Source organism: Lathyrus oleraceus, chromosome 5 (assembly GCF_024323335.1).
Source record: "Lathyrus oleraceus cultivar Zhongwan6 chromosome 5, CAAS_Psat_ZW6_1.0, whole genome shotgun sequence".
In the NCBI taxonomy this organism is placed as follows: Eukaryota; Viridiplantae; Streptophyta; class Magnoliopsida; order Fabales; family Fabaceae; genus Lathyrus; species Lathyrus oleraceus.
The window spans coordinates 502,780,602-502,852,690 of record NC_066583.1 but is presented as its reverse complement, the minus strand read 5'-3'; the positions used below and the strand labels follow the sequence as shown (position 1 = coordinate 502,852,690).

Sequence of the window (72,089 nt, the reverse complement as noted above, 5' to 3'; positions counted from 1 at the left end):
TTGCCTTTAGTCCCTAATTTTTTCCTGGATCGCCCTTTCGGGTTTTCAATCCACCGGGACGCTCTTTTTTTGCCTAAGTCGCCTTTTCAGGTTTTCAACTTAGCGAGCTATCATTTTTTCTATTTTATCCCTAACTTTTTCCTGGATCGCCCTTTCGGGTTTTCAATCCATCGGGATATCCATTTTTTCCTAAGTCGCCTTTTCAGGTTTTCGACTTAGCGGGTTTTTATTAGGCATAGTATTTTTTGACTACATCAAAGTTCACGGGGTGTTAGAGCTCTTCCTTATCCATAGTTGTAAGAATCAGGGCACCTCCAGAGAAGGCTTTCTTTACAACTTATGTGCCTTCATAGTTAAGAGTCCACTTCCCACGTAAATCTTTGTGCACAGGCAAAATCTTCTTGAGCACGAGATCTCCTTCTTTGAACTCCCAAAGATGGACTTTCTTATCAAACACTCTTTTAAGTCGTTTCTGGTACAACTGTCCATGGCACATAGAGGTCATACGCTTCTCATCAACGAGGTTCAATTGGTCATATATGTTCTAAACCCATTCAACTTCTTACAGCTTGGTTTCCATAAGGATTCTGATAGATGGTATCTCTACTTCGATTAGGAGAACTGCTTCCATCCCATATACTAAAGAGAAGGGGGTTGCCCCTGTTGAAGTACGGACCGAGGTCCGATATCCATGTAGTGCAAAAGGTAGCATTTCGTACCAATCCCTATAAGTTTTCACCATCTTCTGTAGGATATTCTTGATGTTTTAATTAACGTCTTCAACATCGCCCTTCATCTTTGGACGATATAGGGAAGAGTTATTATGCTCAATCTCGAAGTTCTCGCACAACTCTTTCATTGTTTTGCTGTTCAAAATTTTCCCATTATCTGTGATGATCCGACTTGGAATTCCATAGCGGCAAATGATCTCCTTTTTTAGGAAACGAGCAACCACCTGTTTCGTTATGTTGGCGTTAGAAGCGGCTTCTACCCATTTGGTAAAATAATCAATTTCTACTAGAATGAAGTGGTGACCGTTTGAGGCTTTAGGATCTATGGCGCCAATCATGTCAATGTCCCACATTGAGAAAGGCCAGGGTGATGTTAAGACATTCAGTAACATTGGTGGCACATGCATTTTATCAGCATAAATTTGTCACTTGTGACATTTTCTGGCATAGTTGAAACAGTCAGACTCCATGGTCAACCAGTAATAACCAGCTCTCAGAATCTTTTTAGCCATGGCATGCCCATTGTCATGAGTCCCAAAAGATCCCTCACGAATCTCTTTGATTAACAGGTCTGCATCGTGTCTATCCACGTATCTCAGCAAAACCATGTCGTGGTTTCTCTTGTATAACACATTATTGCTTAGGAAGAATTTGGATGCTAACTTCCTCAGGGTCTTTTTATCCAGGGTTGTAGCATTTGTCGGATACTCTTGATTTAGCAGGTAGTGTCTGATGTCATGAAACCAAGTTTTTCCATCGGCCTCCTCTTCAACAAATTGGCAATAAGCTGGCTCAGTTTTTTGCTCTATTTGGATGAGCGGTGCCTCATTGAGAAATCTAACTTTGTATATTGAGGCTAACATAGCCAGAGTGTCAGCTACTTAATTTTCTGTCCTTGGGATATGACAGAAAGTGACTTCATCAAAATATTTTATCAATTCCAAGATGTATGCACGATATGTGATCAACTTGGTGTCACGGATTTCCCATTCACCTTTGACTTGGTAGATTACCAGGGCTGAGTCCCCATACACCTCAAGGATCTTGATTTGGAGGTCAATTGCAACTTCAATACCCAGGATGCACGCCTCGTATTCTGCTATATTTTTTGTACATTTAAAACACAACCTTGCTGTGAAAGGAGTATAGCCACCATTTGGATTAATCAAAACAGCTACCACACAATGCCCCATGTAATTGGAGGAACCATCAAATATTAGCCTCCATCGAGATCCTAGTTCAGGTCCTTCGTCAGGGCCTGGGATCTTATAATCTTTTATAGCCATAATATCTTCATCAGGGAAGTCAAACTTCAATGACTCATAGTCTTCAATAGGTTGGTGTGCAAGGTAGTCAGACAACACACTTCTTATAATGGCCTTTTGGGTTACGTACTGGATGTCATACTCAGACAACATCATCTGCCAACGGGAAAGTCTTCCAGTTAAAGCAGGCTTTTCAAAGATATACTTTATTGGATCCATCTAGGAAACCAACAAAGTCGTATGACAAATCATATATTTCCTAAGACATTTGGCGACCCATGCTAGAGCGCAACAAGTCTTCTCCAAGAGTGAATATCTGGTTTCACAATTAGTAAACTTTTTGCTCAAGTAATAGATACCATGCTCCTTTTGGCCGATTTTCCATGTTATCCTAGAACACATCCCATAAACTCTTCAAGCACAGTCAAATACATAAATAGCGGCTTCCCTTGAATAGGTGGAATCAGGATAGGAGGCTCTTGCAAGTAATTTTTGATCTTCTCAAAAGCTCCTTGACAATTAGGATTCCATTAAACTGCTTGATCTTTGCGAAGCAACTTGAAGATGGGCTCACACGTAGCAGTCATATGGGAGATAAACCTGGAGATGTAGTTCAAACGTCCAAGGAAACCTCTAACTTCTTTTTCGGTACGTGGAGCAGGCATTTCTTGTATTGCTCTAACTTTGTATGGATCTACCTCAATTCCTCATTGACTAACAATGAATCCAAGTAATTTTCTGGATCGAACACCAAATGTGCATTTAGCAGGGTTTAGATGTAGTCAGAACTTTCTGAGGCGCTCAAACAACTTTTGCAAGTGGTTTATATGGTCCTCTTCACTTTGAGATTTAGCGATCATGTTATCGACATAAACCTAAATCTCTTTGTGCATCATATCATGAAAGAGGGTGACCATTGCTCTTTGTAAGTTGCCTCTGCGTTCTTGAGACCGAAGGGCATGACCTTGTAGCAATACGTTCCCCAAGGGGTAATGAACGTGGTCTTTTCCATATCATCAGGATCCATCTTGATCTGATTGTAGCCTGAGAATTGATGACACTGAAATTCACCGTATTTTCGACTCCGATTTCGCATGCATTTTAGTAGTTTTATTATCATTTCGTTGTGTTATTACTATGTTTCTCTTTGTTTTCAGGTTTTTACTTTAATCGGAGCCCCGATCGAGAAAAGGAGTGAAAAAGAGCTAAAAACCCTAAAATTCAGCATTTTGTACTTGTGGCTCCCACTGTGGCTGGCGCCATAGACCCTGCCATGACGTGTCCTAGCTCAACTTCCCTCAACTGCCACGTTCCCCACTACTTCCACTAAGGCGCCTCAGATTGGCCTTGTGGCGGGCGCCACAAGAGGAAAAGTTTTCCCTCCCATTTTCAAGTTGAAGGGCATCTTTGTCATTTCCATCATTTTATTCTCCTATAAATAGAGACTCGAATTCACTTGTTTAATCATCCAAACTTAGAGCAGAGGCAAACTTAGAGCAAACTTTGTTTCACTTAGGCATATATTCAGTATTTTAAAGTGGTAATCACTTCGCATTGAGGTGTTACCACAATTGTGTAATCGAGTTTTGTGATCGAGTCTGTAATCGAGTTTGGAGCACTTTGGAAGGAAGTTAATCCTGCCGCCATTTTCATTTCCGCTTTGCATTTTATTCAACCCTCCGATTGGAGCAGGTTTTTATTACTTTGCCTTTATCTATTTTATTTTCCCGCACTCGCTTTACTTTATTTATTTCCTGCACTCGCTTTACTTTATTTATTTCCCGCACTCGCTTTACTTTATTTATTTCGCGCACTCGCTTTACTTTATTTATTTCCCGCACTCGCTTTACTTTATTTATTTCCCGCACTCGCTTTACTTTATTTATTTCCCGCACTCACTTTACTTTATTTATTTTCCGCACTCGCTTTACTTTATTTATTTTCCGCACTCGCACTACTTTTATTTATTTTCCGTACTCGCACTACTTTTATTTATTTCCCGCACTCGCACTACTTTTATTTATTTTCCGCACTCGCACTACTTTTATTTATTTCCCGCACTCGCACTACTTTTATTAATTTTCCGCACTCGCACTACTTTTATTTATTTTTAATGCACCTTTACTTTACCATGTCTAACTAAATCTATAAGGTTAGAATGTAAGGATCGTAATTGAACCAATAATCCGTACAATTGTTCGTAGAAACACTTAAGGGCTATTTTAACTTTCAACTTAAGTTTTCCCGCACTTGATTTCCATTGGGTAAGATCGAAAGCCGTCCAACGTCTATTTAAACTTAATTGTTTTTAACTATTTCAAAAACAGCGAAAGCGCTTTGTTTAGTTCATTAGGAGTTTTTAACTTAAGAAGAAAATAGATTTTAAAACTATTTTCGGACGCGTTTATAAGTTTAGAGTCTGGTTCGCGAAAACCTCTTTTGGTTAAGAAATCCAGGTTAAAATACTTTTCAACTTAGTCAAGATTCTATATTTCTTAAAAATAGGTTTACTACTCTAACGCAATGCGCGTCTTTTTATAAGTGACAATAAAAGGGTTTGATTAGGGAGTACAGCTCGGTTCTGAATACGCGAAAGCGACAGTTCCTGTTAAATTAGTTCTTTTCAAAGTAGGAAACACTGCCCATAAGTAGTTCTATTAGCAAGTACTTGGATTATCAATTGATTATGTGAATTACATTCGACCCTGTCTTTATTAATTGAACTTTATTCAGCACCTTAATTTTCATTGCACACTCTAAAAACACCTATTTCGATTGCCTTAGATAAACACCATAACAATAGATAACGATAGATTGACACTTGGTCTCTGTGGATTCGACAATCTTTTATATTACTCTGACGCGTTCGTATACTTGCGAAAAGTATGCATCAAGTTTTTAGCGCCGTTGTCGGGGACCAATTTCGTCAAATTTCATTTCCCTGTTGTTATATCGTTTAGACTTAGGCTATTTCCCGCCGGTCAATGCGAAAAGCTCGCAGCACCGGAAGCTTAGTATACCCTCTAGCAGAACCTGAACGTTACGCTCGCGCACGTTTATTCTTTCATAGAATTAGGAGAGCTATGGCCGAAGATCAAAACCAAAGACCTCTTAAGGACTTCGCCCAACCATCTAACGAAGAACCTAGTTCTAGTATAGTAAACCCAACCATACCAGCTAATAATTTCGAACTTAAACCTTCCCTGTTGCAACTAGTGCAACAGAGACAATTTGCAGGTCTCGCTACCGAGAACCCAAACCAACATTTAAAAATATTTCTTCAATTAGCAGACACTTTTAAAACCAATGGAGCTTCTCCTGAGGCAATACGTTTAAGATTATTCCCTATTTCCCTCAGAGATAAAACCCTATCATGGTTAGATTCCCTTCCACCCAACTCCATTACGATATGGGAAAACCTTAGAAGAGTTTTCCTTGCTAGATACTTTCCCCCAAGTAAAATCGTCGTTCTTCGAAACCATATAACTAGATTTACCCAGAACCAAGGAGAATCGCTGTTCGAAGCTTGGGAGAGATATAAAGAGTTGTTAAGAGCATGCCCACATCATGGTTTAGAAAATTGGTTAATCATTCAAACCTTCTATAATGGACTTCACTATAAAACTAAGATGACCATCGACGCTGCCGCAGGCGGTGCTCTAATGAACAAACCTTATCCTGAAGCTAGTGCCCTCATCGAAGATATGGCTCAAAACCATCAATCATGGGGAGTCAAACGAGCGACAGTTGAGAAGAAAGAAGCCCAATGAGGGGTGCATGAACTAAGCTCTATAGACATGATGCAAGCTAAAATGGACGCATTAGCCCTTAAGGTCGAGCATATGTGCATAAACCCGAATACTGTAGTCACAGTTTCATCGGATTGTGAGATATGTGGAACCAAATGACACCAATCTGCAGAATGCAGTCTATTAAACGAAACCTACTCTAAGCAAGTGAACTACACCCAAGGGAACCCATATTCGAATACCTATAACCCTGGATGGAGGAATCACCCGAACTTCTCCTATAAAAACAATAACCGTATCCAAAATAATGCACCTCCGAGACCTAGTTATCAAGCCCCAAGATCAAATCAACCTATGCAACTTGTGCCACCAAAGCCGAGCCTTGAGAAAATTATGGAAAATTTTATCACCGCTCAAACCCAACAAAACAAGGAGTTCATGAACCAAAACATTCATGTTAACAAATTGATTACTCAGTTAGGAACCAAGGTTTGTTTAAATAGTTACTCATACCAAGATGCTTGAAACCCAGATCTCTCAGGTAGCTTTAAACCAAGCCCCTCAGACTACACCTGGAGGACAGTTCCCTGGATAACCTCAACAAAATCCGAGAGGACAAGCCAATGCCATTACCCTACGAAGTGGGAACGCTTATGATGAGCCACCTAACCCTAGATTGAGTGAACCCAAAACTTCTAAGGGATATACCAAACCCCCGGACGAAGTAAAGGAACCAGAGGAATCTGAAAACCAGGAAGGTCAAGAAAAAGGAGAAGAACCTAAAGATAAAACTTACGTACCACCCCCGCCATATAAACCACCTATACAATATCCGTAAAGACTCAAACAAACCCAGATCAATAACCAGTATCAAAAATTTATTAAAGTTATAGAAAAACTTCATGTAGAAATCCCTTTCACAAAAGCCATCACCCAAATACCTTCTTATGCAAAGTTTCTCAAAGACATCCTTACCAACAAACATAGACTAGACGATCCGAAGCCCTTGGAATGTAATGCCATTTCCGAGAACAAATTAGCCAAAAAAGATAAAGATCCTGGAAATTTCTCCATTCCTTGTCTTTTGGGTAGTCATGTCATCGAAAAAGCTTTTCTAGACTTAGGAGCTAGTGTGAGCTTAATGCCTTTAGCAGTTTGTGAGAGGTTAAACTTAGGAGAATTACAACCCACTAAGATGTCGCTTCAATTAGCCGATAGATCTGTTAAGTAGATAGGCATTTTAGAAGATGTTCCCGTTAGGATAGATCAGTTATTTATCCCTACTGATTTTATTGTCATGGACATCAAAGAGGACAATGATATACCAATCCTTCTAGGTAGACCATTCTTATCACCTGCAGGAGCCATAATAGATGTCAAGAGAGGAAAGTTGACCTTTGAAGTAGGTGACGAGAAAATAGAATTTATACTTTCGATATTTCTTATGGCACCTGTGATGGGAGACGCGTGTTATGCCTTAGATATCATTGATGAATGCGTTAGGGAATTAGAACAAGAAGAAATCATAAAAACAATTAAGTTACCATCAACCCTCATAATGGAAGATGATGACTTTAGAAAACCCTACATCGATGATAACCTTTATGAATGTTTATCCCTTACCCCAGATCCTATGCCTTGCCCTAAGAAACCGACCTTAGAACTTAAGGAACTGCCTAAGAATCTGAGATATGAGTTCCTCGATGAAGAGATGAACCGTCCAGTTATAGTCAGTGCTACCTTGAGCCAAGAGGAAACGAACCAACTTTTAGACGTTTTACGAAGATATCCCTCAGCCTTAGGATATAATATCTCTAACCTGAAAGGTATAAGCCCATCTGTATGCATGCATCGCATTTCGCTCGAAGAAGATTCAAAATCCTCCAGAGAACATCAGAGAAGAATAAACCCTATAATGAGTGATATTGTTAAAAAGGAAGTTCTTAAGTTGCTTGAGGCAGGTATAATCTATCAGATCTCTGATAGTAAGTGGGTGAGCCTTGTGCATGTAGTACCTAAAAAGAGAGGCATCACAGTCGTGCAGAACGATAAAGGCGAACATGTAGCAAAACATTTAGAAGGAGGATAGTGGATGTGTATAGATTATAGAAAATTAAATAAAGCAACCAGGAAGGATCATTTCCCTTTACCATTTATAGACCAGATGTTGGAGCGTCTAGCCAGACACTCTTACTTCTGCTATCTAGATGGATACTCAGGATTCTTCCAAATACCTATTCACCCCGAAGATCAAGAAAAAACTACCTTTACATGCCCTTATGGAACTTTTGCCTACAGACGAATGTCATTCGGCCTCTGTAATGCCCCAGCTACTTTCCAACACTGCATGATGTCCATCTTTGCAGACTACCTAGATGGTATTATGGAAGTGTTTATGAATGATTTCTCGGTTTGCGGATTTGACTTCAACAATTGTCTTGCTAACCTTGAGAAAATCCTGGAGAGATGCATGGAGGTGAACCTCGTGCTAAACTGGGAAAAGTGTCATTTCATGGTGACCGAAGGAATTGTTTTAGGACATATAGTTTCCGAAAAAGGTATAGAGGTAGATAGAGCTAAAATAGAAGTTATAGAAAACCTAAAACCCCCTAAAAATATCAGAGAAGTCCGAAGCTTTCTAGGACACGCTGGATTCTACCGGCGTTTTATCAAGGACTTCTCCAAAATAACTAAACCCACTATGAAACCACCTGATTGGTCAGAACCTTTTGAGATAATGTGCGATGTTAGTGATTATGCGGTTGGAGCCATTCTAGGACAAAGGAAAGATAAAAAAATTACATGCAATTTATTATGCCAGTAGAACCCTAGACGCTGCCCAACTTAACTACGCAACAACTGAAAAAGAATTACTCGTTGTAGTCTTCGCTATAGACAAATTTAGATCTTATCTAGTAGGAGCAAAAATTATAGTTTACACTGATCATGCTGCCATTCGTTACCTATTAAGTAAAAAAGATGCCAAGCCCAGGTTACTCCGATGGATTCTATTACTACAAGAGTTTGATTTGGATATAAAAGATAAAAAAGGCACTGAAAATGTAGTAGTCGCTCACCTCTCTAGGCTAGAACATCTAAAACCAGAACTAGTACCCATAAACGATGATTTCGCCTATGATAGACTGATAGCTAGACTAGAAACCATTGAAGATAATAACCTAGGCCCTGATGAGCACTACCAAAGTTCCTTAGCAATAAGTAACGTACCCTGGTATGCAGATTTCGTTAATTACCTAGCTGCTGATATTGTACCCCCTGATCTTGACTACCACCGCAAGAAGAAATTCTTCCACGATGTGAGAAACTTCTATTGGGACGAACCGCTCCTTTTCAAAAGGGGCAAAGATGGTATTTTTCGCCGTTACGTTCCAAAAGAAGAGGTAAATAGTATTATCGAGCATTGTCATTCTGCACCCTATGGTGGACATGCGAGCACCTCTAAGACATACGCCAAGATTCTTCAAGCTGACCTATTCTGGCCTACCATGTGGCGTGATGTCTATGCTTGCATTGTCAAATGTGATAGATGCCAACGCACTGGGAACATTTCAAGGCGTGATGAAATGCCTCTAAGAAACATTCAGGAAGTAGAACTCTTCGATGTATGGGGTATAGATTTCATGGGACCTTTCCCACCATCCTTAGGAAACATGTATATCTTAGTAGCTGTAGACTACGTATCTAAGTGGATTGAAGCTATAGTTGCACCCACAAACATAGGGTGGTGATTAAGCTATTTAAAAACTATATATTCCCTAGATTTGGAACACCACGCTTAGTCATAAGCGATGGAGGATCACACTTCATATCGAGGATATTTGATAAACTTTTAAGAAAATATGGAGTTAGGCATAGAGTAGCAACACCATACCATCCACAAACTAGTGACCAAGTAGAAGTATCTAATAGGGAGATAAAACAAATCCTAGAGAAAACCGTTTCTATTTCTAGGAGAGACTGATCTCAGAAGCTTCAAGAAGCATTATGGGCCTATAGAACTGCTTTCAAAACCCCTATAGGAACTACTCCCTACCAACTAGTCTATGGAAAATCCTGTCAGTTACCGTTCGAATTAGAGCATAAGGCCTATTGGGCCATTAAAACTTTGAATTTAGACTACCTGACCGCTGGACAAAAGTGTACCCTTGACATTCATAAACTACAAGAACTTAGGCAATCCGCCTACGAGAATGCAAAAATATACAAAGAGAGAATAAAAGCCTACCACGACAAAAGAATAGTAAAGAAAAACTTCAATATAGGTGATCCTGTTCTCCTTTTCAACTCTAGGTTACGACTCTTCCCTAGAAAGCTACGCTCAAGATGAACTGGCCCCTTCGAAGTATCCAAGATTCTGAGATCCGGAGCCGTAGAAATCAAGAACGAAACCTATAGTCCATTCATTGTAAATGGACAAAGACTGAAGCTCTACGAAGGAGGAGACATTCTAACATACTACTCAAGCCACACTTTGGTTGATCCACCGATTCCTACTACTACAGGTGTATAAATTCTAATCGTCAAGCTAATGACGTTAAACAAGTGCTGCGTGGGAGGCAACCCATGGTTTTTCATTTTACTTCTTCGCATTTATATAATTTTATTTTATTTTTATTTTTATTTTTCACCGAGACTAAAAATTTGAATGGTTTGTATTTTCAGGATCACTTTCCTAACTTTTATAGGATGCAGGATTTCGACGATATGCACGTAGCCTATAGAGATGATGCTCAGAGAGAGCGCTACATCGCTCTGTATCAGCGCCCTATGGCGCCCACACGTTATCCTGATCAGCATTGTATGAAGGCACTAGGTATCGAGCCGAGTATCCGATTTCTGAGCCACCAGCTTCACTGGGACGAGTTCGCTGACGATCTGAGTAACACCTATAGGAACTTGACATTGGAGTTCCTCAATTCATTTGATTATGACCCATACTCTGGACCGGATGTGTATGCTGCTTTCAGGCTCTTTGGAGTTGAGTACTCTTTCAGCCAGAAAGAGTTCGGTGACCTATTGGGTTTCCAGACCACTCCTGATGCTATCCCGGAGACACCTATGGGATATTTTCTGGGTAAGGAGGTGGAGAAGTTTTGGAGTGATATATCAGGTGGTGGAAGCCAGGATCCATCTATGCAGCTGTCTCAGGTTATACATAACCCTGCCTTTAGATACTTCCAGATGATATTGGCACATTCCTTCGTAGGAAGACCGGATGCTGAGACATTACTGAGTGAAGAGGAGATCTTCCTGCTATTTTGTGCATCCTAGTCTCGCCCAGTAGCATGTGGGAACTTACTGTTATGTGGCCTCAACGGTGTCTCTAGATCGACCGAAGGAGTCATCCATGTGGGCGGGATCATTACACAGATTGATGTCGCTTTAGGTCTATCTCGCAAGCTGTTACATCTCCGGACCTACTGTGGGTACACTACCATGGACATCGACTTCTGTTTGACCAGAGGGTTGATGAGGAGAGCCTCTTTCCACCCATGTTAGTTCCGATTGCTAGTCGACAGCGAGGCTATTCATTATTTCACACTACCTGATCCTATGATGACTAGTGTGCATGACCCAGCGAATTGGAGTTATGCTCTGGAGGGCCAGGGAGATGCCATCGAGGAGCCGAGATCACCACCCATTGCTGAGTACACGCCTACACCACCTTCTCCCAGGATCACTGTATTCTCTAACAATCTATCATTGCAGACCCCAGACATCCGCACCCAGATTGCAGAGTGTCGTAGAGAGATTGCAGAGCTTAGACAGGAGGTGGCTGACCTCACCTTACAGATGGGAGTATCTGATCTCACCCACGCTACCGAAGCCGACTATTTATACCAAGAGATCGCAGAGCTCAGGCAGGAGGTAGCCATGCTCCGTGGATTCGTTCAGGAAGACGACATCCCTACTATATGATCTCACCATTTCATCTTATTTTATCTCTTTTTTTTATATTTCTCGCATTTACATAACTCATTTTATATCATCGCATTTGGAATATTTTATCAACTATGTCTACACATTGATATTTCTACTTATATATATATATATATATATATATATATATATATATATTTCTACTTTTTTATATATATATATATATATATATATATATATATATATATATATATATATATATATAAAAAGTAGAAATATATATATATATATATATATATATATATATCTATATATCTATATATCTATATATCTATCTATATATATATATATATATATATATATATATATATATATATATATATATATATATATGTCTTATGTTTGTTTTATTTACATTTTTTATTTTAGTTATTTATTTATTAATCTAATGTTTAAATTTTATTTTATTTTATTTTATTTTTACTTTTATAAAATTATGCAAGCCGATGATACTAGGAAAATTACAAGACAAACGCTATTCGGACCCCTCAAGTCAAAAGACAAAGAGAAGCCCAAGCCAAAGGACCAAAATCCGGGCCAGCCGAAATTTGCCTTGTGGCGCCCGCCATAGACCCTGTGGCGCCCGTCACAGCGTATGTATAAGCTCGGGGCAGACTCCCTTTCTTCACCATTTTCACACCTTCAAACCTTCAAAACCCATTTTTCCACCTTGCAAAAACGTCCTTGAAACCACAAAAAGCTCACACCTTTTTCACCCTCACACCATACAAATCATTTTCCCGATTTCCATTTTCATTTTCATCAGTCGGATTTTATAAAAATCCAACCTTTTCACATTCCACTTCATCTTCTTCGTCACATTTCAAGAGCTACACAATGGAGTTTAATGAATTCATTCTTCGAGGAGGGAAACCGGGAGATAGGCAAAGGAAGAGTATCGAACGGTTGCAAAATTGGGAGATCCTCCCGACAAGGTATGTTGATGAAAATTGTCTCTACACTTTAGGTATCTATCATAGAATATTTCATTTACTAGATAATTCAGGTTTGCATAATTTCTTTTCAAACAAAGAACCTACCTATGAGCGATTGACAATCGAATTTTTAAGTTCTTTAATCTATATTGTCAATCCTAACACTGCTAGCACAGTTGGTACTGTCAGATTTAGAATGTTTGCTGTTGAATATGAATTCAGTACCGACGAACTAGCAGGCTTGTTAGGAATCCCTCATGGGGACGGTGCTATTTGTGAGGCCCCTTTGAATTCGGATTGGTCAGTCGAGGTGTTTTCCTTCTGGCAGAGATTGTCAAACACTTCCATAAATTCTTTTGAAGGAGTTCTTGCCTCGACTATCCATAACCCGACCATCAGAGTTTTTAGATATCTGTTGGCATGTACTATTTTTGGCCGGGAGAATCCAAATAAGGTAAATGCTAGAGAGCTTCTATTTTTGCAAGGAAGCCTCACAAATAGACGAATTAACTCGGTCCCGTTCATGCTCGCTCATATGACTTTAACTTTAAATAAAGCGGGACCGATTGTTTTCGGAGGATTGATTACGTCTATTGCTCGGGCGCTTTACCTGAACACTGAGATAGCTACCCTAGACCCCTTACCTCCCCGCATAATTAACCTAAAATTTCTAAGAGACATGAAATTGTGCCGATTGAGGAGAGAAGGAGGCTATGTACTTATGGTTCATGGTGTAGCTATCCCATATGTTGTTTTACCTTGCACTAGACGTACCGATGTACGTGATGAAAGGAATTGGACCTACGCTTTAGATGTTCCACCTGTTTTGGATTCTCTTCCTCCTAACATTCCTGATGAGGCGGGACATGACACTGATGATGAATATGATCAGAGAGAGAGAGATCTCCCGTACCCCATGTGTCCCCCCATCACACTTCACCACCACACACCGCACCATCTTCTTCTTCTGCAGGTACAGCTCCTGGCTTTTATATTACAGAGGAGATGTGGCGTGACCACATGGCTAGAGAGCAAAGGCGTGATGACCTACTCTCTACCATCCAATAACAACTGGCGAATGACATGAGCTTCATGCAAGAATCGCAGCGGAGGACAGACAGGTCCTATGACACTATTTTACAGTCCCTACAAACGATCACAGATACGCAAGCCCGTCAGCAACACTACCACCATCAGCGTGTTGCACTCATCGAAGCCACTCAAGCTTCCATTATGGGTAACCTTCAAGAAGTGAGGATTGCTCAGGATGCCTTACGAGCGAGGATGGATCAGAGAGACCGTCGTCGTACCCGATCCCGTCGTCCACCTCAGGATAGCGAGGGCACCAGTGGTCAGCAGTAGGTTGTTAGGTAACCTTTCCCTTATCTTACTTCGAAACATTAGGGACAATGTTCGATTTAAGTGTGGGAGGAGACTTTATCGCTTTTCTTTATCGCTTTTCTTTGCTATTTTTAGATAGTTTGTTTATTTTTATTGCCTTTTAGTTGTTTATTTTGCTTTCAGTTTAAGTGTCTTAGATAATGCATGAGTCTGACGAGTCACCAAATATAGTGTATCTTTAGTACAATCTAATCTCCCCATACCTTTAGCCCCACCGAATTTTTTTTTGCTAAAGAAAACAGTGTCATTCTGAAAGTTTTTGGGATTTTAAGACGGGTTTGAGTAAGGATGCGGTGACTTGGGAGAACTTTGTGAAACATCAATATTTGTTTTAGCACCATAAGCTTCGTAAATATAGGAATCATTCCCGAAACCCCATATACCATGGCCTTAATCATCATTTCAGTATAAGTCCTCAGTAGTTTATCTCAGCAGTCAGCTACGGCCTACGCATCCTCTACGTAGGGGACCGATGCAAATAAGTGAATGATCCAGCAAAATAAATAAAAGAAAGCAAAAAGGCAACTCCGGTATAGGTGACCCTCACAAAGTCATTTAAACCAAAGAATTGTAAAAATTTGCTACAAAAAGAAAAAAAAAAGAAAAAGAAAAAGAAAAATTTACCCGCTGTTAGTTGGTTCAGAGGTATCTAGCGCTGAACTCGGTAGGGCGGATTACGATTCGATCCCCCACAACTGCAGTTGGGTCAAATAAAAGGGTTTACACATATTTATGTGCCAGAAACCCCATGCTTAGATCATAATCACTAACAGGTCACTCTGCTATGAAGCATGTACGGATAACGGGCTTAATGTGATTGCGCCTGAATGAAAAGGACACAAAAGAGATGAAGAGGCAGGCCTAGGTATTGTGGGATAATATGGGTTGGTTAATATAGGAATGAAGTTTATGTCGTATTTGCGGATTAGTGTCATGATGATACCCTTAGTTCACTCAGTTAGTACCTATCACTGCATCCCGACTTAAACTTAGAACCTTTTTAACCTGAAGCACTCGTTTAAACCAGTTCTTTCTTCTATGAAATTTTTAATGTTTTGCTTGAGGACAAGCAAAAGGTTTAAGTGTGGGAGAGTTTGATGACACTGAAATTCACCGTATTTTCGACTCCGATTTCGCATGCATTTTAGTAGTTTTACTGTCATTTTGTTGTGTTATTACTATGTTTCTCTTTGTTTTCAGGTTTTTACTTTAATCGGAACCCCGATCGAGAAAAGGAGTGAAAAAAAGCTAAAAACCCTAAAATTCAGCATTTTGTACTTGTGGTTCCCACTGTGGCTGGCGCCATAGACCCTGCCATGACGTGTCCTAGCTCAACTTCCCTCAACTGCCACGTTCCCCACTACTTCCACTAAGGCACCTCAGATTGGTCTTGTGGCGGGTGCCATGGCCCTGTGGCGGGCGCCACAAGAGGAAAAGTTTTCCCTCCCATTTTCAAGTTGAAGGACATCTCTGACATTTCCATCATTTTATTCTCCTATATATAGAGACACGAATTCACTTGTTTAATCATCCAAACTTAGAGCAGAGGCAAACTTAGAGCAAACTTTGTTTCACTTAGGCATATATTCAGTATTTTAAAGTGGTAATCGCTTCGCATTGAGGTGTTACCACAATTGTGTAATCGAGTTTTGTGATCGAGTCTGTAATCGAGTTTGGAGCACTTTGGAAGGAAGTTAATCCTACCTCCATTTTCATTTCTGCTTTGCATTTTATTCAACCCTCCGATTGGAGCAGGTTTTTATTACTTTGCCTTTATCTATTTTATTTTCCCACACTCGCTTTACTTTATTTATTTCCCGCACTCGCTTTACTTTATTTATTTCCCGCACTCGCTTTACTTTATTTATTTCCCGCACTCGCTTTACTTTATTTATTTTCCGCACTCGCTTTACTTTATTTATTTCCCGCACTCGCTTTACTTTATTTATTTCCTGCACTCACTTTACTTTATTTATTTCCCGCACTCGCTTTACTTTATTTATTTTCCGCACTCGCTTTACTTTATTTATTTTCCGCACTCACACTACTTTTATTTATTTTCCGCACTCGCACTACTTTTATTTATTTCCCGCACTCGCACTACTTTTATTTATTTTCCGCACTCGCACTACTTTTATTTATTTCCCGCACTCGCACTACTTTTATTTATTTTCCGCACTCGCACTACTTTTATTTATTTTTAATGCACCTTTACTTTACCATGTCTAACTAAATCTATAAGGTTAGAATGTAAGGATCGTAATTGAATCAATAATCCGTACAATTGTTCGTAGAAACACTTAAGGGCTATTTTAACTTTCAACTTAAGTTTTCCCGCACTTAATTTCCGTTGGATAAGATCGAAAGCCGTCCAACGTCTATTTAAACTTAATTGTTTTTAACTATTTCAAAAACAGCGAAAGCGCTTTGTTTAGTTCATTAGGAGTTTTTAACTTAAGAAGAAAAGAGATTTTAAAACTATTTTCGGACGCGTTTATAAGTTTAGAGTCTGGTTCGCGAAAACCTCTTTTGGTTAAGAAATCCAGGTTAAAATACTTTTCAACTTAGTCAAGATTCTATATTTCTTAAAAATAGGTTTACTACTCTAACGCAATGCGCGCCTCCTTATAAGTGACAATAAGAGGGTTTGATTAGGGAGTATAGCTCGGTTCTGAATACGCGAAAGCGACAGTTCCCGTTAAATTAGTTCTTTTCAAAGTAGGAAACACTGCCCATAAGTAGTTCTATTAGCAAATACTTGGATTATCAATTGATTATGTGAATTACATTCGACCCTGTCTTTATTAATTGAACTTTATTCAGCACCTTACTTTTCATTTCACACTCTAAAAACACCTATTTCGATTGCCTTAGATAAACACCATAACAATAGATAACGATAGATTGACACTTGGTCTATGTGGATTCGACAATCTTTTATATTACTCTGACGTGTTCGTATACTTGCAAAAAGTACGCATCAAGAATCCATCCATAAAGGAGAAGACATCAAATTTAGCAGTGTTGTCTACCAAAGTGTCAATGTGTGGTAGAGGAAAGTCATCCTTTGGACTAGCTTTGTTTAAACCCATATAATCGACACACATCCTAACCTTGCCGTCCTTTTTGGGTACAGGTACAATATTGTCTACCCATTGAGGATACTTTGAAACTGCTAGGAAACCGACATCAAATTGCCTTTTGACCTCTTCACGAATCTTCAGATCCATGTCCGGTCTTGTTCTTCGGAGTTTCTGCTTCACTGGTGGGCATTCTGGTTGAAGTGGTTGCTTGTGCACAATAATATCAGTGTCTAGACCTGGCATATCCTAGTATGACCATGCAAACACATCTGCGAACTCTTGCAACAACTTGACCAATCTTTCTTTGATGCTTGCCCCAAGTATGGTTCCAATCTTGACCTCTTTCTTCTCTTCCTCTGTGCCGAGGTTGATTATCTCCACCGACTCTTGATGTGGCTGAAGGGCTTTAGACTCGTGCTCGAGCAACCTTTCCAATTCATTGGGGATATCATAATCTTCCTCGCCGTCTTGTTCCGTTGGGTAGATAGGGAACTCAAAGTTATGAGAGAGAGCAAAGTCATTGGATTCAACGGGTTTATTGATTATTCTGCACGTTTTTTGAAATATTTCTTTTTTATTAAAAATGGAAAAAAATGTAAAAGGAAAACATTTTTTTATAGTTTTTAAAGAGATTGCCATTTTCTGAAAAGAAAACAATAAAATGAACAACAAGAATTTAATAAAATGCCTTTTATTCATCATGATGATTTTGAAAATGAAAAGAGGCCCTACAACATGATCCGTTAGTCTTGGGCATAACTAAGGATTTAGAAACCAAAGGAAAACAACAATTACTTTGATATAGGAATGACTTCAGGAATCTCAATTGCTTCCCAATTGGTCAAAGTTGCTTCATACTGATACACCTGATTTGTCATGTCTTCATCTTTAGTGTCTTCTTCAACAGTGTTGACTTGATCTCCATAGACATAGCCTGCACTGAGGAATACTTCTTGAATTCTTCGCACACAATCCTTTGTAGGTATCGAGGCTCCTTCTTTAGCGAATGGATTGTACCCCAAACCGAAACAGTCTTTCTTCATGCTGATGTCAATAACTTGTCCCCAACCTTCAGGACTCCCATTCTCAATAGTTATCTTTGTACCTTTCACAGATGAAAATGATGGGATGACTTTCTCCACAGATTCCTTCACTTCCACAAAAGTGGCGTTGGCTATCTCCAGAGCTTGGAAAGAAGTTTCCAAGGAATCTTCATCAGCCTCAATGTAACGAAAGGAGGAAAGATGACTAATATGAGATCTTCTTCACCAGAGATGATTACAAGCTTGTTATTGATGACAAACTTCATTTTCTGATGCAAAGTGGAGGTTACTGCCCCAACGACATGTATCCAAGATCTCCCCAATAGGAAACTATAGGCAGAATTGATATCCATGACTTGGAAAGTTATGTTAAATACATGTGGCCCAATCAGAATTGGTAACTTCACTTGTCCAACCACAGTCCTCCGGGACCCATCAAATGTTTTGACAATCAGTGCACTAGGCCTCATTTCTGATCCTTGAAAAGCTAATTTGGCAAGTGGCCTCTTTGGTAGAACATTGAGGGAGGACCCTGTATCCACTAAAACTCTGGCTAGAGTATCCTTTTGGCACTTCACTGACACATGCAAGGCGCGATTTTGATTTTGTCCTTCCTTTGGAAACTCTCCACCATTGAAACTCAGGATGTTGCAAGCTGTGATATTGGTAACCACTCCATCAAACTGGCCAACCATTATATCTTGAGTGACGTGGGCTTGCGTTAGCACTTTCAATAATGCATTCCTATGAGCTGGGGAACACATAAGCAAGGACAAAATGGAAATTTTTGATGGTGTCTGGTGCAGTTGATCAACTACTTTGTAATCACTCTTTTTAATTATCTTTAAAAATTCAGCATCTTCATTGGATTGAACCATATTTTTCTTCCTAACAGGGGCTGCAGCTGTAGTTTCTTTGGTTGGTGCTTGAGAGGCCACATTAAACTGGGGAGTGTAAATCCGCCCACTACGAGTCATTTGGCTCGTCCCTGTGATGTTTGTGACTTCGACACCATCAACCTTCGAACTTTCCTCTTGTCTAACCTCTTCAGACTCTTTGTCAATGACAGTTATATCATATTTCCATGGTACTGACTTAGTACTTTCATAGGGGAAAGGACTAGGCATGCAGATAACCACGGGTGATAGGTGATTAATTGGCTGAACAATATCTTTTCTTCTATAGGTTATCTCAAGGCTCTAGTAAATTGAAAAATGGCTCAATTACAACTACTTCATCTCTTCTCACGAGGCTACTAACTTGTAACACTCCTTGGTTCATTAAGTCTTGGACATCTTTTCGTACCATCTCACATCCTTCTGGATGAATGGCACATTCTTCACAATCTTTATGACAAGCACTAACTAAACCAGCTTCTACTAGTCTCGCATGGAACGCTAGCAAAGGAGTCTTGATATTTGCAACATCTTTGATCACATCACCATTGGATGCTTCTTCAATTGCATTAACAGTTTCATGTGCTGGCAAAGGATTACTCTTGACATTAGGCCCCAAGTCTCTGAATGAAAGAATCTTCTTTTCCACCAATTCTCGCACTATATGCTTCAAAGCATAACATCATTCTAAATCATGCCCAGGTGCACCCTCATGGAAAGGGCAATGAGCATTTGGGTTATACCATGGAGGCAAAGGATCAGGAGGTGGACCCAAAGGTCTAGGAACCACTAACCCCTTTTGAAATAAAGAAGGATATAACTCAGTATACGTCATCGGAACCAGACTGAAGGGAGGTTTAACACCTTGTCTTCTATTCTGAGAAGGTGCATTCTAACGTGGAGCTTGAGCTTTTGGTTACTGATATGTTAGGGCTGCAAGCGCTTGTTGATATGCAGGAGCAACCTGAGCAGGTTGATAAATTGGTGTTTGCTGAACTGGTTGATAAACAAGTACTTTTTGTTGGTTGAAATTTGGCCTAATTGCTGCCACATATGGTTGTTGAACATACTGCACAGGGTATGCTGGTTATTGTTGAGTGAAATGACGTTGTTGCTTTCTCCATGATTGACTCCTTATTCGACTGGACGATACAACATTCGTCTCTCCTTCCTTTTTTTATGAAAATTTCTGGGAAACTTCTTAGCATTATTGTTATTAGAAGTTCCAGCAACACTGATCATCTTTCCATTCTTCAAACCGAGTTCAACTTTAATGCCTACAGCTACCAAGTCAAAAAAACTTGCAGACACACTACCCACCATCCTCTCATAGAACATTGGTTGTACAGTATCCATAAACCAATCAGCTAATTCTTTTTCTTCCAAAGGTGGTTCAACCTGAGATGCCATCTCTTTCCAGCATTGTGCATACTCTTAAATGACTCGTTGTCTTTTTGAGACTTATTCAACAATTCTCTTCTGTCTAGAGCCATATCTATGTTGTATTTGTAATGCTTTATTATAATACCCCAAAATTTACCCTTCATTTTTCTTGGAAGCATACGCTTTACACCTCATGTATGCATTCATTTTTAGGTCATTTAGCATTTGCATTTCATCATGACAATCAGAATATTTTTTCAAAAAAAAAAAAAAACGAAAAACGGAAAACGAAAAAAAAAAACAAAAAACGAAAACAAAAAAAACGAAAAAAAAAAATTAAATAAATAAATTAAATAAATAAATAAATAAAAGAAAAATCTTGGACTTGGACCTCTCTCATTTGAGCCCACAGGTCCACAAAAATCAGGTTATAAATTCAGAGTTTCAGTGAAAGAAAATTTTATTCTATTCCTATTACCCTGGCTGGAGGAAAAAGATAGTGAAAGAAGAGCTAACAGAGTTCAGAGCAACCTTTAAACCCTGAAGGGAACTCAACTGCACAGAATCACCTCTGCCTCACATAAACCCTAAAGATTATTTTGTAAACCTCACGGGTGCAACTCAATTTCAATCAAGCTCTCCGATCAGGTTTGCCCTATATCCATCATATTTATGCCTTTAATTTGAATGCTCTAAATGTATGAGGTATTATGGGTGAATTCGATACCCTTTGGATGCATGTGTTTGACAAGAGGTTTAGGCCTCCTACCCTTGGTTGCTTTTTGTGAGCTTTTTGTGAATTGAAAGGGCATGATTCATGTGGTTACATTTTGATCGGGGGGCAACTCTTGATTACCCTATTTTGTTTCTCTAACCTGTTTGTTGAGTTTTGTTTTGTGAAGGCTCATATGACTCTAGCAGAGATGGTTTGCCTGGTGTTCCACTTTATTTGTGGGATATCCCCTGGAGGTTCATTCTGATTACCTGTACTGACCCACTTTCTTTGATGATGTTAGCTTGGAAGGATCTCAGGGTTTATCGTTCCTTTAATTGTTGTTACTTCGGATCTGTATCCGTGTGGTACTTTTACATTTTTCCGTATTTTTACCGCTTTCTTAGCTGGAAGACCTCGATAGGAGGCAATGTTTTGTGTGTTTACTTTATGCAGGTTCCTTCGTCTAGGATTTCCCTTTTTGCATGAGCATCCCAAACCCTAACCCTTCATTGATTTTTCTTCTCCTAAACACACGTTTACTCCTTCTACTACAGGTGAGTAAGTCTCCAAAGGTCGAGCATCTGGTAGATTGCGTTCGTCCAAAACCCAATCCATAACCCCGTAGTTAGCCGAACTACGGCTTGCTCTGATTCTCATTCCAGATGAGATACGTAGGCATAAGACGCGATGTCTTAGCGAGCACACATCCCCCCAACCCATAGGTCAGCCGAGCTACGAAGACTCTGATTCTCATATTCAGATGAGATACGTATGCAGTGGATGCGACATCCGCGCGAGTCATTTTCATTTAACCCCTTTTTTAGTAAACAACACAAGATAAACTCACACCCTTTAGACAAGAACTACAAAAGTGGATCCCGTAGAGTACTACGGATGCGTATGGGTGCTAATACCTTCCCTTCGCATAACCGACTCCCGAACCCAAGATTTGGTTGCGAGACCTTGTCTTTTCCTTTCCTCTTTTCAGGTTTACTTCGAGCGTTTCCTTTCCCTCCTTTGGGATAAATAACGCACGGTGGCGACTCTTCTGTCATTTTCTTTCGCCGGTTGTTTTTCGCACACTGTATTTTTCAGGTTGCGACAGCTGGCGACTCTGCTGGGGACCGAGCCCGGTTTCCCTAAGCGAGTCCCTCATAGATTTTGTAGTTTGTTTGTTTATTGGGTGTTCATGCTTTTGTACAGTTATTTATTTACCTGCTTTACCTTATTGCATTGTATACATATCATTGCTGTATCTGTTGGCTGGCTATGGCTGCTTGGTGATCTTTGTGAGATGAGTTCTATACCCGAACTCGAGTGCACTTAGGATAGGAGAATGGCATAGTCTTGTCGACTTGTGTGGAGTTTTTCCTTAGCAAGTTGACTTGCAAGCCCATTCACTTGGTGGAGGTCATGTTGAGATCAATAATGTCACACAAGTAAGTTGTGGTTAGACATTACTTTTTCCAATATAGACCTTAGAAGCCGAGGACCCTAGTTTACCAAACCCATCTTGGCCTATTCGTAGGACGTAGTGCGAAGGTCGTTCAAGTGTAAGATTTGATACGATTGTTACGCGATACTACACTCATAAGAGTCTCTCTTGAGAATATTTTTGGAATACGAGTAGTCGTTCCTCCGATAATATCCGAAAGATGGGATTATGACTATGGGAACCTTTTGTAGAACATGTTTGGCAGGTTTAAACCTTAGTACACTCCTTTTGGGTGGTTCTTAACCTAAACTCCATGCTCGTGACTTGCAACAAACCCTTGATTCATGGTTGATCCGATCAGGTATCCTTAATATCAATGAAACTTGGGTGTTGGTAAGGTGTAAACCATAATCCACCAAAATGGGTGGTTGATATTAAGGATAACATGATCCATCCCTTGACCTTTGTTTGGTGTGTGTCATACCCCAAAATTTGCCCGTTAATCTTTCAACAGATTTTTCAAGACATTGATCTTAAAGGAACAAAGGCCCAGCGCACAGGTGGCCCAATCCAGAAAAGGACTTAAACTGGCATGCTCGCTAGACGAGCAAATCCTTCGCCTAGCGAACCCTTCGCTACACCACTCGCCTAGCGAAGCTTGCGAATACCAGAATTTTTGGGCTTCATTCTGAGCCCACTAGGTCACAAAAAATCACTATAAATACCAGGACCTCAGACAGACAGAGAGGAAGGAAAACCCTAGCAAGCAAACCCTAACAGAGGCAATCGGAGCAAACCCTGGAGGCTAACCAAGAGAATTCAGAGCAACCTTAAGGGAAACCCTGAAGGAAACTCATCTGCACAAAGGTTACCTCCGCCCAACTCAATCCGGCATCAACCCTAAGAGCGTTCTGCCAATTCAAGGTTGCAACTCAATTGCAAACAGGTTTGCATTACTATTATCGCTTTATGTTCCTAATTCACATGTGATATCATAATTGAATTCATAAATATATTTGAGGTTTTGCATGTGGACTTAAGTATGCCTGGATATCTTGAATGTTTCACCATGTAATTGCTGTAATGGATGCCATAGGGTTTGGAGCTTGCTGAAACCGTACTGCTGTTAAATTCAAAACCCGCAGCCGTTCGCTAGCACATCGCTAAGCGAACATGTAGCGAGTGCTCGCTAAGCCTTCGCTAGGCGAGGCAGTAGCGAACATGACAGTCGTTGTTTTTCGTTCTGTTTTGATCTTTGCTCATCTAACCTGTTTTATTATAACCATGCTTGGTTTACCTGATACTATTACTGCTTTGGTGCAACTCTTGATTGCACCCCATTTGGTGTTCTGACCTGTTTGCGGAATTTTGTAAGGGCTCACATACTCCCGAAGAAGGTAGCTTGCTAGGTATTCCACTTTATTTGTGGGATACCCTTATGGAGATTCATCCTAATTACCTAATTGATTACAAATGTTTTGGAGATTCATCCTAATTACCTAATTGATTATAAAATATTGCCTTTGAATATGTGATATTGGACCTCTCTTTGTTGCCTTACGGTATTACGGTATTATGGTCATGTCCCGCGAATGTGGGGATACACTTAGCAAAGATCCTTCGATTAAATCATCAGGTCCCTATAAGATAAATCATAGTCCCTCGGATGTTGCCTGCGAATATATGATTTTGTCCCTCGATGACCCTTCGTTGTAGCCTACGGTTAAATGATGATTGTCCCTTCGAATGCTAAGGTATCCTTGCAAATGTTGCCTTCAATGACCAATCGATGACCCTACGATGTCCCTTTACATCCAAAGAATAAAACTACTTACTTCTCAATAGTAAGGACAGTTTTACCCTCATAAGGATAGGAAATGCCCATAAAAACCTTGGGTAGGTATAACTCTTAAATGCTGAATCACAACTCAAAATACTTTTCACACCTCACACTTTGCAAAACATCTACTAGAAAATCACCACTTGGTATACATTCGTACTAGAATCATTGCCAAGTTATATTTTTCTAAACAGTTTTCTAAACAACTTTCAAAATTAAACGAGATAAACACTTTGTATACATTCGTACAAGAATCATTACAAAGTTAAACTCTCTTTCCAAAACATTTTCTAAGCAATTCACAAACACTTTTTCAGACAAGAAAAACATAAGTGATTCAGCAGTTAAGAGCCCATGGATAACCATGGATACAAAGGGTGTTAACACCTTCCCTTTGTATAATATACCTCCCGAACCCAAAATCTAATCTAGGTCTTTCCTGTTCTTTTCCGCCTTTCCTTATTGGATAAAAGAAAAGTCGGTGGCGACTCTTGCTATCCGCGACATTGCGATTCAAAACAAAACACAAAAGTCCAGTTCACCGTATGACAGTGTGCTCTTAATTTCTCTCCAGACAGTGCAACCTGACAGATGTTCAAGCAAATACAACGATCCTGATTCCCATGCCACTGCACTGCATTCACATCATTTTGCATTCATAATCATTCACACATGTTTATCCATTTATGTGGGGTTTATATCTTCTACTTGATTCTAGTCGGAACTTTCTTGGTTCTCATCAACGGCTTAGTCTTTTTTTTACATCGTTTATCTATTGAGAGACTGGAATCAAGGGGGTAGAATACCTTTGGAATTGATAAACATGTCATTGCATTTACATATTCATTAGCATGTCTTGCATAACAGGTACCGCCACAGTGTTCTCAGTTTGTTTGGTGTTCCATTATCAGGATAGCTGACCCAGGCATTCACCGGTACGGTACCCGCATAAACCAACAGAGAGTAATGGAAAGCCTACAGGCAGAGTTCACCGAGATGAAAATCCGCATGAATCAATTCATGGATGTGGTTCAAGGGGTGGCTCAGGGACAACAAGAGCTCAGGCAGATGATACAGAGGAATCCCCCTGCTCAACCAGAGACGGTGACTGATCCTCCAGCTGGAGAGGCTAATGGACCCAATGGACCGGGGCCTATCCCAATCCTACATGTCACCTCCGGTCAACAACCCGTTCATGATGATCAAGACGATCAGTTCCCCCTGCTGCAGGAAGACTTTGGTATGGGTCATGGTGTGGATCCCATGTTTAGAAGATTGGAAGAGAGGTTGAAGGCAGTGGAAGGACAGAATCCTCTGGGAGTAGATGTTGCTGACTTGGGGTTGGTCCCAGGTGTGAGAGTGCCACCGAAATTCAAGGTCCCGATATTTGACAAATACAATGGCAACTATTGCCCGAAGACCCATGTGCAAGCCTATTTCCGTAAAATGGTTGCATACTCCGATGACGAAAAGTTGCTTATGTACTTTTTCCAGGACAGCCTAGCTGGGGCATCCCTGGAATGGTATATGAGGCTGGACAGAGCCCACATCCGTTGCTGGAGGGATTTGGCTGAGGCTTTCGTGAAGCAGTATCAGTATAATGCAGACATGGCTCCGGACAGAACTCAACTTCAAAATTTGTCTCTTAAAAGCAATGAGTGCTTCAGAGAATACGCTCAACACTGGAGAGAAACAGCTTCCCGTGTTCAACCTCCTATGTTGGAGAAGGAAATGGCTAACATGTTCATGAACACTCTGCCAGGACCTTATTTGGAGCGCCTGGTGGGTTGCAATGCCTCCAATTTTGCTGATGTAGTCTCTACCGGAGAGAGGGTGGAGAATTACCTGAGGACATACAAGACCTAGAGTGGAGGTGGATCCTCATAAGGGGTGAAGAAGCCGTTCATTCAGGGACAGAAGAGGAGAGAAGGGGATGCATATGCCATATCTTCTTATCAGAACAGGGGTAACCGGAGGAATAACTTTCAGAACTACCATCAACAACCTTATGTTGCAGCAGTGACATTCCGGCTGCAACACCACTACAACAATAACAACCACAGCGTCAACCAGCTCAGTACCAACCACAACAACCGGGTAACAGACCCACCTATCAACTGAGGCCAAGGACGATGGACCGACATTTCGACACACTTCCAATGTCGTACGCTCAGTTGCTTTCTAGTCTTCAACAACTACAACTTGTGCAGTTGCGCACTCTGGCTCCTCCCGTTGGTATGCTTCCGGTGGGTTATGACGCCAACGCTAGGTGTAGCTTCCACTCTGGGGCACCTGGCCACAATATTGAGAACTGCAAAGCTTTTAAGCACGTAGTTCAGGACCTTATTGATTCAAAGGCCGTTAACTTTGCACTTGCTCCTAATGTCGTTAACAATCCCATGCCCCAGCATGTTGGAGCCAACGTTAACATGGTTGAAGGGGAAGTCAAATTAGTCTCTACGGTCAATAATGAAGATGGGGATAGTGATTGCGACATCGATAACTGGGTGCGTCCGAGGATCCCGGGTGAAGTTCTCAACAATTGGTCTTCTGAGGAGATTGTCCAAGCCACTTGTCTGGAGGAGTAATTTTCTTTGTTTATTCATGCATATCCAAGTCTTACGTTCCGCCAGGGCGTAATGACTCATTGTAGGGCTCATCTATGTGACACTTGCATTTTTATCATAAATAAAGGACGTCTTTTTGCATTCAAATATTTCGTTCCCTGTCTTTCTATTTTTGCAGTTTTTCAAAAAAAATGGCAATGTTTTGTTTAGTTTCCACTTTTTTTTTCACACTCATAAGCACATACCATCACTCATGCAGATGCACATCACCGGATCCTATTGATAACGGTTCTGCTATGGCTCGCTTCGACTTTGAAAATCCAATCTTTCAAGCTGAAGAAGAGGGTGATGAAGACTGTGAACTCCCTGAAGAACTTACCAGGTTATTAAAACAAGAGGAAAGGGTCATTCAACCGCATCAAGAGTCTGTTGAAGTGATTAATCTCGGCACCGAGGACGCCAAGAGAGAAATCAAGATATGGGCTTCTTTGGAAGACAATGTGAAGAAGGGGTTGATTGAATTGCTGCAAGAGTATGTTGACATCTTTGCTTGGTCTTATCAGGACATGCCAGGGCTTGACACAGACATCGTGGTACATCGCTTGCCGCTCAAAGAAGGTTGTCCTCCGGTCAAGCAGAAGCTCAGAAGAACAAGACCAGAGATGGCTGTCAAGATAAAGGAAGAAGTGCAAAAACAGTTGGATGCAGGGTTTCTAGCAGTCACAAATTATCCGCCATGGGTTGCAAATATCGTTCCGGTACCTATGAAGGATGGAAAGGTACGGATGTGTGTTGACTACCGGGATCTGAACAGGGCTAGTCCTAAAGATGATTTCCCCTTACCTCACATTGATGTTTTGGTGGATAACACGACTCAGTTCTCGGTATTCTCCTTCATGGATGGATTTTCTGGCTATAATAAAATTAAGATGGCACCAGAAGACATGGAGAAGACAACATTCATAACCCCATGGGGCACCTTCTGCTACAAGGTGATGCCATTTGGTCTGAAAAATGTCGGAGCAACATATCAGCGAGCGATGGTGACTCTGTTCCATGATATGATTCATCATGAAATCGAGGTTTATGTTGATGATATGATTGCAAAATCTCAGACAGAAGAAGAACATTTGGTGAATTTGCAGAAACTGTTTGAGCGTTTGAGGAAATTCAAGCTGAGGCTTAATCCGAACCAGTGTACTTTTGGGGTGAGATCTGGAAAACTATTGGGTTTTGTTGTTAGCAGAAAAGGGATTGAGGTGGATCCGGCCAAAGTGAAAGCGATACAGGAAATGCCTGAGCCAAGAACAGAGAAACAAGTCTGTGGTTTCTTAGGGAGGTTGAACTACATTGCAAGGTTCATCTCTCACCTAACAGCCACGTGTGAGCCAATATTCAAATTGTTGAGAAAAGACCAGGCTATCAGGTGGAATGATGATTGTCAAAGGGCATTCGAGAAGATAAAAGAGTATTTGCAGAATCCTCCTATCCTTGTGCCTCCGGTCCCAGGGAGACCGCTGATTATGTATTTGACAGTACTAGACAATTCCATGGGTTGTGTTCTCGGTCAACACGACGAGACAGGTAGGAAAGAGCATGCCATCTACTACCTGAGTAAGAAATTCACAGATTGCGAGTCGAGATACTCAATGCTTGAAAAAACATGTTATGCACTTGCATGGGCTGCTAAGCGATTGAGACAATACATGCTGTCTCACACAACCTTACTGATCTCCAAAATGGATCCAGTCAAGTATATATTTGAGAAGCCAGCTCTCACCGAAAGAGTTGCTCGTTGGCAAATGGTACTGACAGAGTACGACATCCAGTATACTTCCCAAAAAGCCATCAAGGGGAGTATTCTGTCAGACTATCTTGCTCAACAGCCGGTTGAAGATTATGAGCTGATGAAGTTTGATTTTCCAGATGAAGACATCATGTTCCTCAAGATGAAAGACTGTGAAGAGCCAGTTGTTGAAGAGGGACCTGATCCAGACGAAAAGTGGACTTTAATGTTTGATGGGGCCGTCAACGCCAGAAGAAGTGGAATTGGTGTTGTCATTACAACTCCGAAAGGTGCCCACATGCCTTTCACCGCTCGTCTGACTTTCGAGTGCACCAATAATGAAGCTGAGTATGAAGCCTGTATCTTGGGTATTGAGCAAGTCATTGATTTGAGAATCAAGACTTTGGACATCTTCGGAGATTCAGCTCTGGTAATCAATCAAGTGAATGGTGATTGGAACACTCTCCAGCCTACTCTGGTCCCCTACAGAGATTACACGAGAAGAATGTTGACTTTCTTCACAACAGTAAAGCTGTACCATATACCTCGTGATGAGAATCAGATGGCAGATGCCCTTGCTACTCTATCCTCCATGATCACGGTGATCCGTTGGAACCATGCTCCCAAGATCGACGTGATGCGCCTTGATAGGGTCGCATATGTGTTTGCTGCTGAACTGGTAGTTGACGACAAGCCCTGGTATCACGACATCAAGTGCTTTCTGAAGAATCAAGAGTACCCTGCAGGGGCATCCAACAATGATATAAAGACTTTGAGAAGATTGGCAGGCAGTTTCTTCTTGAACAAAGACGATATGTTGTATAAGAGGAACTTCGACATGGTTTTGCTCAGATGCGTGGATAGACACGAAGCAGACATGTTAATGCAGGAAGTTCATGAAGGATCCTTCGGTACTCATGCCGACGGACATGCAATGGCTAAGAAATTATTGAGAGCGGGTTATTACTAGATGCCCATGGAATCTGATTGTTTCAAATATGCTCGGAAGTGTCATAAATGCCAGATTTATGCTGATAAGGTGCATGTGCCGCCAAATCCTTTGAATGTGATGTCTTCGTCGCGGCCTTTCGCTATGTGGGGCATCGATATGATTGGAAAGATTGAGCCGACCGCTTCCAATGGGAACCGCTTCATCCTTGTTGCCATTGACTATTTCACCAAGTGGGTCGAAGCAGCGTCATTTGCGAAGGTCACCAGACATGTGGTTGCCCGATTCATCAAGAAAGAAATCATTTGTCGCTATGGGATTCCCGAAAGAATCATTATTGACAATGGTTCTAATCTCAACAACAAAATGATGAAGGAGTTGTGCCAGAACTTCAACATTCAGTATCACAATTCTTCCCCTTACCGCCCTAAGATGAACGGTGATGTTGAGGCGGCAAATAAGAACATAAAGAAGATTGTGCAGAAGATGGTCGTTACGTATAGAGATTGACATGAGATGCTACCCTTCGCCTTGCATGGGTACCGTACTTCAGTGCGTACATCGACCGGGGCAACCCCTTACTCCCTTGTGTATGGTATGGAAGCAGTCCTACCTGTTGAAGTGGATATTCCTTCTCTAAGAGTCCTGTTGGATGTCAAGTTAGACAAAGCTGAATGGATTCAGACAAGGTTCAATGAGTTGAGTCTTATCAAAGAGAAGCGAATGACAGCCATTTGTCACGGGCAGCTGTATCAAAGTCGGATGAAGAGAGCCTTTGATCAGAAAGTACGTCCTCGATGCTTCCAGGTCGGAGATTTGGTGTTGAAAAGGATCCTTCCTCCTCAGACAGATCACAGGGGCAAGTGGACTCCTAACTATGATGGACCGTATATTGTCACCAAGGTTTTTGATGGTGGGGCCTTAATGCTTGCAACGATGGATGGTGAAAACTTCACTTCCCCGGTGAACTCAGACGCAGTTAAAAAATACTTCGCATGAAATAGACCCGCTGGACAATAAAAAGAATAGTCCAGGCAAAAATGGGCATCCCGACGAACCAAGAAAATGAAAAGGTTTGGGCAAAAATTAGGGATTAAAAGTGAAAAGATTGTACACCCGGTAAGTTGAAAACCTGAAAACGCAACTTAGGCAAAAATGGGTATCCCGGTGGATTGAAAACCCGAAAAGGGCGATCCAGGCAAAAGTTAGGGATTAAGCGAATGACTGCGTTCTGAGTAGTTCTGAATCTCATCTCGTGTCAATGATTGGAAATTTTTGAAGGATAGGAAACCATCCAATCACTCTTTTCAGAAAGCTGATCATCTGGAGGATCTTGAAGACGAGCAAGTCATAGCAGAATTGGAACCCAATAGAAATCCATTTCACATTGCCATTAGATTAATGTCTGTTTTTATCTGTTGTGCGATGACCTCTTTCCAGGGATTGCTTCCTGATGTAAATGCCTATTCAGAGGCCGTTCAATCAATAAAATCATGTTATTCAGTATATCTCTGTTTTCATTTTCATTTTTCTGTTTTGTTTGCAAAAATGATGTCCGAATTTTTTGATAAACATTGCATCATGACACATAAGAGCTTTACAGGTACATGCTTAATAAACATTTAAAATTGCTGTAAATTTTAAGTGCTTTGGATCGTCTATTCAGAACAGGTACCCTCGGGGCATTTCCTTAAAATCCCCTGCAGATGATCGTGAATGTTTTCCCCAATGAAGTCGCCAACAGACGAATTCGGTATCTTATCCTTGTAGAGCTGATCAGAGCGTTGGATTCTTCAATCCCCAACAGGTTCTCACCACTGTACCTCCCCCCAAGCGGTGGTTTCAGATTATACACTCCTTAGTAGAGTTGACAGTGTCAGACTATATACCCCCAGCGGAGTTGACAGTGCCAGACTGTATCTTCCCAGCATTACGCCAAATCGCGTAACATTTCCATTTTCATGGAGCATTACGCCATTGAAAAATTCAAACATACGCATGTAAAGCATAAAACATTCTCGGTATCCCAAGTGATAAGCCAGAAGTTGTTTCCAGTACTCAGACTGAAGATTGTTCATGACTTACCTTTGTTATCCCCAGCAAGTGTCATTGGCCCAAGCGCCGCCTCTATTATCGTTCCCTATTTATGCCGATGCTGACAGGCATGAAGTTTCCGGTATTCAGACCGAAGTGGCATTCAGGCCAATTTTCCGATATTCAGATCGAAGTGGCATTCAGGCCAATTTTCCGATATTCAGATCGAAGTGGCATTCAGGCCAGTTTTCCGATGTTCTGATCGAAGAAGTTTCCGACGTTCAGGTCGATGCAACTTGTGGCGTTCAGGCCAGTTTTCCGATATTCAGATCGAAGAAGTTTCCGACGTTCAGGTCGATGCAACTTGTGGCATTCAGGCCAATTTTCCGATGTTCAGATCGAAGAAGTTTCCGACATTCAGGTCGATGCAACTTGTGGCATTCAGGTCAATTTTCCGATGTTTAGATCGAAGAAGTTTCTGACGTTCAGGTCGATGCAACTTGTGGCATTCAGGCCAATTTTCTGACGTTCAGATCGAAGAAGTTTCCGACATTCAGGTCGATGCAACTTGTGGCATTCAGGCCAATTTTCCGACGTTCAGATCGAAGAAGTTTCCGACATTCAGGTCGATGCAACTTGTGGCATTCATGCCAATTTTCCGATGTTCAGATCGAAGAAGTTTCCGACGTTCAGGTCGACGCAACTTGTGGCATTCAGGCCAGCCTCTCGGTGTTCAGACCGATATTAATAATCTCATATCTCCCGATGTTCAGATCGAAGTCATTTCCAGTATTCAGACTGATGAGTGGCATTCAGGCCATGGTTATTTTTGTGTTACCATTTATTTTGGTATCCAAGTTAACATTCTTTTTCGGTATTCAGACTGATGAGCGACATTTAGGCCATGGTTATTTCTGTGTTACCATTTATTTTGGTATCCGGGTTAACATTCTTTTTCGGTATTCAGACTGACTCTCACCGTACCAGACGGATTCTTCTTTCAAGACCACCTCTTTGCCGATTCTAACAGGCATTGTTACTTCACTTCACTTCAGTGCAAATTTTCGGGCTTTTATTGTATTCAATCCCTTGATACCTCGAAAGCACGAAAGTCGCTGCTATCTTCTTTCCAGGTCTCCAGTTGATTGAATAGGGGCAGCTGTAATACCCCAAAATTTACCCTTCATTTTTCCTGGAAGCATACGCTTTACACCTCATGCATGCATTCATTTTTAGGTCATTTAGCATTTGAATTTCATCATGGCAATCAGAATATTTTTTCAAAAAAAAAAAACGAAAAACGAAAAACGAAAAACGGAAAACGAAAAAAAAAATTAAATAAATAAAATAAATAAATAAAAGAAAAATCTTGGACTTGGACCTCTCTCATTTGAGCCCACAGGTCCACAAAAATCAGGTTATAAATTCAGAGTTTCAGTGAAAGAAAATTTCATTCTATTCCTATTACCCTGGCTGGAGGAAAAAGATAGTGAGAGAAGAGCTATCAGAGTTGAGAGCAACCTCCAAACCCTGAAGGGAACTCAACTGCACAGAATCACCTCTGCCTCACATAAACCCTAAAGATTATTTTGTAAACCTCACGGGTGCAACTCAATTTCAATCAAGCTCTCCAATCAGGTTTGCCCTATATCCATCATCTTTATGCCTTTAATTTGAATGCTCTAAATGTATGAGGTATTATGGGTGAATTTGATACCCTTTTGATGCATGTGTTTGACAAGAGGTTTAGGCCTCCTACCCTTGGTTGCTTTTTGTGAGCTTTTTGTGAATTGAAAGGGCATGATTCATGTGGTTACATTTTGATCGGGGGGCAACTCTTGATTACCCTATTTTGTTTCTCTAACCTGTTTGTTGAGTTTTGTTTTGTGAAGGCTCATATGACTCTTGCAGAGATGGTTTGCCTGGTGTTCCACTTTATTTGTGGGATACCCCCTGGAGGTTCATTCTGATTACCTGTACTGACCCACTTTCTTTGATGATGTTAGCTTGGAAGGATCTCAGGGTTTATCGTTCCTTTAATTGTTGTTACTTCGGATCTGTATCCGTGTGGTACTTTTACATTTTTCCGTATTTTTACCACTTTCTTAGCTGGAAGACCTCGCTAGGAGGCAATGTTTTGTGTGTTTACTTTATGCAGGTTCCTTCGTCTAGGATTTCCCTTTTTGCATGAGCATCCCAAACCCTAACCCTTCATTGATTTTTCTTCTCCTAAACACACGTTTACTCCTTCTACTACAGATGAGTAAGTCTCCAAAGGTCGAGCATCTGGTAGATTGCGTAGTAACGTCGCTCGTCCAAAACCCAATCCATAACCCCGTAGTTAGCCGAACTACGACTTGCTCTGATTCTCATTCAAGATGAGATACGTAGGCATAAGACGCGATGTCTTAGCAAGCACACATCCCCCCAACCCATAGGTCAGCCGAGCTACGAAGACTCTGATTCTCATATTCATATGAGATACGTATGCAGTGGATGCGACATCCGCGCGAGTCATTTTCATTTAACCCCTTTTTTAGTAAACAGCGCAAGATAAACTCACACCCTTTAGACAAGAACTACAAAAGTGGATCCCGTAGAGTACTACGGATGCGTATGGGTGCTAATACCTTCCCTTCGCATAACCGACTCCCGAACCCAAGATTTGGTTGCGAGACCTTGTCTTTTCCTTTCCTCTTTTCAGGTTTACTTCGAGCGTTTCCTTTCCCTCCTTTGGGATAAATAACGCACGGTGGCGACTCTTATGTCATTTCCTTTCGCCGGTTGTTTTTTCGCACACTGTATTTTTCAGGTTGTGACATTTATGAAAGCATCAGACAAGTCTTAGAAACACCGGATACGACTCTGATCGAGGCTTAGGTACCGCTTAGAGGGGGCACCCTTCAAACTGTCTTGAAAGAAGTGGATCATGAGCTTATCGTCCTCAACATGGGCAACCATTTTCCGGTAGTATATAACAAGATGGCTCTTAGGACATGTATGACCCTCGTACCTATCAAAGTCAGGAGTCTTGAATTTCGCAGGAATTACAAGACCAGATACTAGGCACATCTCCCTAGCAGCAGCACCAAAGACTTGGTCACCTTCCATTGCCCTTAGTCTCTTCTCAAGAATCTGAAAATTCTCTTTAGTACCCTTTATATCTTCATGCCTTTCTTCTTCTTCATTAGAAATTTCTGGAGCATGTTGTTGATCTTCGAAGTAAGGTTGCACACGTGTGTGAACAGTCGGTGATGCAAATGTATGGACCATAGGGTGAGCCTCGGTGGTTAATGGTAGAGGAACAGTCTGTTGAGTAGATTTCATTACACCGGGGACTACTTCAGGTTGAGGTGTGAAGCCATAAGGTAGACCAAAAGGAAATAATGTAGAAGGTACCGTCCTTACGGGTTGGGGTTCAAGCGTTGGACCAACGATCTCTGAAATGACTGTTGTTTGTGTGTCCATCTTGGCTCCGATGACTTGCAGTATCTCCATGATCTGACCCATGCTCCCTCGCAGGTCCTCAAGTTCTGAGCTGACTCTTTCCAACTCTTGTTCTTGTTCTGCCATTCTTTGTCGAGCACCGACTCTGGTGTTGTATTGGTGTTGAGGACTCAGTGTGAAACTGGAAGAATACAGCGGAATGAGCTTTTATTTGAAGAATGACATGGATGCATGTATGGATGCATATATGGATTCATTTTTTTCAAAGCTCTTAGTTATCTTTGTTATTTATTTCAGCAATGTTAGGACATTTTATTTGCAAGATTTTTGAATAAAAATAACAATAAATGAAATCCAAAATGAAAATTTTTCATTAATTAAAATTCAACATCAAATACAAGTGATTTAAATTTAAATTCAAGTACAAGTGATTCAAATTTAAGTACCGGTGAACTTAATTTGCATCTCCGCCCTTTTGATCGTAGCAAGATTGGTGGTGAGCTCTTTCACCATTTGCTTGCAAAACTTGAGGAGGTGTGTTCTTTGGGCACATGCTCCATTCAGCTTCTTGGAGTTTCTCTGGAAGTTCCAGCATGTCGAGGTTAGCAAATCAAGCCAAGTTGATGACTTTTCCATTCCATTCAACATAGAGGTCTTGGAGCTTCTTAATGACACGCTGATCTTCGTCTAGGACCTCCCTAGCCTCCCTATACAACCCCATTAATATACACAGTCATTCTTCAAGATTATGTAAGTTGCATCACCTTCTTGGTTTTCCAAACCTGTAATCCTTTTATTAGCTTCTCCCAATTGGTACTCGAGACAGAGACAGTTCCTCTCAGCTCCCTCTTTCCGAAGGACCTCACGAGATAACTTATCTTTGCAATTCTTGAGAGTGTCCCTAAGTTCACACATTTGAGCTTCATAGTCGAGTCTAGCTTCTCTCTTCTCCACAAGAGATGTCTCCAACCTTTTGTCCAACTCTTGAATTTTGAGGTGGGCTTTTTTGAGCTCCTCATTCTTGGTTTTGAACACAGATTTTGTACCTATGAGAATATCATCAAGCTCATCCTTCTTGTCTTCAAATGTTCGTTCTCTCTTGTTGCTAGCTTCAAGGTCTCGGTCCTTCTCTTTACGTTCATCCTTCAGATTTTCATTTTCCAGAGTGGTTCGGTTAAGCTTAAGTTGTAACTCAGAGTTTTCTAATCCAATATTCTTAATTTTGGCATTGAGCTTCTCAACGTCTTAAGGTAGTATAGGTTCTGACTCGGGAACTGGAGGAAAAATAGAGGGATCAAATGGAAATGGGAGCTTAACCACTTAAACTCTTTCTCTTGCCCAACGAGTGTAAGGCTCTTTCACAAGGACATTCCTCTTTACAAACTCCTCACCTTTTCTAACAATTGTTTTCCAGGATTTCTTAATCTTCTTCATAATTGGGTTGTCTGCATCAATGTCATGCAAAACGAAAGGCTCTAAAGCTTCAGCTTTTGGAGGTCCGTTCATGGAGTAACCATGTTGCATCAGGGATAACATAGGGTTGTAGTTGATGCAACTCCTAGTCCCTATCAAAAGTACATTAGGAAAGTCTCCAATGCTAACAATAATATTTGGGGTCTCCCAATCTCTAATATACCATTTGACATGGTTGGCAGTAATGGAAGTTAACTTCTGAGAGGGCTTAAGTGTTTTGGAGGTGTATGGTCCTTTTTCGGGCATGTGAGATATGAACCAAGCATGCAACAACTGTTTGCAACACAAAAGGGTTCCCCCTTTCTTCTCATGACGCTCATGGAGGGCATAGTAGATATCAGCTAGGAGAAAAGATACCGGATTGCCAGAGAGGAAGATTCTTACGGCCACATGATCTACGAAACTGTCGAGATTTGGAAACAGTACTATCCCATAAACCAATAGCGCTAGCACGACATGGAATGCTATCCGTTTTCCATCTTTCTCCAACTTAACAGCTTGTTCTTCTAAAAACCATCTAGAAAAACCATTGAAGACTCCCTTCTTATCCCAATTACTTATAACCAATTGGACCTCCAGACCCAAAACTGAAGCTATTCTCTTGGCAGTGACACCTTCATCAAATTTGGGAAATGGATCATGGTCCCTTAAATTCCGGCCCACAATTCTCTCTAACTCTTCCAAAGTAGGAGCTAATTGGAAGTCAGAAAAGGTGAAACAACGCAGAGGTGGGTCGTAGAATTGAGCTATAGTCACAGTTGTCATTGGTTCCATCTTTTCATTCAAAATACTCAGGATCCTCCCATAATCGTCCACGAATTCAGTGAGCTTGATCACTTTGACACTTAACTTCTTCAAACTGTCAAGGTCCAATTTCTTGTACTTGAATTGAAATGTGCTTCTTCTTTCAGGATTCATTTTCTCTTGCAAATGACTTAGATCCCTGAAACAAATGAAATACGACTAAGAGCTTTGCTTTTTATGCATATGCAATGAATGTAGATGAAATGCAATGTTTTTTATACAGGTTCAAAGGTTCGAGGTAACGAATGAATCTGATTGCTTTCCAAATAGGTTCTCACTGGGTATGATCTAAGGCTTTTACAAAGAACCCCAAAGTCATGGATGCACAAGAATGTTTGACGCCTACGGTAAATTCTTGTTGCGCATCAACTCTTTCAAGGGAATCTATTCTAGGAAAGGTTTTCGTATTGATACTAACGAGGCATTCACCTCGCGAATCCACACTACGTAACCATCAACTTCGGTTCTAGACATGGTTCTCAGAGTCATGGATTCACAAGTATGTTTGAGGCTTACGACAAATTCTTTCCGTGCACCAACTCCTTCGTGAGAATCTATTCTGAGTGAGGTTTTCGTATTGATCCTAACGGGGTATTCACCTCGCGAATCCATACTGCGCAACCATCATTCTTAGTTGGCAAAAAAGGTTCAATGTTCTAAAAGGTCCTTAGAGTCATGGACCCCTTTAAAAACATCGAAGCTAACGAGGTATTCACCCCGCGCAACAACATTTTCAAAAGGATCTACTCTAAGTGAGGTTCTCATGCTGACCCTTACGAGGTATTCACCTTGCGAGATCGCACTACTCAACCATTATCATGTCTTATGTTTCCGCTCAAGACTCGGGTAGAAAGTCTTTACCTCAAGGTTTTACAATCAGATATCCAAGTACCAATGATCCAATAGAGCCATATAACAATATAACAATAATGAAAGCATAAGGTAAAGAAAAGCCATATAAGTAAACAAACATAAGCACACACAACAAACCTAACTAGGCCTGACTCACTTAGGGATGGGAGAGTCCCCAGCAGAGTCGCCATCAATCGTACCTCGAAAAATGAGACCGACCTCGCGAAGCGCAATCGTACGCTCGTAGGATGAACTTAACAGAGTCGTCATCGATCTTTACTTATTACCGTAGAGGGAAAGGGAAAATGTCGAATAAAACCCCTAAAGAAGGACAAAGATAAGGTCATCGCAACCAATATCAGGGTTCAGGAGTCGGTTACGCGAGGGGAAGGTATTAGCACCCCTCACGTCCATTGTACTCGACGGGAACCGTTTGGTTAGTTATACGTGTTAGTGTTTGTTTATAATTTAGGCTTCTCGAGTTATTAAGAGGGTAAAGAAGAGGACAAAAGGTTTATTTTGTATTAGTGGGCCTGACAAGATTTCACAATCCTGCTCCTACGTATCTCAAAAGAGAAGTCAAGGCACACGTAGTTCTGGGTAAAAAAGTTAGTTTATTGGTCAATTTTAGCGAAAGCTATCTTGTATTAATCGACGGAAATCATTGTTTTACCAAAAACAAGTAAGAAGCAGACATTTGTACCACATTGAATGGATTTACAAATCACATTCACGCCACTTATCTCAACTCAACAGTTATGGATGAAACATTGTTTTTCATCTGCTTAAGACAAAATGTCTTTCGTTTCTAAAAAAGGTTTTAGGTTGTGCCAAAAGGCAAATTTTTTTGAATGAGTATGATGTATTTTTGGCGATGGCAAGAGCTTGGATTAGCGAGAAATCCATTTCGAATCCTAGTCTCAGGAGCTCGTGGTATTCATTGAAATTCTGGTATCAGATATGAGATGTCGATGGTAATGTCATGACACTAATATCTGAACAATATAAACAGGATAAAAGATAAAGAAACAATAGAACAAGTTACACAAGCAATTATTAACCCAGTTCGGTGCAAACTCACCTACGTCTGGGGGCTACCAAGCCAGGAAGGAAATCCACTAAACAAAATTAGTTCAAAGACTCTCAGTAAATAACTTCAAGGTACATTCTTTTCACCTAATCTCTACCCGTGTGACTTCTATCTAAAAACTCTTAGATAAGAGACCCTACTCACTCCTCCTCAATCACAATAGTGATGTAAAAACAAATATTACAAAGAAAGAAGACACTCTTCAAGAACACATACTTGATCTTGCTTAAATTCTTCAACCAAGTAAACACACACTCATGCTTCAAAGCTTAGAATAGACAAATTACAACATAAAAGTCAGTCCAATTCAATCATCAACAGGATGAATGAATGGCTCACAATACACAAATGCACACAAGACTAAAACCCTTATTCTCTCTCACTATTTCGCTCGTTCTCTTCTGTATTAAAACCAGGTTTTACATGTCCTTTTTATAGAAGCATTTGAATGGGCTTGGACATTATAACACCCTAAATCTATTTTCCTTTTGTATCTTCTTATGACAGCTGATCATATCTTGTTGGAAAATAAATCAATCTGATTTTAATTCAGAATAGCGTGTTCAATCTCCACATCAATCACACACAGATTTGCATGAAAAGCGCAATCATAAGATACATAACATTCAGACTGAATGTTTTGTATACACATGTCTTAACATCGGGTCTGACATCTCAGCTAAATCCTGCACAATCACATTTAAACACCCTGCAGGAAACTGATATCTCTTGTCAAGACAACACTCGTGACAACTTGTGATAACTCTAGGTTTTACCAAAATTGATGCCAACACATAGAACTAACAAACTCCCCCTTTGGAAAATTTTGGCTAAAACATACATCAATAATCACAGTATCAGTTCAGCAGCAGAAGTAATAAAACACACATTACTAGCTAAAATAGCAACTAGTAAACATATATTAAACACACATGCGCTTGTGCTCAAAACACACCATCTCCCCCTCCAGCTAGCAATTCTTCCCCCTCTAACATCACCTGTAACATAGAACACCTCCCCATCTAACATCACCTTCAACATCACATGTAGCATACAGTTTAACATCATCTCCAACATCATTTGTAACATCATCTATAGCATATAGTATAGCATAGCTACTTTAGCTACTTCTCCCCCTTTTTAGCCAAAAGAGACCAAAGAGACAAAATAAATGTCTATTCAGTCACATAAACAGAATGTCAAAGCAGAGTGTTAAGTGTTACAGATCCAAGAACATACACAGCTTTATACAAGCTGAGATAAAATCCATCAAACCAGAAAAATACACATCAAAGCAGCGGAACATAACTGCCAAAATAATCAGAACAACCACCACATCACAGAGAAAACAAAACACCATCAGAAGAGTGGGAGACAACTTCAACAAAAAGCTAGTCAGAGGAGCTTGAGCTTGTATCTTCATCAGCATCAGAAACAAAATTTCCACTTGATTCATCTTTAGTTGCAGACCTCTCACTAGAGGTTTGGGCTTCTGCTTCCTTGGCCTGTCCACATTCTCTCTTTCAGCTTGCTCCAAGCTTGCAATCAGAGCCTACAATGCTTCTTTCCTAGTTGTTGCTACCCTTATCCCTGTATCCAACTCCTTACAAGTTTCCTTCAGCTCAACAATAAGACCACCTTTTGAGGCTGGCTTTTTCACAGCAGATGTCATGACAATGTTTTCGACATGACTGCCTTCAAACAATTTGTAGTGAACTGATAGAGGAGGTTTTCTTCTACTAGGAAGGTCATTTATACTCAGAATCCCAGGGTGTTGGCTCAGGATAATCCCATAAATCATTGAGGGAAAAGCTATAGGCAGCTTTACGGCATTTGTAGAAGCATGTTTGACAATTTGTTCAAACATGAATCTACCATAATCAAATTTCAGCTTGGTTCCAACATCAAAGATAAATTTTCTAAGGGCATTTGAGATTGTGGAAATATGGTTGGTGAGTACCCAATTTGCAGACCCTATCTTATACAATATAGCATACTTAACAATCAGCTTCCCAACACGGAGATGCTTTTTACTAGGCCACTCCTTCACATGTCTTGCTGTAATTTCCCTATAGACCTCATTGTCTGTGGCTTCCAGTTCACATGCACCTTCTGTACCTCTTCCTAGAAAGTTGTTAATCACAGTGGGAGAAAATGTGATACACTTCCCTCTTACAAACACTTTACAAAATTCCTTGCTGTTTTTATCAGCAATATCTTCAGAAATGTTGACAACAAATTCCTTAACCAATCCTTCATAGCACTGAGATAACCCAACCACAGTCTTCATTAACCCAACATTTTTAATTAGGTACATGACCTTTTTGACCTCAACAACATCCTTGCCTAATTCTCTCTCTACAGCCACCCTTCTTTGGATCACAAACTTCCATTTTGCTGCTCCATCTTCAAGATGGAAAGAGATATTGTCCAAGTGTACAGAAGCAACTTTCACAGGGGACTTCCTAATAGGTGTCCTCTTCACAGGGGAGATGTCAGGGACATCTTCTTCAACATCTTCATCATACTCAAAAACTTCTCTCACCTTCCTCTTCTTCACATCAACTTTGCTCCAAGATTTTGAGGGACCTACACCAATAGTCTTCTTAGCAGTTTTGGCTGACATCATTTCAACCACAGACCTACCTTTTCTAGTCTTCATCCTATTAGCCACACCAGGCTTTAAGTGATGAAGTAAGCTATCCTCTTGATCATCCGACCTATCATCCTCTAGGTCAATCACATTGTGTGCAGAATCATGCTTCTCAGAATGTGAAGCATTGGCAGTTGTAGATGCCACAAATTTTTTACCAGACACAGTTTGCCCTAAAGAGAACAAACCTTCAGCAACCATATCCTTTTCAGATCTAGAGGAATCATCATCCTTCTCACTATGAGGTTCAACCTCAAGAGAGGGGTCCCTTCTTGATAGAGGAGTAGAAACTCCTTTTACAGTATGTCCTTCATTGCGGATTCTAGTGACTAGGTTTCTTATGACACGATCAGTGTGATGCATGTCGTCCTTAGAACTAGTGGCATGAGTAGAGCTAGAAGGGATACTAGAGCTATTACCTTGAGTAGGGCATGCAATGGCAGATGCATCCATGGGATGGTTTGAGTCAGGAGCTTCGCCTGGAATAACAGACAGGGGAATCACATCTAAAATATCTTCATCAAGAAAGTCCATTGAAAGCGTTCTATCCTTGTGAGTAGGCTTAGGAGTTTTTGAACCAGATGGTGTTTGATGTTGTGACATCTTGTTGTTTTTGTGTAAAGGTTTCAGTTTCCCTAGCAGAGGAGTTTGAGGAAGATGCAAGAAGTTGGAAATGTTTGAGTAGAGGTTGCGTGTGAAAAGGTAATAGATGGAGTTTCCAATACTAGGTGATGATTTACCATAAATGGGGCGCTTTATTTTAAGTAAGCAGACAATTATTTGACTACCTTTTCCACTCCAAATTAATTGCTACAAATTCTCATAAATACAAATCCCTAATTTCCCTCTTAGAAATTCAAATTGATTTGCATCCAAGGCCTTTGTAAAAATATCAGCTAACTGCATTTCAGTAGCAACATGCTCTAGGACTATCATTTTATCTTCCACTAGTTCTCTAATAAAATGATGACAAATATCAATATGTTTTGTCCTGTTGTGCTGAATAGGATTCTTAGAAATATTTATAGCACTCAGGTCGTCACAGTACAATGTCATGACATCTTGTGTGACATTATATTCAGTCAGCATCTGTTTCATCCATACCAGTTAAGAACAACTACTTCCAGCTACTATGTATTCAGCTCCAGTAGTGGACAGATACACATAATTTTTTTTCTTACTAAACCATGATATTAAGTTGTTCCCCGAGAAGAAGTATCCTCCTGATGTGCTTTTCCTATCATCAGAACTTCCAGCCCAATCAACATCACAGTATCCAGTCAGCACAGATCCAGATTCATGAGTGTACAACATCCCATAGTCACTAGTGCCATTGACATATTTCAGGATCCTTTTCACTTGGTTTATGTGACTCACCTTTGGTTCAGCTTGATATCTAGCACATACACCTACATCAAAGGCAATATCAGGTCTACTTGCTGTGAGATATAGCAGACTCCCTATCATGCTTCTATAGAGACTTTGATCCAAACTGACACCATTTTCATCTTTAGAGACCTTCAGATGAGTAGGAGCAGGTGTCCTTTTGTGACTTGCATTCTCCATGCCAAACTTCTTACCAATATTTTTGGCATATTTGCTTTGAGATAGAAAGATAGAATCTTCCATCTGCTTGACTTGTAGCCCAAGAAAATAGGTTAGTTCTCCAACAAGGCTCATTTCAAATTCAGACTGCATTTGTTTAACAAAATGTTCAACCATCTTATTTGACATCCCACCAAACACAATATCGTCCACATATATCTGAGCCACCATGAGTTTTCCTCCTTCATTTTTGACAAATAAGGTCTTATCAATGCCTCCCTTCCTGTATCCATTGTTAATGAGAAACACTGTGAGTCTATCATACCAAGCCCTAGGAGCTTGTTTCAAACCATATAGGGATTTCCTCAACTTATACACATGCTTTGGAAGATTTGGGTCTGTAAACCCTTTAGGTTGTTCAACATACACTTCCTCATTTAAGTAACCATTCAAGAAGGCACTTTTTACGTCCATTTGGAACAGTTTAAACTTCAGAATACATGCTACTCCGAGCAGTAGTCTAATGGACTCCAGGTGATCTACAGGGGTAAATGTTTCATCAAAGTCAACTCCTTCAACTTGAGTGTATCCTTGTGCTACCAATCTTGCTTTATTTTTAGTAACCACCCCTCGTTCATCAGATTTATTCTTGTAAACCCACTTTGTTCCAATAACATTTATTCCTTCAGGTCTTGGAACCAATTCTCATACTTCATTTCTCTTGAATTGGCCTAACTCTTCCTGCATGGCATTGATCCAGAATTCATCAGTTAAGGCTTCTTTGACATTTTTGGGCTCAATCTTGGACACAAAACAACCATGTGAGATCATTTCCCTTGATCTAGTGGTGACCCCTTTATTCGGGTCTCCTATAATGAGATCTTTCGGATGATCCTTCTGAATTCTGATAGAAGGTCCCTTATTAATTTTGTCAGCTTCAGATTCAACTTGAGTGGGTTCACTCTCATTAGTTTTGTCTAGGAGATCAGCTGGGGCATCATTTAGAGATGTCTCAACATCGTCTGTGACATCAGTCTGTTGATCATTAACAACAACATTGATAGATTCCATCATTACTTTTGTTTTGGAATTAAAGACCCTAAATGCTCTGCTGTTTGTTGAGTATCCCAGAAATATTCCTTCATCACTCTTGGGATCCATCTACCTTCTTTGTTCACGATCAGTCAGGATATAACATTTACTACCAAACACATGGAAGTATTTGACAGTAGGTCTTCTTCCTTTCCAAACTTCATATAAAGTAGTTGGAGTCCCTTTCTTCAAGGTTACTCTGTTATGAACATAGCAGGCTGTGTTCATAGCTTCAGCCCAGAAGTGGTAGGGCAATTTCTTAGCATGAATCATAGCTCTGGAAGATTCTTGGAGAGTTCTATTTTTCCTTTCTACCACACCATTTTGCTGAGGGGTAATGGGAGATGAGAACTCATGACTAATTCCTTCAGATGAACAGAATCCAGCAAATTTACTGTTCTCAAATTCTTTCCCATGATCACTTCTGATTCTGATAACCTGACTTTCTTTTTCTCTTTGAAGTCTTAGGCAAAGATCTTTGAATACCTCAAATACATCAGATTTTTGCCTTATAAAATTTACCCAGGTGTATCTGGAGAAGTCATCCACCACCACATAAGCATATTTTTTCCCACCAAGACTTTCCACCTGTATAGGTCCCATTAAATCCATGTGGAAAAGTTCCAGCACTCTGGATGTGGTGTCATGTTTGATCTTCTGATGTGACATCTTTGTCTGCTTTCCAATCTGACACTCCCCACAAACTTTTCCTTCATCAATATTTAATTTTGGGATTCCTTTAATAGCTTCAATAGATATAATCCTCTTCATTCCTTTAAGATGTAGATGGCCTAGTTTTTGATGCCATAGTTTCACTTCTTCTTCTTTGGCTAGAGTACACATTGATGAATAACTATTTTTTTGAGAACTCCACATATAGCAGTTGTCCTTAGACCTGACTCCTTTCATGATCACTTCATTTTTTTATTAGTAATCAGACATTCAGTTTTTGTGAAGTTTACATTTAGACCTTGGTCACATAGTTGACTGATGCTGATTAGGTTTACAGTCAGTCCTTTAACAAGTATCACATTATCAAGGTTAGGGACTCCAGGGAAGTTTAGCTTTCCAATCCCCTTGATTTCACCCTTTGCTTCATCACCAAAGGTTACATAGCTGGTGGCATGAGGATGGAAGTCAATCAACAGGTTTCTGCTTCTAGTCATGTGTGTCGAGCATCCACTGTCAAAATACTAGTCTTCTTTGGCTTAAACTCTGAAGGAAGTGTGAGCTATCAGGTTAGTAGCACCAGTCCTAGGAACCCACTGTTTTTTGTTGACAGGGATGTGGTGTTTGGGTCTAGGTTGATGATGAGAAGGACTAGGATAGCCATACAACTTAAAGCAGAAAGGTTTTATGTGGCCAAATTTTCCATAGTAATGACATCTCCATCTTTGGTGTTTTCCTTTATGTTGTCTTTCCTTGTGATGTTATGACACATGATGTGACATCTTTAGTTTGCTATCAGTGTGACTACACTCAGGAGTGGATTCATTGAATCCAAGGCCAGACTTGTCTCCTACCATTTTTCCAGTCTGGAGGATTTTGTCTAAGGTGTCAGATCCATTATTTAGCATTCTGACATACTTTGTCATCTCATCCAGTTTGGAGTTCAAGAACACGACTTCAATTTTCAACTTAGAAATGGTTTCCAAGTGTTCTGTCTTCTCATCCTCTAGTTGTGTTATCAATTTCTTCTGATTTTCCACTTGTTGAGACACTTCTTCACTTTTGTAACACAACTTTCTGTAGGTAGTGGCTAACTCATCAAAGGTTACTTCATCATCACTTGAGTCTTCATCAGAACCCCATCTTCCAGTCAAGGCAGTCACAAGATTGGCAGACTCTCCTTCTGTTTCACTTTCATCAGACCAAGTAGCAGCAAGACTCTTCTTCTGTTTCTTAAGGTAGGTCCCACATTCAGTTCTAATGTGTCCATACCCATCACATTCATGACACTGAACTCCTTTTCCTTGTTTGGACTTTTCATCAGATTTTGTTCTTCTTCCAGCATCATTGGACCTACTGATGTCAAATGAGTTGTTATTGACATTAGACTTTGACCTTACATCCATCTTTTTCAGGAGTTTGTTGAACTGTCTACCCAGTAATACTACATCATTTGCCAGATCTTCATCAGTATCTTGACCACTTTCTTCCTCTTTCTCTTCAGTGTTTGAACTGAAGGCTATGCTTTTGGCTTTCTTTTAAGATCCATCACTCATTCCTAACTCAAATGTTTGGAGGGATCCAATTAGCTCATCCACTCTCATATTGCAGATGTTTTGAGATTCTTCTATGCCTGTCACTTTCATGGCAAATCTCTTGGGAAGTGACCTGAGAATTTTCCTCACTAGTTTTTCATCTGATATCTTCTCACCCAGGGCTCTTGAGGCATTAGCAATTTCAAGGATATTCATATGGAAGTCATGAATATTTTCATCTTTCATATTCTTTCATCCTCAAATTTTCAAACTTGGTAGTAAGCAGCTGCAATCTAGACATCTTTACTCTAGAGGTACCTTCATGAGTGGTTTTGAGAATATTCTAAGCATCTTTAGCCACCTCACAATTGTTCACCAGTCTGAAGATGTTCTTATCAACCCCATTGAATATAGTATTCAATGCTTTAGAGTTTCCAAGGGCTAGTTCATCCTTCTCCTTGGTCCATTCTTCCTCAGCCTTCTTATCAGTTGTAACTACTTCTTCCTTAGTAATAACGGGATATTCCCAGCCTGTTAGAACATCCTTCCAAGCCTTATTATCCAAAGATTTCAGGAAGGCTACCATTCGAGGTTTCCAGTAGTCATAGTTAGATCCATCCAGAATTGGTGGTCTGTGAAAGTAACGTCCTGCAGGTTTCCAGTAGTCATTGAATCGGGTCTGACATCTCAGCTAAATCCTGCACAATCACATTTAAACACCCTGCAGGAAACTGATATCTCTTGTCAAGACAACACTCGTGACAACTTGTGACAACTCTAGGTTTTACCAAAATTAATGCCAACACATAGAACTAACATTCACCCTGTTCCGTTTCCATCTTTATTAAAAAATGTGTTTTGAATATTTTTATGTATTTTGAAGTTTTATTGGAAAAATGCACTCGATGTTGATCGAGGTTTGTTTATGGTTATGAAAAAAAATGAAGTGGTTTTATGGTTTGAAAAATGATTTGAATATGGATGGTTGATAAATTGAGATAATGAAAACGGTTTGAAAAGAAAAAGTCAAATGGGTTGATTTTGATATGATTTTAAAAATAGCTTGATGTTTGATCAAGCTTTTGACTTGCCTTGTAAAATAGTTTTGAAAATGATTTTGGGTAATGATTAGAAATGAATTAAAATCGATGGCTAAAGACGACATATAAGATTAATAATACGAAGGGTGCAAATTGGATCGCGAAGGGGTGCAAGTTCAAGTGTAGTGACACAAACTGAAGCACAAGGCGTAAATCAAACGCCACAAGAATCGAATGTACATACAAGCATTCAACAATGATAAAAATAAATACAAGAACAAATACAATATTTACATCACACATCCACAACAAATGATTTAGAAAATAAAATGAAAAGAAATAAAAATAAAAATGCACGGATTAAAATCATGACGCAAAGACGCGAATCAAAGTCGCGTACACGAAGACGTGCAAATGCTACCACAAGAAAATTAATTCGATATGAACATAACAATGTTGGATTGTTGTTCTTAGCATAAATCGAAACATGCAAATTGCTAACGCATAAACGGTCATTGCAAGACGAATCAAGAAATAATAATATGATAAAAAATCAAATTAAACCATAAAGTTGCGAATCGGAATGCAAATTGGTAAGCGCACAAAAAGCAGTTCGCCGCTATGTTAAACCATCGGACGCGTGTAAAATCAAAATACAACAAAAAACAAATATAGAAACGCACATAAATGAATAGATATTAACCAATAACTTACTACACTTAACATGATCATCACAATATGTATCAAAATCGCGCAGATCTATATTTATCAAAAAGAAACACAAAGCAAAAATGAAATAAAACGTGTTTAAAAAAAACTAACAATATTGCTAAAGGAAGAATGCGATCATCACAACCAGATCAAACTAACACAAATGTCACGCACCATGCACACATGTATGCAAATAGCGTATTGACATGATCCGATCAAAATAGCATAATAAAAGCAAATAGCAACCCAAAAAATATATATATATATATATATACACACACACACATGTGTGTGTAACGTAGCACTACCAGATAACTAAAATTGAAGTAAGTATATGAAAAAGAAATTGAAGCTAGCACATGAAAAAGAAGTTAAAACTTAATCATGTAACATCTTAGAAAACAATGGATCATTGTACCAGTTCTACAATTTGTACCTCCACAATCTGGACCGTGCCTTTTTTGTTTTTCGGATTTTAAAATTGAGTTTTGAAGCAAACACTGGAGGCGCCGTGTGTTGCAAAAACGGATCCCTTCTTTTACCTCTCAGCATCACTACTATATTTACATATTATTTTAGGATTTTTAATAATTTTGAAAATCCACAAATGCCCTTGGTGCTCATTTTAGAAACACAATTAAATAGTATTAGCTAAAACTAAATAAAATTAAATATTAAAATATAACTAAAATAAAAATATAATAAAAACACCAATAATTCTATTTAATTTTTCTAAACACTCTGAAAAAAATGCAAAAATAAAAGCCTCTAAAATGAAAAAGTCGGGCGCAAAAATGCCCGAAAAATAAATTGACCGCACCAAAAAAATAATACGAGCATGCCAGGTTAAACTTTGTGAAATGTAGATTAATATAATTGACGTCTGCAAGCTCGATTTTGAAAAAAAATTTGTCCACTGATTTTACGCACTGTTGAGATTCAGTTTGATCGATCTGTAAATCCGAGAAATTATTTTGATTGACAATTTGGACATTATGCATGTTATGATATACATATGATGTTAATGATTCGATGAATGCATTGATTCGGCGATTCAGGGTCAAAATTGGGGTACGACATCAGCAAAATTGGAGATTACGGTGGATTAAAGAGCACCAAAGTGATATACATTCTGAGTTGTACCAAAGTTTCTATAACTATATATAAAGGTAATACACAATATTGCTATATGACCTATTTTATATTCCATAATTACCCTTCACTTATTTCATATTTTACAATTTGCTTTTGTGTGTTGTCAATTTCATGGTAACAAAGGTATTATTATTGATTTTTCATAAAGAGGAGAGAGAGAGAGGTTGAAGAAATGAGAGAAAAAAATAAACCGTGATCAAATGTTGAAACACAGGTGAAGTTAAAAATGGATTTAAATTTATTTGAATTTAGAGTGAAATGGAGACTCTTATATATAAGGAGGAAGTGAGGGAGCACCTAGATCCAAATCAATAATGGAAAATTGGAGAAAAAATGGGGAAATTAAAATTAGGGTTTGGAAATGAATAATAAAAAATTAAGAAAAAAATAAAGAAAGAAAGATGAATTTTGTTTTGTGTTGTTGTGTTAGCGTATAATTGACGAGTGAATGTGATATGTATCCTTAAATGAAGGGATAGTTTAAGTCTTAAGGAGGTTTTTTAAATTTGCTTTTATGTATTTTCAATTTCATGGTAACAGAGGTATCCTTAATGGTTTGTCATTTATTAATGAATATAATAAGATGGATATAAGGCATTAGAAAGATAAAGTAAGAATTAGTGAACAATTATTTTGAAGTGGCAACGACATAATGAAAATGCTATCACTTCTTAAGACAAGCGAATGTTACAATTCTACGCTTCTCTTTTATTATTCTAACTAGAATATATAATATATTAATGTCACTATATATGAAATTTTAAACTTCATCAAAATTTTAGATTTTTTTATTGAGTAATTTTTAAATAATTATGTTTGAATAATTATTATATGTAGTTTTATAAACACATATTTAAAAAAAATAGAATTTTAAGAGTAATAGAGAAAATCAATTAATTATTTTGATAGAATTTTTTTTCTAGTGAATTATATGAGTTTATTAGGACATTTGAGAATAACTTAAATTTTAAGGAGTAATAAAAAAGACCGATGTAATCGTAAATAATATAAGAATTATACTAAATTTTATCAATTAGTTTGTATCTTAAAAATTTAATGATTTTAATGATTGAATAATAGATAATAAAATAATTTCATGATTAAATTTATAATTTAGTTTAATTTATTTTTATTCAAAGAGAATAATTGATTGATTGACAATTACAAAGAAACAATAATTATACTAAAATATAATAAAAAAACACTTTCAAAATTTTTAATATTACATTAATTGTTGAGTTAGAAATTGGAATGTATATAATTATTATCAATAATAAGTAAGAAATATAATTTCAAAATTTCTAATAGTCCTTAATTATAGGTTGAGATCTAGATTGATAGATAATTAGTAAATAGTGAGAAACTGAGATTCAATTTAATTTTTTTTAAAATATGATATTAACTACAAAATTAAAATTTTGATTGGTAGATAATGTCAATAATATTGTAAAATGGAGCTTCCGTTTTATTTAGAGTCAGAATTTGGATGGATGAATAATTAAAATAGTGAGAAATAAATTTTAATTTTTTAATACACTAATTATAGTATTGTTAGAAATAGTTTGTCTAAAGGAATAAAATATTTTTTATAAAGAATAAAAACATCAACTATTCCATATAGCTAAAGCACAACAACTTTTAAAAATCGAGGGAAGGAAATTAAACCAAAAAATAACTTCGTAACAATCAAATGGAAATTAAATATTGATGGTATGGTTATATTCGAAAGAGATAGTAAGAGAAAGAAGGAAACTAAACAAAAAATAATAATCTAATTGGTATGGTTATATCTGGACGAGAACATGTGTATAATAGTTCAAAAAATTTGACGATAAACTTTCAAATTGAAGACCCGTAAATTTTATGTGAACTTTCAATTTGAAGACCCGTAAATTTATGTGCATCTTTATTACAAAGACAGTAAACAACATATATCAAAATAATTCTGAGTATAAAATATAATTAAGATAATAATTAGAATTTATACTAAAGAAATAAATAAGAATTTATATCCGAAAGAAAGTATAAATACTACCATTCTAGAATTATGAAGAAAGAGGAAGGAAATTAAACCAAAAAAATAAAATAAAAATCAATACAAAAAATAAAAATATCTGAACGAAAACATATATATATATATATATTGTATTTTCTAGAATTGTGATGCTTCAAATGATGGTAAACATGATAAATATGAGTATAAAATGAATTTAAACATGATAAAAATTATGTTAGACAATATAAATATGAGTATGAAATGAATTTAAACATGATAAAAATAATACTTATGAAATAAATTTGAATATGACCAAAATAAAAAAAATTAAAATTTATACAAAAAAATATGGGCAAAAAATTTATTTGAATAGATATAAAACAAAAAGATGAAAACTTCCAAGAGCTCTTGGATTAGATAAAGATAGAAATATCAATTTTTCTTTTGAATCGGTGTTGAATAGTTCACCAATTCATCTCATTTTTTGATTGGTTATGCATCAAGTTTTAAAATATACATGTGAGGGAGAAAGTGGGAGGAATCTATTTACCTTCCAAAAGCTTTTGGATTAGATAAAGATAGAAAAATCAAAATTTTTAATCGGTGTTGAATAGTTCACTCATTCACCTCATTTTTTATCTGGTTATGCATCAAGTTCTAAAAGATACCTCTAAGGGAGAAAGTGCGAGGAATTTATCTATTTAAAGAAAAAAGTTAAACAAATTGACTGTTTAAGAATAATAAAATAATATTATCGAAGAAAATCAAACATCACATATATCTTGATTGAGTTCATAACTGAAACAAAATCTATTAAATTTAATTTATATCTATGTGACTGAATTTAAAATTTAAATTTTTATTACATTCACCGTTTCATAAAACTCTTCATTTTCTAAATATTAATTTTTATAATAATTAAAAGAGTATAACTAAAAACTTATTACTAATATTTATACCAAAAATAAATTGTAACTAATATACAATATAATAATGATAATATTAAAAACTAAAAACTAAAAATTAAATATGTTAGTAATTACTACTAAAACATAATTTTCAACAAAATAAACTGAGTAAGAATAAAATTATCGATTACTTTATATAAAATTTAAGTACTTCGTTCTTTTTCAAAAGTATTAGTAAAATGGTTATTAGAAACTTTACTGATAGTAAAAAAAAATATTGTTTGAAGATTTTAAGAATAAAATAATATAATAATATTGAAAAAAAATAATTAATTAATTAGATCAAAATCTCTCTTTTAAACTTTCTCTCTTTTATTTTATAAATAATATTTTTTTAATAGTGATATCTAGATATTATATTATATTATTATTATTAGCCAAATATTATATTATTATTTATTATTTGTATTAATATTATTGTTAATAGTGGTGACTATTTTGTTATTTTAAGAGTCAAAATATGAATGTTGATAAATAATGGTGTTTTGATTGGTGGTTTAATAGAAGATGTACACATAAGTTAATAGGATGGTGTGGATTGTTTTTAAAGAAGAATGTGTTAAGTGTCGTAATATAATTTGAAGCATTGAATTTAATATATATAAATAGATAGATTGTATTCTAAATTGCATTGTTACATATTCAAAACTAATTGATCAGAGAATGAATGAAGAAACTACCACCACTCATATGAATTGACTAAAAATAAGATAGAAAAACACATTTATTCTCCTCAGTTGTACGCATTAGATCATATTGCTCACACATTGATTCCCATTTTGTTTACACGACATTTCAAGATTATATTGTATTCTTTATATCATAAATCTATAATAATATATAATGGGGATTGCAAATTTTAGTTTGGCCTATTTTATTTCCTATTTTATCCTTCAAATATTATAATTATTTCAAAAATGTTTCATTGTAACTGCATTGCCACGTTATAACACGGTTTTTAGATAGATATCTCGGACGGACATGAAAGTTCATGTCAAAAAGGTTTATTATACAAATGAGAGAGATTATTACCGTTGCATTCTTACTCCATTTGTATTATTAATGATTATATCCATAAAAGACAAATAAATATTGATGATTATTATCGTTGCATTTGCATTACATCCTAATACCAAAAACATTAAAGATCACAAATTCAAAAACATTAAAGAAGAATTTAATTTTATACATTGAGTTATTTATTGATTTGTTTGAAAAATACGGTTGAATAAAATCACGTTACACTGCAATTTTCTCAATTCAAACAAAATTTAATGCTCGAATATTATATATTATAAACAAAATTTAATATGTATATGAATAAATACCATATTTTTCATCATATAAATAATTTATATTAAAATCAAACTTATAAAAAAAGACGTTGTTAATATTTTCACGTGTTAGCGCAATAAAAAAAGCGGACAAACGAGCACGAAGTGCCCGTCTGAACGCTAGTTAAGGATAATACTCTTAACATGTATAGAAAGTTGTCATGCACCTTCTAATTCATTCTCCAAATTTGTATTGGTTTTGATTATGTATTTCACTACGCCAAAAACTGGAATAGACAGCGCACCTTAGAGGACGCTTTATTACAAAAGCGCACTCTAAAGTGAAGCGAAAAAATAAGGAGCGAACAACTGGAATAGACAGCGCACTTTAGAGGGCGCTTTTGTAATAAAGCGTCCTCTAAGGTGAAGCGAAAAAATAAGGAGGAGATAGAGGGACAACAATACAGGGCGCTTTTTAGAAAGCGCCCTCTAAGGTTACCCTTAGAGGGCGCTTTTAAAAAAGCGCTCTATAAGTCCATGTGCATTTCCAGTTTATAAAGCGCTTTTGGAAAGCCTTAGAGAGCGCTTTCATAAGCGCCCTCTTAGGCCCCCTTTAGAGAGCGCTTTTTTTTCACAAGCGCCCTCTAAGGTCCCCTTTAGTAAACATTAAAATTATAACATACTGCGCGTTTTGTTATTTCACTCTCTGTTATTTTCGTTCTTTTTCACGTTAGGGTTATCACTGCTACGATTTTCGCTACTTCTAAGGCGTTCTCCTTCCACCTCTGTTAGATCTACGACGTTTCCTCCTTCTATTAATTCGTTGTTAGCTGTTCGATTTTGACACCATAGGTATTTTTCTAATCTTCATATTACTTGGTTTCTCTTCTGACGTTCGCTATTGTTCATTTTTGGTTTCATTTTTCTTGGTTCATACATTTATTGAGTATTCTCAACAATAATTATTGTGTTGCAATGCTAGCAATGGAGACTAGGCATTATGGGTTAAATTTCACCAACTGTTCCATTTGTTTCTCGATGTAGAAAAAGGAGGCAGCAATATCTAAAACACCTTCTACCAATCAAAGGAACATTATGCAGCTTATGAGTGTATTTATTCTAGCATACATAGCGTAGCTAGTAACTTAAGAAGTTTAGGTATGGATGTTATTTGATAGAGTAAATTAGAGTCGACTATTCTTCTGTTAGCTTTCAGTTAGACCATTATACAATTCTACATATATATTTTCTAGTCAATGTTTATCTTTTGTAAAAACTATATGATGATATATAACTATGCTACAAATTAGTGCATACCACTAATGCTTAATGCATGGTTCATACATTCTCATGCTATTGAAGTCAGAGATATCTGAAAATGTTGAGAAACTAACTCAATAAACCAAAATTGTTTCGAGTGATGTAGCAACATTTGGAGTCGGTGTTGTTCAGGTTCGACCGAAAGGAAACTAAATTTGTAACGTTCCAAATTTATCAGACCATAATCTGAACAATATTTACATGTCATTTAGGTTCTTGCTACGATTTTAACTTTGTGGTTAGCAGACAAATCTGGTCGCCGGCTTTTACTTATTGTGAGTCTGAGCTTTTTCGATAATTTTTGCATTCACATTACTATTTGTTTGGAGGGTAATAAGAGATTAATCAAAATCTCCTATTGCAGGTTTCTTCATCTGCAATGGCTTTGAGTCTTTTGGTTGTTTCAATATCATTCTACTTGAAGGTAATAATAATTTTTTTGTTTGTTATATTTTTTGAACATTTTTTTTTGTTTATTTTTATATATACATAATACATTAACTAGATATTACACATGCATTCATGCATAAATGTTCAGAAATTTGTAACACAGATTCACAGGATTATATATATCAGTAAATTCTTCTTTATATTTTTGGTTTTTTATATGGATAATATATTTTATGTTGAATTTGCTCTTAGGAATATATATCACCATATTCTGATTTATATGCGACATTGAGCCTCGTATCGGTGGCTGGAGTTGTGGTGTGTAAATACAACTTTATTACACAAATGATGGTTTCTATTGTTTGTTTCCCTAACTTCATTATTATAAACTTTCAATTTCTTTCAGGTCATGGTTATTGCATTCTCTCTGTGATTAGGAGCAATGTCATGGATTATAATGTCTGAGGTACAATTTTCTTCAATAATAATATGCATGACAACCCTATATGAACAAACCTTTGTTGTAATATAATGTGATAGTTGATGTGTTGAATATATTTTACATAATAGATTCTTCTGATTAACATCAAAGGCCTAGCTGGAAGTTTTGCAACACTTGCCAATTGGTTCTTTTCCTGGTTGGTTACATTAACAACAAATTTGCTCTTGGATTGGAGTTCGGGAGGTTTGTGTGCATTGCCTATGTTAATTTTCTATAAATATCTATTGTTTCTAACCAGAAGCTTCCTATGTTTTTATCAGGAACCTTCACAATATATACTGCAGTGTGTATTTTCACAGCAGGATTTGTTGCCATTTGGGTCCCCGAGACAAAGGGAAAAACTCTTGAAGAAATACAACAGTTTTTCAGATGAAGTTTCCTTTCGAGTAGCACTTCAGCTAGTGTTCACTCATGTATTCACATTCATATTTTTTTTTTTCTGAATCAACTCAATTCATTTTTGTGCTCTTTGGTCTTGTTAAATATGAAAAATACCAAAACAGTGTGATTTTCTAATCTAGCAGCATACTTGCATTTTTGTTGTAATTGATTGATTATAAACAAATAAATGAAAGAGAGTGGTTATTATACATTTCAATTAGAGTAGCAGTGGTTTCGGTTCATGACATTTCAAATAGCAAGAGGATCATATAAACAATAAGCATATATCAGTATTTGCATTTTAATATTATAAAAGCATAAAAAGAACCTTTAGTTGCTCTTGTGAATTATAACAAGCAGCTGTATGCCATTTTCTTCTGGTTACCTCTTGTGGCTGCAACATAACCTGAAATGAGAATATGGTCACAGAGACATGTGATGCATGTAAATGTTAAATAACCACCCACTTTAGAGGGCGCTTTCCAAAATAAGCGCCCTCTAAACCCTTTAAATTTCCACTTTAGAGGGCGCTTTCCAGTAAAAGCGCCCTCTAAACCCTTAAAGATTTCCACTTTAGAGGGCGCTTTCCAGTAAAAGCGTCCTCTAAACCCTTAAAAGTTTCCACTTTAGAGGGCGCTTTCTTTAAAAAGCGCCCTCTAAAGTGGCTCTTAAAGGGCTTAAAGAGCCACTTTAGAGAGCGCTTTCACCAGGAAAAAAAGCGCTGTCTTTACCTATGCCAGCGCCAGATTAGAGGACGCTTTAAAGCGCTGTTATAGGCCAAAAAAAGCGTCCTCTTTTCCCTTATTTGGCGTAGTGTTTGTGGTTAAAGAATAAAATTAATATCTTTATTTCATATTGTCAACATAAAAATAAAACAAAAATTTATAATATATCAAATTTTTTTCACACTTTAAATGTTTAACGCTTTTTTACTTAAAAATAAATTATTTAAGAAATTGTTTAAACTTATAACTCATACAATTAAAAAAATGGCACACCATAGTTCTTTTTATAGTATTGAAGATAGATTCTAATTTTTATTAAAAATGAAAAAAATCATTATTTTGATCTTATTGAATTAATTTTAAAATATTCTTCATTTAGCCACAATTACTAAGTTGATTGTTGTAAAACTAATACACAAAAATTAAAGAAAATTTATGTATGTATAACCATTTTTGTATCTTAAATATTGAATTAATAAAAGAAAATTAAAATTGATACATGTTTCTCTCTCTTATTTAAATAACATTTGTTTCTCTTTGTTATCTTTTAACTCTTGAATTAATCTAACGGAACATACTTGCATATGAGAGAGAAAATTGGAGAAGATTCAATTCCGTGAATTCGAGTTAACGCCCATACAATCGTATATATTCTCCTATCTACTATTTGAGATGACTTAACAGATCATGAAATAACTCTTTAAATTTTAACATATTGTTATGGATGTTCGTGGATCGGTTTGGTCTGATTTCGAAAAAAAACATGAACAAATTAATAAAAAATATGGATTAGTTCGGATTAAATTTTTATATTTTTGCAATAAAGCACAAACTAAACCGATCCGGAAAAACAATGAATTGGTTTAATCGGATATATTAAAAATAAATATGCAAAAATATCTTTTAAAAATCATTTATTTACATATTAAAATAGTAAAAGTAAATATTGAACACATCACACACATATCTTTTAACAAACTAGAACTTAGTAACAGTGTAATACAAACCATCAAAGAGGTTTATAAATTGGGACGGGATACGAATCAATCTGAACATAACATAGTTGCCTTTAGGGATGGCAAAACTAATCTAATTCGTTGGACATGTCCGTTTTGTCCGCACTTTAGTGCAGAACAGACAAAGAGTTCAAACCATCACCCACTAGACAACACCAAAACAGCACGAGACAACACCAAAACAGCACGAGACAACATCCAACAACAACAAACAAACACTAAAATCGCATGAGACAACCAAACAACAATGAACAAACACCAAAACTGTTGAATTGTAATTCCTTGTGTCGAAGTAGGTTGCTCGACAGAGCAAGGAAGTGTCCAACCACATAGTGTGTTAAGTAGTGTTAGCTATTTTGGGCTTTTATAGTTTTGGGCTTTGGCTTGAGGTCCAAGTTAACCTAAATCTATAAATAAAGGGAGTAACCCTTATTTTGTAATAGAAGTGAATCGAGCATTCATAACATTGTATTCACAGTATTTTGTAGTTGCAAAGTGAATAAGAAGTTTTCCACAGTTTGTGGGCAGAGAGAAACTCTGCAGAATTATATTACTCTTCTTCTTCATCGTTCTATACACTCTCTCTTTCTCCATTGTTCCTTTCTTTTCATTGCTATTGTGTGGGTAATAACAATATTGTTCATCAAGATTGATTGAAATTCTCCATAGGTTTGGGGGGATTTCCAACATCTGGTATCAAGAGTTCCGGTTGAAACGATTCGTGGGAAGAAAAGCACCATGGCAACGAATCATCCAAACGGGAATTTTCCAGTAAATCTTCCGACTCTCAAGAACAACAATTATGAGAATTGGTGCAAGTAAATAAAGGTTGTGTTCTGTTATCAAGATCTTTGGGATCTTGTGAAGGAAGGAGTAGCAATGCTTGTAGAAGCCGCGACGGATCAAGAAAAGGCTGCACATAAAGAATTGAAGAAGAAAGATTATAAAGCTCTCTTTATAATCCATCAATGTGTTGATACAGATAACTTTGAAAAGGTTAGTGATGCAGAGTCAGCGAAAGAAGCATGGGAAATTCTGGAGAAATCGTTTGGAGTCCTGGAGAAGGTGAAAGAGGTGAGGTTACAAACTCACAAAAGAACATATGAATCACTTCAGATGAAAGACAATGAAAGCATAACTGATTTCTTCACCTAGGTTATGAAACTGGTGAATCAAATCAAGGTATGTGGAGAAGTGTTGACATCAAGATTTATTGTTGGAAAGATCTTGAGGTCGTTGGCTCCAAAGTTCGACCACGTGGTAGTAGCCATAGAGAGTCGAAATATTTGTCAAAATTGACAAAGGAAGAGCTTCAAGGGACGTTTGAATCTCATGAACAAAGAATGACTGAAAGAGCTGCAGCAAAGTCGAAGAGTGATATGGCTCTGCAGGCTCAATCAACAAAAGAAAGAAAATGCAAAGGAAGTTGGAATGGAAACAAAGGAAGAGGAGGTTACAATAATTCGACTGGTCGAAATCAGTAAGAAGCAAACTGGTCGAATCAGAGAAAACCCTAGAACCAAGGAAACCAAAGAGGTGGTGTTGCATGTAGAGGAAGAGGTGATGGTCAAAAGCCAGACAAGAGTCACATTCAGTCTTACAATTGTCAGAAGTATGGTCACTATTATAGTGATTGTCCAGAAAAGTCGAAGAATCAAGAAATTTATGCAAAGCTGGCGAAACACAAAGAAGAAGAGACGTTATTGATGGTTACAACAAGAGAAGAAGAGAGATTCAAGGACCAGTGGTACTTGGACTCAGGATGCTCATCACACATGTTTGGAAGAAAAGATTGGTTTGTCAACATAAAGCCCTCAATGAAGAACATGGTGAAATTTTCAAATGACAACACTCTAGCAGCCGAAGGTGTTGGTGATGTTCTGATTATGAGGAAAGATGGAAAGAGGTCAGTAATTTCAAATGTATTGTACATACCAGGCATGAAGAGTAATTTGCTCAGCATAGAGCAGTTGGTCAAAAATAACTACAAGGTGTCGATCGAAGGCAAGATGATGAGAGTTCTCGACTCAAATGGAAGGTTGATCTTGAAGGCTCCAATGTCTCATAATAGAACCTTCAAGATTGAACTAAATGTGATGGAGCATAAGTGCCTTGCAACAACAGCCAACAGAGATGAATGGATATGGCATTACAGACTTGGCCATCTCAATTTCAAAGACATCCAAGAGTTGAAGAGAAGAAATATGGTTTCAGGATTACCAGAAATCGACATTCCAAACGAAGTGTGTGAAGAATGTGTGCAGGCAAAGCAACATAAGAACAACTTCAGTAAGGATGCAGGAAGCAGGTCGAAGACAATTCTTGAAGTCATATACTCTGATGTATATGGTCCTTTTCGGGTGGATTTGATTGGAGGTAACAAATACTTTGTTACATTCATAGATGATTTCAACCAAAAATTATGGTCTTACCTGATCCAGAAGAAAAGTGAAGTGATCGAGGTATTTTCCAAGTTTAAATCTATGGTCGAAAGACAGAGCGGTCGAAAGATCAAGATTTTGAGAACTGATGGTGGTGGAGAATATGTGTCGAAAGACTTCGATGTATTATGTATGAAAGAATGGATTGTGCATGAGGTTGTGCCACCCTACACTCCACAACAGAATGGACAAAAAGAAAGAATAGAACCATTATGAATATGGTTAGAAGTATGTTGAAAGGCAAGCATCTACCCAAAGAATTATGGGGAGAAGCTGTGTCAACTGCGACATATATCCTGAATAGATGTCCGACGAAGAAGTTAGAAGGAATCACGCCAGAAGAATCTTGGTCTGGTGTCAAGCCTAGCTTGAGTCATCTAAGGGTGTTTGGATCTATAACACCTAGACATGTGCCAGATCAGTTGAGAAGAAAACTTGATGACAAGTCGAGTCAGATGATCCTGATAGGATATCATTCGATTGGAGGATACAAGTTATTCGACTCAGTGAATAAGCAAGTAGTGATCAGCAGGGACGTGATCATATTTGAGCTTAAGGAGTGGGATTGGACTGAGAATGTCAATAAAGATTCAGTGAGAATCTTTTATGATGAACCATCTAGTGAAGTCGAAAGAGAAGTTCGACAGGAAGAAGTCAGAGGTGAAGCAAGTACAAGCAGACCTCAAAGAACAAGACACATGCCTGCAAGATTGCAAAAATGTGTGATTACATCAGATGATGTGGTCAACGATGAAGGTGAGCTGGTACATTATGCTTTCTACACAGATGTCGAACCTGTCAATGCAACTGAGACATTGAAAGATTCCAAGTGGATGAAAGCAATGGACGAAGAGCTGAAGTCAATCGAAGTCAACAACACTTGGTCACTTGTCGAATTGCCCCAAGACAAGAAGGAAATCGATGTGAAGTGGGTATACAAGGTAAAGTTGAATCCCAGAGGAGAAGTGACTCGACATAAGGCGAGACTTGTGGCGAAAGGATTTCTTTATAAAGAAGGAATCGACTTCGATGAAGTTTTTGCACCTGTTGCTAGGATCGAAACAATCAGGTTGGTTGTTGGTCTAGCAAACATGAACAACTGGCAGATGTGTCAGATGGAATGTAGAATATGCATTCCTTAATGGCCCCTTAGAAGAAGAAGTTTATGTTGCATAACCAACTGGGTTTGTGAAACATGGCGAAGAAAGAAAAGTGTACAGACTGCATAAAACCCTGTACGGACTTAAACAAGCTCTAAGAGCTTGGAACAAGAAGATAGATGACTTTTTAAGGGAGAAGGAATTTGTGAAGTGAAAATCTGAACACGGAGTATATGTAAGAAGAAGCAAGAATAAATTTCTTATACTATGCCTCTATGTTGATGACCTGTTGATAACACGTAGCTGCAAGAAGGAGATCGAAGACTTCAAAGGTAATCTCAACAAGGAATTTGAAATGTCAGATATGGGTGACATTTCATATTTCCTTGGCATCGAATTCTACAAGATTACAACCCAACTTCGAATTCTACAAGAGTGGTAGAGGTTTGATGATGCACCAAAGAAGGTATGCATGTGAAATTCTCAAGAGATTTAAGATGCAAGATTGCAACCCAACTTCGACTCCTGTTGAGCCAAGATTACAATTGTCAAAGGATTCAGATGAAGATGATGTCGACCCAACCCAATATAGAAGACTTATTGGGTCACTTCGATACCTTTGTCACACAAGGCCTGACTTAGCATACAGTGTAGGTATGGTGAGTAGGTTTATGCAGAAGCCAAAGGTATCACATCTAGCAGCGGCGAAGAGGATACTGAGGTATCTGAAAGGAATTCTCAACTATGGCATTTTTTTCCTGCAGCTGATGAAGGAAAAGAATGCAAATTCGTGGGATACACCGACTCAAGTTGGTGTAGTGATGCTGAGGATCGAAAATTCACAGCTGGTTATGTGTTTATTCTAGGTGGTGCACCAATTGCTTGGAGTTCGAGAAAAGAGTCAGTAGTGGCATTATCATCGTGTGAAGTAGAATACATAGTTGCTTCTCTTTGTGCATGCCAAGTAACATGGATGGTGAATCTGGTCGAAGAAATAACAGCAAAGAGTCATGGAGCAATTACCATGAAGATCGACATCATGTCAGCTCTCAATCTGGTGAAGAATCCGATAGCACATGGTCTAAGCAAGCACATCGAGATGAGGTTCCATTATCTTTGAGAGCAGGTAGCAGATGAGAAGATGATTGTGGAACACTGCATAACTGAGAATCAGATTGCGAACATCATGGCGAAGGGAGTGCAGGTCAAAGTGTTCAGAATGCTAAGAGCTATGATGAACGTAGATAGATTAGACACGATGAATTAGGTGGTGTGTTGAATTGTAATTCCTTGTGTTGAAGCAGGTTGCTCGACAGAGCAAGGAAGTGTCCAACCACCTAGTGTGTTAAGTAGTGTTAGCTATTTTGGACTTTTATAATTTTGGGCTTTTATAGTTTTGGGCTTTGGCTTGAGGTCCAAGTTAACCTAAATCTATAAATAGAGGGAGTAACCCTTATTTTGTAACAGAAGTGAATAGAGTATTCATAACATTGTATTCACAGTATTTTGCAGTTGTAAAGTGAATAAGAAGTTCTATACACTCTCTCTTTCTCCATTGTTCCTTTCTTTTCATTGCTATTGTGTGGGTAATAACAATCTTGTTCATCAAGATTGATTGAAATTCTACATAACTTTTGGGAGATTTTCAACAAAAACAACAATAAATGATATTTAACAGCATTCAACAGCAACAAACAAACACCAAAATAACAGTTGACGACATTCAACAACAACAAACAAACACCAAAACTGTAAAATAGCAACAATAATATATTAGTAACATGTTAACTACAACAACAAAGTTAGAACTAGGATAACAAATTATTTTTAATGAGAAGTCATTGATGAATTTTCTTATTGAATGAATTAATTTTTTTAAAAATTAATTAATTAAAATTCTTAAAATTGATTTTTGGCCAAAGCCCATTATGTTTTGGCATGAGCCTAGTATCAAAGTTGGCATCACATGATAGATAAAAGAAGTATATAAACACTTAGTATATTTTATCAAAAAAACAATGTGAGACTTATTTAGATTTCAACGACAACAAACCTTGTCTTTCTCTCTCATTGTTTGATGTGTTGGTGCAAAGGTAGAATAAATGATGAACGGAAATATTCTATTAAGAGAATGACGGCTACAAAAACATGATAAAAGTTACAATGATTGCCACCCTATTTATAAGCTAAAACTAGGGTTACTAGAATAAGATAAAATACTAAAATACCCTCTAACAAACTTAGGGGCTAAGAAAATAGTACAACTAATAAATATGAATTACTTCTAATACCATCCCTTAATTCATATTCCATCAAAACTTGTAACACCAATTCCATCCCTTAATCTGAGAAATTGATCAGTCTTGATAGCTTTCGTCAGAACATCTGCCAACTGTTTCTGAGTGCTGCAGTGTACAACTTCTAACACTCCCCTCTGAACTTGATGTCTCAGAAAATGATACTTGGTCTCAATGTGCTTGCTTCTCCCATGCAACACTGGGTTTCTGGCAAGATTGATTGCAGACTTGTTGTCAATCATCAGCTTCAGAGGTTTGTTTACTTTAATCTTCAGATCCTGCAATAGATTCAGAATCCACACAGCTTGGCATGCAGTAACAACACCTGCAATGTATTCAGCTTCACAAGTTGACAACGCCACAACAGGTTGCTTCTTGGAACACCAAGAAATGGGACCTCCCAGAAATTTGAATAAGTACCCAGACGTACTTCTTCTGTCAACTCTGTCTCCACACCAATTAGAATCTGAATAACTCAGAAGTTCTGACTCATCCTTTCTTCCAGAAGGAAATAATACTCCATACTTCAGAGTTCCCTTGATATACCTCAGAATCCTGACAACAGCTTGGTAATGGGACCACTTAGGTTTACTCATGAACCTACTAACCATCCCAACTGAATAGCAAATATCAGGTCTGGTATTGCACAAATACCTCAGAGAACCAACCAACTGTTTGAAGGTTGTAGCGTCCACATCCTTTCCATCAGAGTCAGAATCCAGTTTCTGATTTGTATCAGAAGGTGTGACAGCAATCTTACAATTCTTCAGATTAAGTCTCTTCAGAATTTCTAATTCATACTTGAGCTGATGCAAAATAATACCTTTCTCAGAGTATCTGAATTCCATCCCTAGAAAGTATGTCATTTTGCCTAGATCAGTCATTTCGAATTCATTCATCAGAACTTTCTTGAACTTGGCTATCTCCTGTTCAGAACTTCCAATCAGCAGTATATCATCAACATATAAACATACCAGAGTCGTATTTCCTTCAGAAGTATGCTGAACATAGACACCGTACTCCATCTCACATTTCTGAAAGCCTTGCTTCTTGAAAAATGAATCAATCTTCTGATTCCATGCTCTGGGCGCTTGTTTCAATCCATATAGAGCTTTGTATAATCTGTACACCATCCCTTCCTGATTCTTTTTCACAAATCCAAGAGGTTGTGACACGTAAACTTCTTTTTCTAATGGACCGTTCAGAAATGCAGATTTTACATCTAAGTGCATCAAAGGCCAATTCCTGTTAGCAGCTATTGCAATCACCATTCTAATTGTTTCATGTCTTGCTACAGGTGCAAACACTTCAGAGTAATCCAACCCAGGTTTCTGTAGAAATCCTCTGGCTACCAACCTTGCTTTATGTTTGCCAATTGAACCATCTGGCTTTAACTTCTGCTTGAAAACCCATCTGACGCTGATGGCTTTCTTATCTTTTGGAAGTTCTGTCAGCTTCCAAGTCTTGTTTCTCTCTATAGCATCAAGTTCTTCTTTCATGGCCTTCAGCCAGAGCTTATGCTTAAGACCCTCTTCTGTACTTATGGGTTCAGAGTCTACTAACATGGCACACTGAATAACTTCTCCTTCAGAGTCTACTTCAGTGTCTTGCAGCATGTCAAATTCTGCATATCTTCTGGGGATGTTTCTGATTCTTTGTGGTCTCTGAACTTGTTCAGAGTCTTGAGCTTTAGAGTTTCTAGCTTCAGATGGTTGACTTCCTCCAGAGCTTTGACCATCTTCAGGGGCTGGCATATTCCCAGAGTCTGAATTGCCACCAGAATATGGATTACCATTAGAGTCTGGGTCATCAGAGTCTGGATCATCAGAGTCACCTTCATCTTCTGAGTCTTCTCCAGAGTCAGAATCACTATCAGAATCAGAATCAACGTCAGAGTTTACTCCAACTTCAGAAATTCTTAACTCTGACCCTTCTTCAGAAGTTCTAACATCAGAATCAGATTGAGACTTATCCCAACTCCAAAATTCTGATTCCTTCACAATCACATCTCTGCTGAATTCAATTTTGTTGGTTTCTGGACAATAGAGCTTGTATGCACCTGTACTGTGGTACCCTATCAGAATCATCACTTTGCTTCTATCATCCAGCTCCTGTCTTCTGGACTGCTGCTCTACTTCCCTTTCAGAAGTTCTCTCAGTCAAACGCAACTCTTGCGCTTCTAGACTGCTCTGCAGCTCTTCAATTCTCATGGTGCTCAGATCTTTGGAATGTTCTATTGCTACCACAATGTAATCAAATTGACAGGTAAGGGATCTCAATACCTTCTCCATGATTGTTTCTTCAGAAAGAGTTTCTCCACACGCTTTCATCTCATTAGTGATCAGAATCACTCTGGAGATGTATTCAGAAACTTTCTCATTATTCTTCATGTTGAGATTCTCATATTGCTTTCTCAAGGACTGAAGCTTCACCTTCTTCACTGATCCGTCACCACCATAACATCTAACCAGTGTGTCCCACGCAGCCTTTGTTGTCGTTGAATCTGCAATCTTCTCAAACACATTTACATCAACACATTGATGAATGAAGAACAATGCTTTCTGATCCTTCTTCCTTACTTCCTTCTGCGCGTTTTTCTGTTCATCCGTCGCATCTGCTGCTACCGGAACATAACCATCAGTGACAAGATCTAGAACATCTTGAGCACCGAACAGTACACGCATTTGGATCATCCAACGATTCCAGTTTTTACCGTCAAATACTGAAAGTTTGGTGTTCATGTTGCCGTTTCCGTTCATCTTTCTACCTTGCACAGTACACTTAGATTTCTCACAGTGTTTCCCAACCCACAAAATTAAAATTCTGATCAGATTTTGTTCAAGATTCAACACGAATCTAAGAATCAAAATCAAACACACAAGACCTCACGTTCACTCGTGTTTCCCGTGTTTCCCAATGAATCCGAACCGAAGCTCTAGATACCAATTGTTGGTGCAAAGATAGAATAAATGATGAACGGAAATATTCTATTAAGAGAATGACGGCTACAAAAACATGATAAAAGTTACAATGATTGCCACCCTATTTATAAGCTAAAACTAGGGTTACTAGAATAGGATAAAATACTAAAATACCCTCTAACAAACTTAGGGGCTAAGAAAATAGTACAACTAATAAATATGAATTACTTCTAATATGATGAACCCTATTTGACACGGTTTAAACACACAATTTAGAGAGAGAATGAGTAAACATCAATTGAAATTCGGGGGAAGATGAACTATTTCTCATTGATTAAAGAGGACAGTTGTTGAGATAGGATGCTAATATGGATAATGTCTCCAGGAATTGAGTTTGAATTGCAATGAATTACAACTCAGTATTTCAAATCTGCAATTAAATAATTCTTATTCATCTTGTTTTCAATGACTCTTGTTATCATTTTTTAGTGTAAGAAATTTTCTTTCGGAAAGCTAAATGATTCATCATTTCCAGATATGGTGCACCACCACATGGTAGCTTTGAAGTAGGATTGAAGCGTCTAGTAATGCTCTTATGCAACCTTAATAATATTCGAAAAACATTGCTTTATCCACGCGACATTCTCAGGATTGCACCATGATGGCATTATTAGTATTTCTTTATGATTTGATAATAATGTGACCCCACTTTCAACGGAAGCTTGAAGGCGTAGTTTCACGCCAATCATGACTATTATCTTTGGAGACTTAATCCATATTTGGAAACATATCAAAGCTTGAACGTGGATAGATTCAAGGAACTACGAAATGCATCAAGCACTCTACCACCACTACTAGACGCTGAGTCAGAGGATACCGTAGAGACTCTAATTGCCAAAATATCCATAGTAATGCGGGAAAGAACATATACTTATTTGCTTTACCTTTCCACCATTTCAAAATGTCAAAACCAACCACACTTTACTCAATACCATATTCTACCTATCTATTTATTTGGACTTCACCTTATTTTATCTACATATTCAATCTAAATTGGTTTTCCCAATACTCATCCTTAACATTCCACCATTAATCTCAGAGATAGCAAAATTTGAAGATATTATACTAGATCCGCAAGTTTCAATACAAATAGGATACTTTACCAGGTATTGTTCAAACAATTGTTTCACAAGATCATATAACTTTGCCATCATCTCCTTACACTTGCCAACCCCATACATCTTTTTAAAGTAAAATTCAATGTAATCATACTTATAACGAGAATACATAAAAATAGCCACAAATAGTAAAAAAAATGATCTCACCACAAGATCATATAACTTTGCCATCATCTCCTTACACTTGTCAACCCCATACATCTTTTTAAAGCAAAATTCAATGTAATCATACTTATAACGAGAATATATAAAAATAGCCACAAATAGTAAAAAAATGATCTCACCACTACTCCAATATTCGTTAAACTTTTCTTGCATGTTTGTTGTCATCATCTTCAATGTATCATCATCACTATTCACCCACATATTCAATAATTTTTTAATCTCAATCAACTTCTTGAAGAAAGTGTTGGCAGTAGCATGCAATGACCCAGAAAAAGAAAGTGTTTCATCATAGAAAACCTTCAAAATTTAGTCAAGAGCACGATTCTAATCATCTTAGTTAGGACAACTTTCGAAATCACTCTCAAGAGAAATGTTATATGCAACCTTAACATATTCCAATTGATAAAACAATTATTCATATTTTTCAATCATATCTAACATCAAATAAATGGGACTCCGCCAAGTCAGTACACCAAATATTACTTTTGCCTTAGTTTCTAAATTTAGATCTTGTGCACGCCTTTTAAAAGAGTTCAATCTAAAAGGAGAAAACTTAACAAAGCAACCCTAATTTTAACAATCGAAACATCAATGTGTTTCAATCCTTCACTAACAATTAAGTTTAGGATATGACCACAACAATGCAAATGCACGTACTCTCCTTTCAATAATGTTTTACCATTCCAAACACACACTGTATGACCCGAATTTTGTCCCTAAGATCCCTCATGACATCATATCATATCATATCATTGCCTCAAGGATCATTGTGAATCTTGCTTCCTTCCCTGTGGGTGGGTTATCTTTTGAGAGTGGTTATTGATCACCAAGCATGTCTTGCATTTGTATATTATTGCTTTTCCTTTTGCCACTAACAAAAAGTACAAAAATATGTCATCTAACCTTTGCCTTGCAGATGAAGCAATCACAGGTCAAAGCAGTCAAAGGCAGTCATTGAGCAATAGATGGTGGCCATTCCTGAGAATTTGGACCCCACAATCATTCACAAGAGTTCATATGAGCTATGATGCCATTTTGAATCAAAATCCCAAGTGGTAGAGGCTTGAATTTCATCAGAACATTTTCAGGTCAATTGAAGGCCTAGAAAAGTCAACTGCCAAGTCAACTGTTGGATTTGGAGGTGGGAAGTGATTAGAAATACTTCATTTGTGTTCAAACAAATCTCATTTGACATTTGAAACATCAACATTGAAGAAAATAAAGTCAGGACAAAACTTTCCAAAAATAGAAAGTGACCTATAATTTGAATTTGCCAAAAATGGAAAGGTTTTAACCTAACTTCAACTTCAAATTACATCATCAAGAAAGCTTCAAATGAAATTTTGTTGAACATAAAAGTTGTATATCTTTCTCTCCCATTTCCAAAAAGTCCAAGATCATCCATTTCTCATGTGTGGTTAAGGAGATATGATCAAAACATGGCCAAGTGCACATTGAACTTCAAATGGTCATAACTTCTCAACCAAAGCTCCAATTCAAGTGGCTCTTTTTTGTACATTCTTCTCTTGACCTCTACTATCCAAATCATGAATTGCATTTCATGAATTATGACCATATGAGCATGTGCCAATCCACTTGATTTTTGGAGGGAAATTTCAATATTTAAAATTGGTGCATTGTTTAAGCATAGGACCATTGCATGTAGCTCCAAAATGAGTTTTAAAGTGAATTTGAACACAATTTCGTGTACTGTTCACCATGCATTTCATGCATGAGGTGAATTTGCTAATTTGCACTTACACCACCATTTTGCTAATCCAATTACCAAATGGCTTAAACATGATTAAGGGATGATTAACACAACATATATATAGCAAATCATAACTGTTTCTGCAGAAGAACATCACAATTTTCAGATCTAGATCTAGAATACCAAAATTTTTCTCTCAAAATTTTCTTCCAATTTCTTCATTTCCAATCCATTCTTCTTGCTTAATCCTTGTGTTTGAGTTGTTCTTGAGCAGGATTACACATAGAACCAAAGGAAATCGTGCAGCATTGAAGCATATTGAAGCTTGGAAGCAACAATGGCAAATCAAAAACTCTGTTGAATCGTGTGTAACTGAGCTGCAATTCCTCTTCCAATCATCCATACAAGAGTTCTAGAGGAGATTTTGAGCATGGAAGGGCTTGAACAACACCAAATCCAGTTCTGCTTCTACAAGAGGTTACAAATCGCATCTCATAATTTTGATTTTCATTGCCATATTATGATAGATCTTGTGATGCTGAGTAGTTTAGGCTTTGAACCGTGTGAATCCATGCTGTTTTTAGTGAGATATGGATGTTTGAAGTTTTGATGACGAAACTTATTCTCTTCGATTCATATACGTGTGATGTTCTCTTGATGAATTGTTTATGGATTCATGTTGTATGATAGAAGATCTTTACAATGATGTGCTTGATTTGCAATTCTGGACATGTTGAAATTTTCTGGAAATTCGAGGATGAAGATCTTCAAGATCTTCATCATGTTCATAGTCACCTGCACATTACCTGCGAATTTTGCTAGGACCTTCATACGTTTGCTGCGAATTTACCTGCGTGTTCATCGTGTTTCCTGCGGATTATGCATGCATGTGATGTTAGGGTTTAAATGAAACGACCGCGTTTCATATGCGCGCGCTTCAGTTTGAAAATCGCCTGGCTTCGATTCCGGCTTGTGACATTATTTCAAAAATGCTTCATGATTATTTGTTTTCCCTCCATTCATTTCCATATGCATGCTTCATCATTTTTTAATTTTTCTCCATCTTCCAAAAATCATATTAAATTGAATAATGATCCAAAAAATATGTGGTTTTTTGCATGATGTCACATTTTCTGTCTATTAGTTTTTGGCTATTTTTTCATAAATTGTGCATGGCTGGAAAATATATTTGTGCTAGGGTTTGTGAACATGTATGCATTTTGTACCTTGCTTGCCATATCTTTTGTGAAATGCTGAGTTTTTATCCAATAGATCTGAAAATTTGCATGATGAAACTAGACACTTTGCTTGACATTTTGGTGTTGATTTGGTATTTTTACCATTTGTAGTTTCTGTTTTATGATCATGTGAATGTAGGTGTCATACCCCAAAATTTGCCCGTTGATATTACAAAGCATTTTCCAAGACCCTCTGACTTGATCTGCAAGGCACTGATATAAAATGGACAAAAGCCCAGCTCACAACGGGCCTAATCCAAAGTGGCCCAAAATAGCTTGCTCGCTAGGCGAGCAATTCCTTCGCCTAGCGAATATCTCAGCATGCCACTCGCCCAGCGAAGCATCAGGTCCAGAAAAAAGCCCAGACCTAGCTTGCTCGCTAGGCGAGCAATTCCTTCGCCTAGCGAAGCTTGCGAAAATTCGAAGTTTTGGACCTCATTTTAAGCCCATTAGGTCACCACCACTACTACTATAAATACCAGCTCCTCTGCCACGAAAACACACACACAGACCCAGAGGGAGAAACACTGAAACCCTGCTGATCCAGAGAATTCGGAAGACGGAAACCCTGAAGGCCGCTCACCCGCTCCGAAGCTACCGCCGCCCAACTCAATCCGGCTCGCCAAT

The 72,089-nt window shown here is 38.0% G+C and overlaps 2 protein-coding genes and 1 non-coding gene across 3 annotated transcripts; all 3 read right to left on the bottom strand.

The window, feature by feature from the left end:
- Positions 1-5,463: 5,463 nt before the first annotated feature.
- Positions 5,464-5,570, bottom strand: LOC127090248 (small nucleolar RNA R71). Its single transcript, XR_007791774.1, has one exon. It is a non-coding gene; the product is annotated as a small nucleolar RNA R71 (small nucleolar RNA).
- Positions 5,571-17,916: 12,346 nt separating this feature from the next.
- Positions 17,917-19,899, bottom strand: LOC127081624 (uncharacterized). The gene is made up of 4 exons (XM_051021865.1): positions 19,773-19,899; positions 19,474-19,724; positions 18,546-19,367; positions 17,917-18,345 (listed from the first exon to the last, which is right to left on the bottom strand). Exons 1-4 carry the CDS (start codon positions 19,897-19,899, stop codon positions 17,917-17,919), a joined length of 1,629 nt encoding a protein of 542 aa, XP_050877822.1.
- Positions 19,900-34,617: 14,718 nt separating this feature from the next.
- Positions 34,618-35,346, bottom strand: LOC127081623 (uncharacterized). Its single transcript, XM_051021864.1, has one exon. It carries the CDS (start codon positions 35,344-35,346, stop codon positions 34,618-34,620), a length of 729 nt encoding a protein of 242 aa, XP_050877821.1.
- Positions 35,347-72,089: the final 36,743 nt, after the last annotated feature.

Excerpts from the sequence above, each read along its gene's own strand:
- LOC127081624 (XM_051021865.1), bottom strand. The coding sequence starts at position 19,899 with ATGACGTATACTGAGTTATATCCTTCTTTATTTCAAAAGGGGTTAGTG. Across the intron at positions 19,725-19,772 it reads TCATTGCCCTTTCCATGAGG|TGCGAGAATTGGTGGAAAAG; the intron begins GTGCACCTGGGC and ends TGAAGCATATAG. Across the intron at positions 19,368-19,473 it reads ATCCAGAAGGATGTGAGATG|AGCCTTGAGATAACCTATAG; the intron begins GTACGAAAAGAT and ends TCAATTTACTAG.
- LOC127081623 (XM_051021864.1), bottom strand. The coding sequence starts at position 35,346 with ATGGCAGAACAAGAACAAGAGTTGGAAAGAGTCAGCTCAGAACTTGAG.